The 56,020-nt window shown below is 47.0% G+C and overlaps 1 protein-coding gene across 1 annotated transcript; it reads right to left on the bottom strand.

Moving 5' to 3' along the window:
- Window positions 1-19,835: 19,835 nt before the first annotated feature.
- Window positions 19,836-53,347, bottom strand: LOC120999342 (heme-binding protein 2-like). Its single transcript, XM_040430210.1, has 4 exons — window positions 53,042-53,347; window positions 29,854-29,983; window positions 21,469-21,625; window positions 19,836-20,146 (listed from the first exon to the last, which is right to left on the bottom strand). The coding sequence occupies exons 1-4, from the start codon at window positions 53,345-53,347 to the stop codon at window positions 19,927-19,929; spliced, it is 813 nt and encodes a 270-aa protein (XP_040286144.1). The 3' UTR covers window positions 19,836-19,926.
- Between the last annotated feature and the right edge of the window lie 2,673 nt (window positions 53,348-56,020).

The following is a 56,020-nucleotide window of genomic DNA, read 5'->3' as shown; positions in this document are numbered from 1 at the left end:
ATGAATTGAAAACGTGAGCCTGAAACGTGACAGGCAACAGATAAAACATGGCAAAAAGATGAGATTGAAACGTGCGTTTGAAACGTGACAGGCAACAGATGATACACTGAACAAAAAACATGAGCTTGAACCGTGGCAGGCACCCGACATGGTGAGATGTGCACGTGAGCCTGAAGCGCAAAAAGTGGCAATGGTAATAAAGCGTGAGTCTGAAACGTGACAGGCCAATGATTGAGAAAGGAACGGACGCCTGAACAGAACAGGCCGTGGGAGGCAAGAGGCGTGAGCCTGGCCGTGACCGCCAATTGATACATAGGCCTGACACGTGACAGCAACAGCCTGTCGTGGACAGGTATGACAGAGAAACAAAACATGGTGACATGAACAAGAAGTGACCTGGGACGTGACTGGAGACAACCTGGTGACTACGACGTGACCCTGACGCGGGTGACAAAGGAATAGGAAGTTGCATAGCAGCGAAGCCTGGAAGACCGCGAATGTGTGGTAGAAAATGAAGCAGTCGCCGGAAATGTCCGTGGATGTGGAGAGTGGAAAGCGATGGTCGGCAAACGGGACAAATGAGCGCAACCTGGCTGACGAGCGCAGCCAGAGTGGCGCAGCATCCGGGGACTGCAAAATAATTGGTAACGTGAGGGGGAGACTACGCAGACCGGAACGCGCCAATGCGTCCCAACCGTGACATGGGGAACCATCATTTATTTTTTTTTTAAAGACTTCGATGCTGCTGCTTGACTGTGTGGAGAGAATAAAAACTTTGGGTGTGACTGGAGTGAGAAGGACTAAAAAACCAGCACCTACCTGTTTGAACCCTGAGTGGGGAATTTTATGACCTCTGTAAGGATGCATGGATCCCTGGTTGAAGATTAACGGCAGAGTACCCAGGGTCTGCAACAATAATTTTTATTTTTTTTTGGAAAAAGAACACAAAACTGGGGTCGTACTGTAGAAAATAATATTGATCGAATCTGGAATAAAAATGATAGCGACAAAGAATAGTGATTAACAACAGCATGAACCTGGCCTGTAACCGGAAATGGATGAAAAAACGTAAACCTGAAGCGTAACGGGGAATAAATACATAAGAGAAACGTAAGCCTGACATACGTGAAAGGCCACGGACGTGGTACGGTGGATATGTAAGCCTGAAACGTAACAGGCGACAAAAATAAAAGAAAAACGTAAGCCTGAAGCGTAACAGGCAACATAATACATTGGGAACGTAAGCCAGACACGTAACTGGCAACAGAAAAGAAAAACGTAAGCCTGAAACGTAACAGGCAGCAGACAAGATAGATTAGAAACGTAAGCCAGAAACGTAACTGGCAACAGAAAAGAAAAACGTGAGCCTGAACGTAACAGGCAGCAGACATGATAGATTAGAAACGTAAGCCAGAAACGTAACTGGCAACAGAAAAGAAAAACGTAAGCCTGAAACGTAACAGGCAGCAGACATGATAGATGAGAAACGTAAGCCAGAAAAGTAACAGGCCACAGACATGATATATTAGAAACGTGACCCTGAAACAGGCACTGACTGCAAATAATACGTAAGCCTGAAGCGTGACTGGCAACAGGTATAGTCTGGGAAAACCGTAAGCCCGTGGCGACATGGGCAACAAATGGTAAGAATGATGCGTAAGCCTGACACGGAACAGGCCACAGACATGTTGGAGCATGAGAAGACATGCGTGAAACATGAAGAAAACCCGGCAATGAACATGGTGGGATGACATGGAAGCAAACCCGCCGTGTGACTGGTGACAGAACGGTGACTGAAAATAAGTATTTACCGAACAACGTCCGCAGATGTAGCAGAGTGGAACAGGCGGTGGTCGACACGGGCGGAATTTGTGTGAAAACCTTCGCAGACGATGGATGGCAAGCACGGCAGAGTAACCAGAGTCTGCAACAATAACCAGTGGCGTGAGGAGGGGGGGGGGGCGACCCTTGACCCAGAGAACTGCGAGTCCCTGTGATCTAATGAGACTGTGTGTGTGAGAGCTGACGTGTGAGGTGGCGGAACCGCTGCCGTGGGGTGTGGAGGGTTAACTGGTCTGCTGCTTTAACAAGACAGGGGAGGGCACGTGGGAGCTAGCGGTGTGCCATGACCCTGGCAAGCAGCTATGCTATGTATGTGCTGGCGAGGGCCTGTGGTGGGGCTTATTATGACGAACCAGTGTGTAGACCAATGCTTTCAAGTGTATTTTTTATTTTTTTCAAACTTTATTGATGGTAAACAGCAGCCGGCCGCCGGCCAGTAGCTGCGTGGGAAGAAACGGCACCCCTGGGTCTGGACGGACCCGCCCGTGGGGAGAGCGCCAGGACCAGCCAGACAAGAGGGGTGTGAGCTGCTGCGGCGGCCGGCGCCAGGAAGAGAGCCCGACAGCAGAGGCCGGCCGGGACGCAAGCTCCGTCGTCAAGGCAACGGAAGCGCTGCCCGGCGTCCCGCAAGATCTGCTCAGGGCGGCGCCTGAGCGAGGACGTGCCGGCCGTACCACCCGGGATGCGAGGTGGGTAGCGAGCGGACCGGACCGGGGGGGGGGATGGGTGGACATGCCGGAGAGGGGTGCGGGAGGAGCTTGAACTTACCCAGGCAGCTGAGCGGGAAGCGTTGGAGGGGAACCCTCGGTAAACTTACCTGCACCGCAGCACAGCAGGACGGGGCGTGACGTCAGGCGGGAAAAGGCACCGCACCGAAAACGCCCGCACATGAGGAGAGGGCGTGCCTCCTTTTAAGAGCGCCTACGCCCCTCCCACAAATGCAGGCTGACATGTCAGCCTTAAGCTACATATATATATATATATATATATATATATATATATATATATATATATATATATATATACAGGGAGTGCAGAATTATTAGGCAAGTTGTATTTTTGAGGAATAATTTTATTATTGAACAACAACCATGTTCTCAATGAACCCAAAAAACTCATTAATATCAAAGCTGAATATTTTTGGAAGTAGTTTTTAGTTTGTTTTTAGTTTTAGCTATTTTAGGGGGATATCTGTGTGTGCAGGTGAATATTACTGTGCATAATTATTATGCAACTTAACAAAAAACAAATATATACCCATTTCAATTATTTATTTTTACCAGTGAAACCAATATAACATCTCAACATTCACAAATATACATTTCTGACATTCAAGAACAAAACAAAAACAAATCAGTGACCAATATAGCCACCTTTCTTTGCAAGGACACTCAAAAGTTTGCCATCCATGGATTCTGTCAGTGTTTTGATCTGTTCACCATCAACATTGCGTGCAGCAGCAACCACAGCCTCCCAGACACTGTTCAGAGAGGTGTACTGTTTTCCCTCCTTGTAAATCTCACATTTGATGATGGACCACAGGTTCTCAATGGGGTTCAGATCAGGTGAACAAGGAGGCCATGTCATTAGATTTTCTTCTTTTATACCCTTTCTTGCCAGCCACGCTGTGGAGTACTTGGACGCGTGTGATGGAGCATTGTCCTGCATGAAAATCATGTTTTTCTTGAAGGATGCAGACTTCTTCCTGTACCACTGCTTGAAGAAGGTGTCTTCCAGAAACTGGCAGTAGGACTGGGAGTTGAGCTTGACTCCATCCTCAACCCGAAAAGGCCCCACAAGCTCATCTTTGATGATACCAGACCAAACCAGTACTCCACCTCCACCTTGCTGGCGTCTGAGTCGGACTGGAGCTCTCTGCCCTTTACCAATCCAGCCACGGGCCCATCCATCTGGCCCATCAAGACTCACTCTCATTTCATCAGTCCATAAAACCTTAGAAAAATCAGTCTTGAGATATTTCTTGGCCCAGTCTTGACGTTTCAGCTTGTGTGTCTTGTTCAGTGGTGGTCGTCTTTCAGCCTTTCTTACCTTGGCCATGTCTCTGAGTATTGCACACCTTGTGCTTTTGGGCACTCCAGTGATGTTGCAGCTCTGAAATATGGCCAAACTGGTGGCAAGTGGCATCTTGGCAGCTGCACGCTTGACTTTTCTTAGTTCATGGGCAGTTATTTTGCGCCTTGGTTTTTCCACACGCTTCTTGCGACCCTGTTGACTATTTTGAATTAAACGCTTGATTGTTCGATGATCACGCTTCAGAAGCTTTGCAATTTTAAGAGTGCTGCATCCCTCTGCAAGATATCTCACTATTTTTGATTTTTCTGAGCCTGTCAAGTCCTTCTTTTGACCCATTTTGCCAAAGGAAAGGAAGTTGCCTAATAATTATGCACACCTGATATAGGGTGTTGATGTCATTAGACCACACCCCTTCTCATTACAGAGATGCACATCACCTAATATGCTTAATTGGTAGTAGGCTTTCGAGCCTATACAGCTTGGAGTAAGACAACATGCACAAAGAGGATGATGTAGTCAAAATACTCATTTGCCTAATAATTCTGCACGTAGTGTATATATATATGATACTTAGTTGTCAGGGGTTGCTCGTTCGTCCAGGGGGTCTCCTTCAGTCAGGGTGGGGGGTCCGGTCGGTCCTTGAGCCGGAGGGGGGGGGGGCCGCGTTGTCCTGAGCGCCGATGCGCTCTCCAGGTGGGGGCCCCGATCCTAACTGCGGAGTGCCGGGGCCGCCGGATATTTATCTCCGGCGGCCTGCACTCCCGCGCACCAGGGGGCGCGCGCGCGCCCCCATCATCCACGTGGGCCGGCGCAGTGATATGACGTCACTGCACCGGCCAGCACATCGGGGACGCGCTGCAGACAGGCGGGAGAAGCCTTTGATCTCCCGCCTACTGCACCTAGCATTCCGGACAGTGCGATAGTAATCGCACTGTCGGAATGCACATAATAGAAGGAGGAGAGGCTTCTCCCCTTCTTCTATCATGTGTAATTATCTCCAGCGGCGCTGGGGATAATTACAACAAAGGGCTCAGATCCTGTTGAATCTGAGCTCTTTGTATCCATCAGGATGACCAGACCCTTGTCCGGTCATTCTGATGCAATTAGCCAGATTGCATCGGTGCGAATGCTTGGGGCACATTCACACCGATGCACCTGGTTTCAGTTGTAGGAGGGGGGGGGGGGGTATATATAATATACATACGTATAGATGCTTGGGGCACATCCATACACATGTATACATTAATATTAGGGACATATCTAGAGGGGGCACATTATTATATAAGGGGGCACAAGCCCCTACATCATAAGGGGGCACAAGCCCCTACATCACATATTTCCCACAGGGGCCACCATGAGCCCCTGGGGATCACCATGGGCAGACGTGCGCAGATGCTGGGCACATTTGCGCACATCGTCCCATGATGCTATGGCTAATGTATGCACATATATACCATACATGCCCGCACGTGTTTGCAGGCATGCATGGATATATATGCATATGTCTCAACCGTTCCTCAACAGTCCACACGCTGCTGTATTTTATCTCTGAATGCCGGATGACTTGCGTGACTTATCCACCACCAACTAGGGTTCAAGCCACAATGTTTTAGGGCACTTTCTGCCTGGGAAACAAACATCAATTTTTCTGGCCACTGCTACAGCAGCGGCTGCAACAATACCTAATTTTTCAGGCATGTGTACATGCCTAATTTTTCTGGCCTCTGGTGCTGCACTGTGGCTTCAAAAACCAAACAAAAAAAAAAGGCACATACATGTGTCAATTCCCCTTCGTGATCGTTACCTTGTCGTGGTGAAGGGGCTTGCGAATCACAATGAAGCGACCACCTCTATGAGTGTGTTGGCAATGGCAATGTTGGCACACCCCAGATGATAAGGTCGTTGCTTCATTGTAAACAGACCAAAAGCGATCGGCTGGATAATTTTCATAGAAAAACATAAATTTTCTTTGTGATCATCTAAGGTGATCATTAAAGCCTACTAGGCCAACAATGGGCCCACACTGCAGAATCATTGTTTTCTGGGTCACTTAACTGTCACTGAACTACCTCAGCACGAACATAGGCTTTGTAAAACCCCCATCGCCTGCAATCTCCCAAACGTGCGCACGAGCACAGTCACAAGTACACCAAGATTGATGCATAGAGGTATAAAATTTATGTCATGAGTGTGTCAACTATTGACAACTCTTTGCGGTTGTCTAAAATCAATTTCATACACGTCCCCCTGATATGGGACGTAACAGGGATTAAACTGATAAGAATAGAACTACTTAACACACCACTCCTATCTGGTGGCACAGTAGATTACACGCGCAGTGCCCCAAATTTGAAGTAGGAGGACCGACCAAGCATCTTTTCCCATCTCCCCGTTCCTAAAATCAATGCCATATACACATCCCCTGATAGGGATTAAACTGATAAGAATAGAACAACATAACACACCTTATAATAACGCAGAGAAAGGAGTCTGAAGAAGAGGAGTCAGAGGAGGAAGGTGGCTTTGAGGAGGTGGAAGACCAACCACAGCAGGCGTCCCAGGGGGCTTGTTATCACCTTTCGAGGACCCTTGGTGTTGTACGTGGCTGGGTGGAGGAAGAGACCTTCAATGACATCAGTGAGGACAAGGAATGGGACATGGCTAGCTTGGTATCCAACTTGTGCAAATGGGGAGTTTGCGGTTGTGCAAATGGACTGTTTGCGGTGCATTAAACGGGGAGTTTGGTCTGTCACTGTGAAGCGGGCGTAACCCTTACACTACCTGATCGATACAACATCATACCTGATGTTTTAAAGCACGTTATTCCAAACAATTTAGGAATGTTAGGTGATTTATGCCCTTTAAGGATTAAAACCAGACTCTGCGTCAACTATGTAATTTTCCATGGGAGTTTTGCCATGGATCCCCCTCTGGCATGCCACAGTCCAGGTGTTAGTCCCCTTGAAACAACTTTTCCATCACTATTGTGGCCAGAAAGAGTCCCTGTGGGTTTTAAAATTCGCCTGGCTATTGAAGTCTATGGCGGTTCGCCCGTTTGCTAACATTTGCGAAAATTCGCGCTCGCTGTTCGCGAACGGAAAATTTTATGTTCGCGACATCTCTACTCAGCAGTCCATTCAGCATATTTTCTGCAGAAGATCAATCTGTCCCTGATGTTTTTTTTGGAGAGAAGTGGCTTCTTTGCTGCCCTTCTTGACACCAGGCCATCTTCCAAAAGTCTTTGCCTCACTGTGCGTGCAGATGCGCCTGCTGCCATTCCTGAGCAAGCTCTGCAGTGGTGGCACTCCGATCCCGCAGCTGAATCCTCTTTAGGAGACGATCCTGGCGCTTGCTGGACTTTCTTGGACGCCCTGAAGCCTTCTTAACAAGAATTGAACCTCTTTCCTTGAAGTTCTTGATGATCCTATAAATTGTTGATTGAGGTGCAATCTTAGTAGCCACAATATCCTTGCCTGTGAAGCCATTTTTATGCAACGCAATGATGGCTGCACGCATTTCTTTGCAGGTCACCATGGTTAACAATGGAAGAACAATGATTTCAAGCATCACCCTCCTTTTAACATGTCAAGTCTGCCATTTTAACCCAATCAGCCTGACATAATGATCTCCAGCCTTGTGCTAGTCAACATTCTCACCTTAGTTAACAAGACGATTACTGAAATGATCTCAGCAGGTCCTTTAATGACAGCAATGAAATGCAGTGGAAAGGCTTTTTTGGGATTAAGTTAATTTTCATGGCAAAGAAGGACTATGCAATTCATCTGATCACTCTTCATAACATTCTGGAGTATATGCAAATTGCTATTATAAAAACTTAAGCAGCAACTTTTCCAATTTCCAATATTTATGTAATTCTCAAAACTTTTGGCCACGACTGTAGAATCTGGGAAACCAGCAGCAAAGGGGAATGTCCGGCTGAAGTATGTGTACCTGTTGCCTGCAATGAGTGAATATCTCAAAATGGGGGAACTGTGAGGGATTGCACCTTCATTTTGTATCCTGGATTCCATTTTACTTTGCTGGTATTATTTTAGGTCAGAATGGAGAATTGCTGAGCCGTGTGTACTTGAGACAAACAAAGTTAATTACTTGTTAGTTCTCAGAACTATGTGTGTGTCTGATGTTCTGGGAGTATAACTGGTTCTATATACTTCTCAAGGATGAACAACTCAAGGATAAGATAAGGTTTTTTGTAATTAAATATGCTTGCCTTGCAAACATCAAAAATAAATTATTATTATTAATCACGCGATGCTTAGGTAAAATGACTATATCTATGTTGGCTTGAGGTCTAGAAAATGGGTATAAATATTTTGCATCTGCCCAACAAAGATGAGAGATCATTCTGATACAACCTTGAGTCTGTATTGTTTATCTTTTCCGAGTACTCGCATCTTTACCTGATTTAGACCCCAGCAGGTCATAGAAGTAGGGGTTTTGCCCCAACAATCCCTAACCTGCCTCCTCCCACCATGTCAGATCCTCCCGGTGGCCCCGACACCACCCACGTCAGCAACGGGGACATCCCCCCCATACCCCAGCCCGCCGACAAACCCACTAAACCCCCCAATAACTGCCCTAGACCCCTTCCTAGATCTAACAGGGAGTTAGCTGCAGGCCCCCCCCCCCCCCCCCCCGCAAACCCCCCAGCAGCTAACTGCACTAAAGATCCCCCCGAGATCTCACCTGGCTGCTTGGGTGCTGTGACCCTATCAGCCGAAGATCCTGAATCCAGATGACCGGTCCTGCGTCAGACGCTGTATCTCCATCCAGTCCCCTGGCTAGGCCCAAGCCAGGGACATTAGCTCTGCTATCTTTCCGTGCTTGCTCAGAGGGGGCGGAGCTTCTTTCTCTTTGCAGACTGGATGATGGCGATGGGGGCCTGCTGCACGCCACCTTTGGAATCGCAGCAGCCCCGTTCCTCCTGACGTCCTGCTCGTGCTGGGGGGCACCTTCCTCCCCCGGTCCTGGGAAGGTGCCCGCCGTACCTGGTCCTGATCCCACGCTGCTCCTCACAGAAGACTGAGTTGACCGAGCCTGGCCATCTTGCAGGCTCTGCCTACATGCCGGATTCCTCCCACGCCGGGGAGTACGGGAGGAAGCTGTCCCCGCCAGCCCCCGGGCATGAAGGGTCCCTGGAGGGGCTCCGTATACAGTGCTAAGCCAGGGGGGGTTGAGAAGTTTGTAAGCTGTAGCGCGCCAGCGACCTGGCCCGCCGCAGCTGGATCGCAATGGGCTGAGGCAAAGCTGGAGCCTCAGCAGCCCCCCAAAGCATCTGCTTCACCTGCACCTGGATCCACCCAGTACCGCAAACCTCTGCTGCCGTCCTCAATTGTCTAATGGTTTCTTCAAGCTGCTCCATCTCAAAGGTAAAGCCTGCTGTAATTCGCATGTGGGAGCTCTTTTCAAGGGTACCTAAAATGGCCTCTTCTTACCCTTGGCCTTTACTATTTAACCCCTTCCCCACTCCCCCTAAACTTAAAACGGCCAATCCCTACTCCCCAGAGTCGTCTTAAACCCACCCCTAACCCCCGAGCCTATCCCTATTCCCCTGGGGTCTCCCTGAACCAAACCCCCCGTCATGATGGCTTCCCCTAAAGGCTTTGCCCCCCAGTCTGGCCATAACTTGATGTTTTGTGACATTTTGTAGGCCCGAATACTGCTCAAAGAATGGTGAGGCTAGAACAAGTAGAGGCGGTAGTAGATTGGATGGCTGACAGTGCCCCCATTTCCTTCACATTGTCTTCCACCTGGTCCACTGCTGAAAGAACAGAGTTGACACTGTTGGCCCATGGGCATCAGTCTTCCACCTCAACCCCTTGCACATCAGCCAAGCAGTCTGAGCCCCAATTCATGCAGCAGTCACTTATGCTTTTTAAAGACTCTGCTGGCTGGGTGTTCGTGGGCTATCCACCTACCCCTGCCCCAGAAGTGACAGAGATTGAGTGCCAAACCACTTATGTTTGAGGATGTGGACGTGGGAGAACCACGCAGCACCTCTCAGATGACAAAACACAGGTGTCAATTTCTGGGGCTTTCTGCAGTGTGCAAATCGGCCAGGAGGGCAGGGGTGAGGAATGGGTGGAAGATGATGTGGAGGATGATGAGGTCCCAGACCTCACATGGCATCCAGGTCATGCCAGTGACACGTGCAGTTCAGAAGAAGAGAAGGGGGTCATGCAGCGCCAGCCGCACAGCAAAAGAGGGAGCAGGGTGCAAAAGCAGAGTGGTCAGCCCCCAGCCAGTATGCCTGCTACTTCTCAACACGCCAAGAGACATAGCACACCAAAGCCGGCGCAAAGGAGTTCCCTGGTGTGGCAGTTCTTCAGGCAGTGTGCTGATGACAGGACACAGGTGGTTTGCACGCTGTGCAGTCAGAGCCTGAAGCGAGGCATAAATGTTCTCAACCTGAGCACCACCTTCATGATTCGGCATCTAACCGCAAAGCACGAGCTGCAGTGGAGTAGACACCTCAAGAACGACGAAAGATCAGAGGCTCCTCCTGTTCCCTCTTCTGTTGGTATTGGCTTCTTCCTCCCCCTACAGAGCCACAGGGGCACCTGCCACCCTGCAAACAGACGATGTGGCAGCCACACCACCGCCACCCAGCATGTCCACACTGTCCCATGGAAGCTTTCAGTTGTCCATCCCACAAACGCTGGAGAGAAAGAGGAAGTACCCGCCTACCCATCCACGAGCCCTGGCCCTGAATGCCAGCATTTTAAATCTGATGGCCTTTGAAATGCTGCCATTCCGTCTGGTGGAGACGGACAGTTTTAAAAATGTAAGGACGGCAGCTGTCCCACGGTATGTCGTTCCCACCAGCCAGTGCTTTTCAAGGTGGGCTATTCCTGCCCCGCACGAACAAATGGCACTGCGTATTGCCATCAGTGGCAAGGTCCACATAACCACCGACATGTGGACCAGTAAGTAAGGTCAGGGACGTTATATCTCCCTAACTGCTAGGCCTGAGGCAAACAGCGGTTTGGCGTGCATCCTACCACCACCGAAGATTGCTGGACGTTTCTCGGTGCCTCCTGTTGCCTCCTCCTTAAACTCCACTTCCTACTCCAGTCCTTCCTCTACTGCCTCCTCATCACATCAGCACAACACATGCACCACCAACTTCAGCACACCCAGGGGGAAACGACAGCAGGCTGTTCTGAAACTCATATGTTTGGTGGAAAGACCCCACACTGCGCAGGAGCTGTGGGCGGGCATGGAACTATAGTCCAATGAGTGGTTGATGCTGCTGAGCCTCAAGCCAGGCCTGGTGGTGTGTGACAATGGGCGAAATCTCGTAGCAGCTGTAGGGCTAGCCAGTTTGATGCACATCCCTTGCCTGGCGCATATGATGAACTTGGTGCAGAGGTTCCTCAAGAATTACCCAGTATATGTCAGCGCTGCTGCAGAATGTGAGGGCCATCTGTGTGCATTTTCGGCGTGCTCACCCTGCTGCTGCTCGCCTGTCTGCACTGCGGCGTACCTTCAGCCTTCCCACTCACTGCCTCATATGCGAATTCCCCACAAGGTTGTACTCCACCTTGCACATGCTGGAGAGACTGTGCGAGCAGCAGAAGGTGGCAGTGGAGTTTCAGCTGCAGCACACACGGATGAGTCGCTCTGCGTAACAGCAACATTTCACCAATGAGTGGGCCTTCATGCGGGACTTGTGTGCCGTGTTGCGCTGCTTCGAGTACTCCACCAACATGGCCAGCGGTGATGACACCGTCATTACTCTTCTATACCACTTTTATGTCTCCTTGAAAAAAATGCTTCAGGCGCTGATGGATGAGGATGTGGCACAGGAAGAGGAGAAGGAGGAACATGGATCATTCCAACGGTTATCAGGCCAGTCGGCCACCGGTGGCTCCGAGGGTGGGTGGAAATTAATTTATGAAATTACCCGAAATCTCGCGAGCCTTCGCGAAGTAATAACTTCGGCTCATAGGAGCTAATACATTCTAATACTATATGGAGCGCTCGCTCAAACAAGTATTCAAACAAAGTATTATGTGAATTGACTTTGGATGTTTCATCCAAAGTCGATTCGCTCATCCCTAGTTGCCACATAAGATGTTCCATGCACTTTATCTAGTTATCGGCTGTATAGCACCAACGTCACATGGCAATGCTTCACTTTACATACAGTATGATAAAGCATTGCCCCGCTGCTGGGGACAGGAGGATGTTTATGATGGAGGCGATGAATAGGTGGCTGGTGTGGGGACCAAACATGGATGTGTCAATAGGATCTGGCCTTCTTGCTGTGGTGTTGCCTCATGGCTAAAAACATTGCTAAGTGGAATATGAAAGACATGTACTGTCCCTGCCAGTAACAGCTGCCTCAGGCATCCATACACATTGCCACAGAGAGAGAATTGCAAGGAATGTGCCAGGTGGGAGTAAAGCTTGGGCACGAGTGGAATGTTGGGCATGTAGAGTTGACAATGGAGCAGAGTAGTAGTAGTATGAATAGGAGAAGCAGCAACTGATGACACGGACAACATACTGCACGTGGATGCAGTTTGGCTTCAGCAAATGAGACTGGAAGAAGGACAACACTTTTGTTGCACTAGCTGGTGGCCACTTCTATTTTCCCATTGGATCGGGTGATGCTGTTAAATGTTCTGCAATACAGTCTTGTTGCCAATGTTTGTGTTTGAACAACCATGGCTTATTTTCACCCTACAGATCTTGCACACAACAATGCTCTTGCGTTCATGCACTTGAGGGAAAAACTTGCAGATAGGGGGGGATACTTACAGAGCTAGCGGCAGCTCAGCTGGATTTAGGTCTGGCATATTGTGAGCCTGTGCCTATAGTATCAGCGGTATCACCAGTTCCAGAGCCGACCATAATAGCAGCAGATCTGGGAGTCCTTTGGGAGGATCTGGCTGTACATTTCCTCTGCCACCACCCTCCTCGGCACTCCAATGCAGCTCCCAGGTCCTGTCCAACACACACTCATCCTCCTCCACTTTTCCCAAACTGATATAATGGGCTCCTTCCAATTTCCTGCTCTTTATTTGCTCTGATTGCCAGCATTGCTACAACTGCCCCCCATCTCCACCACTACAGCTGTGCATCAGGTCTTCCACCTGAACCTCCTCATGGCAGTCCAAACACTGACTGTTCTCATACAAGTCATGAATAGGGAGACTCTTGATTATCTTCCATAGCATATGAAGTTTTGTTGCCTCTGCTTGGAGAGGGCAGTGAAAACAGCAACTATGCAACTGACAGGCTTCTTTGGGGTTGCAAGGAGCAGGAGGAATGCTGTGACACCCTGGCTCCAAGGCATGGTGTCAGGCACAGACTTGACATCCACATCATCCATTCAATGGTCAATATCATCCTCTTTGCCCTTGCCAGACATTGGGAGATTATCAGGAGGGATGATGCACTTGCGGAGTATGTAGACAGACCATTAATCACTTTCAAAAAGAGTCACACCATCAGAGACAGGTTAGTGAGAAGTCGTTTTACCCAGGATAAAAACCGCAGCTGGTTATATGAGAGAAGACCCAAAGGCAATTACAAAATGTGGTAACTGCTCTTTTTGCAGATATAATTCCCAGAAGAGTGCCCTTAGTTTTGGAGGCATAAAACATAGGGTAACAGATTTTATCACTTGCAGGAGCACCTTTGTAGTGTATGTTATCTTATGCGGCTGTGGTAATTTCTACATAGGCAAAACCATCAGATGCCTTTTTGAGAGGATAAGAGAACATATGAATTCCATACAATCAGGTAAGGGTTGTCCCAGACTTATAGAACATGTGAGGGAGATGCACAATGGTGATTGTAAGACCCTCGAGTTTGCTGGCATCAAATCCTCCTGCAGGAGGAGATAGACACAGGTTATTACTACAGAGAGAAGCCAGGTGGATTCTGCGTGTGAATGCCCTAGGTGAACTAGGACTGAATGACCGCAATGGTCTCAGTGTATTTCTGTGATGTCCCCACTGTTGCACTGTATTGCTATTAATTATAGACGATTTGTCTTTTTAATGTGATTTTCACCGGAAGGGGGGTAGGGCGTCATGCGTTGTCATGACAACCTCCCCCTGGGTTGTTTAAAAGGTAGCGTGGTAATGCACGCTCACGTCAGCGGCACATTTGTGCGCAAAACGTCCGTCGCCGTTGTGCATGTATGAATTGCTGTCTGCCCCTGCACACTCCGACAGTAAAGTGTTACTTGTATCCCAGATATAATAAAGGATCTTTGGATTTACTACTGCTGGGCGAGTGCCGCCTTATTATCTTCTTCTATTCCTTGGACTGTCTCTATCCGATCTTGCATCTGGGTAACGTACTCAGACACTTTTATGTGGAGTGGGTTGTTGTTCCTACTCGTCTTTGGCCACGTCCAACAGACCGCGAGGGTATGTGCCATATAGCAGTTTGAAGGGCAAGAAACCAGTAGAGGCCTTGGGTACCTCTCGCACTGCGAACATGAGATAGGGCAGAAGGAGGTCCCAGTCCTTCCCATCTTTAGACACTACCTTTTTCAACATATTGTTTAACGTTTGGTTAAACCATTCTACCAGACCGTCTGTTTGCGGATGGTAAACGGATATCCGTAGTTGTTTTATGTGCAGCAACTTACAGAGTTGCCTTATCACCTTGGACATAAAAGGGGTCACTTGGTTGGTCAGAACCTCTTTAGGTAGTCCTACTCGGGAAAACATCTCCATTAACTCCTTAGCTATGAGTTTGGCCGAGGTATGTTGCAGTGGCACAGCCTCCAGGTACAGAGTGGCGTAGTCTAGAATGACTAAGATGTGTTGATGCCTTCTGGCAGACTTCGGTACTGGGCCTATGAGGTCCATAGCTATTCAGTCAAACGGTACTTCGATAATTGGGAGAGGTACTAGGGGACTACAGAAATGTGGCTGGGGGCTAGTTATCTGGCAGGTCAGGCAAGACTTACAAAACTCTTCCAATTCTTTGAATATGCTGGGCCAGTAAAACCGCTGTAGAATGCGATCCTGAGTTTTCTGCAGCCCCAGGTGACCCCAGAGAACGTGTTGGTGGGCTAGATCTAACACAAGCTTGCGATACTCCTTGGGGACCACCAACTGTTAAATAGGCTTACCCTGTAGTTGGTTTACCCAATACAACATATCCTGATGAACCACAAAACAGGGAAACACTGACTCTGCCCCAGGTTGTTGGGGTTCACCATCTACTATTAATACATTTTCCCAGGTGCGGGATAGGGTTGGGTCCTGACGTTGGGCGGTACCAAAATTATCCCCAGAGACATTGAAGTCTGCCAATTCAGGACCATTCGGCAAGTCCTTCACGTCTCCCACCGTCACATTTAGCGGGGTTGTCTCCCCCTCTTCCACCGAAGTAGCGGCTGTCACCCATCCTGCTGGCCCTTCGGTCTCAGGTTCTGGTCTCCCCACTGAGCCGGGTCACTATGCTAGGGTTACCCCTGTCTCATGGGTATCAGTCACTCTCATAGCAGGCCACAGTGCCGGGAAGCCTCTACCTATTATGAGTTCATAATGTAGATTTGTGGCAACAGCCACCTCGTGGGTCTGTCATCCACCGTGGTTAGAGACACCAGCACGGTGGGGTAGTCTTAAGTCTCCGTGGATGCACATCACCCCGACTTTCTGGCCAGTATACTCAGTGGACTGCACCAGACTCCCTGAGTCCAGCAGAGCCTCCGCCAGAGTGCCTCCTACTTCCACCTGGCACAAGTGATCCAGAGACTCTGGGGTACCTGTTGCACACAGCCTTCTAGCATATAGCGGCTGACGGTAGCCATAGTTAGTGTCCATGAGCTCAACCCGATGGGGACAGTCAGCCCTTACATTGTCAGGCTCCTGACATCGCCAGCAGACTATCAGATCCAAGTCCGCCGTGGGTACATCCAGGGCAGGTTTAATCTGCTCAAATTTCCAGGCCTGGGGGTGGATATTTCCAGGGTTTGCTGACCCCCGTCCTGACAGAACCCTCTTTTAGATTCCTGGTAGCTTCATAGCGTTCCACCATCTCAAGGGCATTGCCAGGAGACACCTGACCGATCTAGTGCTGGAGAGGGTATGGCAAAGCCCTCCAGAACATATTGTCTAACAGACGATCCAGCATAGCAGTAGGACTCAGCACGTCAGGCTGTAGCTTTTTTTGCAAGAGATGAAGTTAGAATACTGTGGTCTTGCAGGCTCTGCCGGGTTGAACCCCCCACTGATGCACCCGCTGGACCCAGACCAACACATTCACCCCCAGTCTTGCCAGAATTTCACCCTTGACTTTCTGGCAGTCAGCCGCTTAATCGTCCAGCAAGTCGAAATACACCCGCTGGGAATCGGATGCCAGGAACGGCAACCCATTGGTCACGGGGTAGCTTTTCTCTGATGGCCACTTTTTCGTACATCGCCAGGTAGGTTTCGATGTAGTCTGCGGGAGTTCTTATGAATCGTGGCACGGACTGCTTTCCGGGCATCGTGGACGCTCGGGGTTGCTCCTGCTGTCTGCAAAGCAATCACGTGTTGCAGATTAGCCTCGATGAGGGCCTTCACAACAGCCTCCATTTTGTTGTGGGGCACTGGTTGTAATACAGCTGGTTTAATGTACGATACAACCGTGCCTGAATGCAGAAATTAAAAATGATCAGCGTTCATGCCAGCCTTATTGCTCTTGCCTGCATCCTCCACCAATTGTGGGGTTTCGCTCTGGTAGACAGGATTAGCGGACGCAGTATAGAGGCAAAAAGGTCTTTGGATCAAACAGTTCAGAGTTTGTCACACTTTAGACAAGTGACAAAACAAGCAGTCAAAAAAAAAAAAAAAAGTCACCTTGCGGTGTTGGTGGTAATTCACACCATCTGACAATTCTGCCTCAAAGAGACCTTGAGCATAGCAGCACCAACCTGTTTTCACGCCAAACAGGTATCAAGGCTTCCAGATCTCCACACAGACCTCGCTTCTGAGCCCAGCTGCCAAAACCAGGACCCTATGAACGGAATATATTTATTTTTTTCAAAGCCACGTTTAAGAATCTCCCTTCCAGTATAAAGCGTTTTGTATTGCAGAACCAGCTACCTGCACGCAAGTGACAACCCACCACTCCCTCCTGTGCTTTTCCTGACCAAATTTGCTGAAAATCTACCCAATTATACTGGGTCTTATTCTCTGCCTATACTTTTCTTATATTGTCCCCACTACAGTACATTTCTGGCAGCAATTACACAAACATCCTTTCAGGTCAAAAGCTGAATTTTTGGGGGGGGGGGCTGGGGATTTATTAAAACTGGTGTAAAGTAAAGCTGGCTTAGTTGCTCATAGCAACCAGTCCAATTCCACTTTTTAGGAGCGCCTTTAAAAAAAAAAAAGTGAAATCCGATTGGTTGCTATGGGCAACTGAGCCAGTTTTCCTTTACACCAGTTTTGAAAATCTCCTTCACAATGTTGCTGTAAGCAAAAGACCTTCCTCAACTGTGCCCCTGATTGGCTGTCAGTCTGAGCCAATCAGGGCAAGCCCTTCCGCTTTCTCCTTGTGTCATGTGTTACTCTTCCTCATGGTTTTCCCCCAAAATAGTCACTGAAATGTGTCTGAAGGTTCTCATTTATCCAGGTCATGGTATATCTGTAAAGAATAAATCAAGGCAACTGGACATACTGTAGATTTCTTGAAAATGTTTCACTTCCTTCCAACGAGCTTTCTCAATTCTGAGTGACTGTACAAGAATTCTCTGGGAATAAATATGTAACTGAATCAATATCTGGTAATTATACCCAGCATGGGGTCAAAGGTGTTGATTCCATTATCCTAATTGGAGGTGTGGAGGAGGCCATCTATGTAAAAATGGAGAAGCCAAGCTTGAATAGAGGGGGGGGGGGGGTAGAAATCTATTGTCTGCCACATACACTGCTGTCTTGACACCTTTTTCTGGGAAGTCTTTATCACCTACTGACTCCCATTAGGATAATGGAATCAACACAGTGGCGTACCTCCAATAGAGGCAGACCACGCAGCTGCTATGGGGCCCCTGGGGGAAGGGGGCCCGCAGTGGAGGATAGGCCCCGCCCACTAATTACACTTGTATGGCTACCTGAGAAAGTAAGAGGTGGCGAAGGACCTTTGGTGAGGTCATCAACCATGTGACCAGTGCAGGAAGCCAATGAATAGCAGAGCAGCAGAAGTCTAAAGGACCTTTGGTGATATCATCATGTGACCAGTGCAGAGGACTGGTGAAAGACCTGTGGCATATCGCTGTGAGGGGGCGGAGCTTCTGTGTGGTGCCTGGAGGAGAGGTTAGTGGTGTTCTGGGATAACATAACATCCTAGAAAAGCTGGGAGTTGTAGTTTTGTCGTATTATATGTTTCTCAATGTAATTTAAATGTATGCCCTAGTACAGTCTGGTAATGCTGGGAGTTGTAGTTCTCTCCTCTTATACCCCCTCTTTGGAATGTATACTGATGACCCATAATAAGTCTGGCCATACTGGGGGTTATAGTTATTTCTTTTTAAAGCTCTTACCTGGTACAACTAGATGTCCTATAATCTGGACATGCTGAGAGTTGTAGTTCTCTTTTCTTAGGCTGGATTCTCATCACCGTTTAGTTTTCCGTTTTGCATGCAGGACTTTTTTCTGTCTAAAATAACGGATCTCCGACAGAAATGGCATAAACGGATGCGGAATGTGCAGAACTGACGCTTGAAATACAGGATCATATTTTTTCCTTTATTTTTCTGTTTATCTGACGGATTAGAAGAACTGAAAACTAAACGGTGATATGAACCCGGCCTTATACTCTGTGTAATATCTACTTGTATCTGATCATAACAGCCTGGACATGCTGGGAGTTGTAGTTCTCTCCACTTTCACCTCTCCCTGTGTTGCTCCCTAATTTCCAATAATAATCTGGTGATGATGAGACTTGTAGTTCCCTTGTCACTATTATAATGTTCTGCAGCAGCTGAGGTGTGTATTACTTGTTCACTTCTGTGCTGTGACGGTCGCTGTTCTGCCGTCATAGGAGCACAACAACGAAAATCACTGCAGTTCCGGATCTGGCACTTCATGGACGACAACACCTGACGGATCCCGCTGACTATGATGAGATCTGTCAGGTTTAAAATTGTGTCCAGCATTTATGACCTGATCCACGAATGAGGCCCCAACACAGATGTGAACGAAGCTTTATATGTTCTGCAGCAGCTGAGGTATGCATTAGGAGGTTCTGACAGTTCATAAGGCAAGGGGGGCTATGGTGGCACTGGTATACTATTATGCCAGCACCACCATAGCACCCCCTGTGTGCTGCTTATAGTGGACAGTGCCCTCAGACAATGAATGGGGACAATTAAAAGCTTTTTTTTTCCCGGTATTGAGACCCTATGACGGATCTCAATACCGGAAAATAGAAACGCAAGTGTGAAAGTAGCTCCTAATGTCTACACGGCTGCAACTGCTGGGGGTATGGCAGGGGAGAAGCCAGGGCAGGTGGTGGGATGGGCCAGTGGACGGAGTTAGTGGGGCCCCATTAAGATTCTTGCTATGGGGCCCAATGATTTCTATGTACGCCCCTGAATCAACACCTTTGACCCCATGCTGGGTATAATTAGATGTTGATTCAGTTACATATTTATTCCCAGAGAATTCTTGTACAGTCACTCAGAATTGAGAAAGCTCATTGGAAGAACGAGTGAAACGTTTCAAGAAATCTACAGTACGTCCAGTTGCCTTGATTTATTCTTTACAGACATACTGAAATGGCACTGGGCACCATAAAAATTAGCAAATACTGGATTTGTTAATTTCTCAGAAATGAATCTGCATTGCGTCAGTTTAACAGATTCACTCCCCTCCAATATAAACCAAGAAGAGCCACTTTATTGAAATATATTTTAATGCAACAAAAACAGCACTAGTCATGATGACATGCTACATACACAAGACAATGCTTTAAGATTTTTCAGAGGCAAACATTTTTTGCAAGTTAGTGTTTGTTAAAGGGTACTCAATATGTCTTGTAGGATATTATAAGATGGTATGGAGATCACATTCAGGGCTGAGGAGCAGAGGAACGATGAAATCCCCTCGGGTGAGAGGACTTTGCCATGTACCACACTTCATTATGACGGTTGAAAATTTGAGAAGGAGCATCGTAGCCACCATGTATGAAGTATGTATCATCAAACGGCAGAGCAAGGAGCTCCAGCTTCTCTGCTAGGGCTTTAGCTTGCTCAGCATACATAGTGTTTAGGGCATATCCTCCAAAAGTCCTGAAAAGAATGGAAAGCTTACATGAATATCCAGAAGATATAAATATATATGCCCTTAATATGCAGTCACTACAGAATTCTGGCTTTAAAAAAAAAAAAAAAGTTGGAAAATTGTGCTTTAAGTAGGAAAACTGGAGTAGCTTTTCTAGATGAGTGTTGCGGTGCCTTTAGATAGTGGATTTGTTGCCTAATTTTCTGCAACTAAAAATCAGTTTTCTTTTGAACAGGGAGGAGAGCACATTCTGCAAGCCCCATTCAGGCAGCCGATTTTCAGTTGTGGGAAATTCTGCAGTGTGTGAAGGCACCTTTAGGTTTAAGAATTTAATCAAGTGTGACTCTTGTCCTGAAGTATGCCAACACAGACTGACTTCAGGTATCTCTCCACCCCCCACAGTGATAGATTCCACCAGTGTACAGTCAGACCTGTTCCTTCTCATCCTTGCACACCTCTCTAACCATGAAAAAGCAGAGATCTGCTACACACATAGGGACATCTCATGTACAGAGCCATTTGGCCTTGATTGAGCAGACATTTGAAGTTGTGGAAGACATTAGGACACTTTAAAAACAGTTAGTGTTTTTCTGCACTTTGTCTTTAGTGGCGTTTGTGCATTTTATGCAGTAGATTTATGGGAAATAATAAAGTGTCCTGTTTCATAACTGTCTTTTTGTCTTTGGCTTCTCAAAAGTGGCATGCTGTAGCTCTTGTCCTTTACATCGACTTATTTGTAGGAGGAAAAACAATGCCACAAACATTGAAAATGCATCAACTTTGGAACAACTTTCTTTGCACACAGCTCTGTCCTCATGCCGATGTCTAGGCCTCTCAATGAAGGGGGGGGGGGCAGGGTGCTCAGATGATTCAGCCCCGCCTCCTGGTGCTCCAACTTCCTCCTTTGCATATGACCAACACAAATAACTGATGCCCTTTTGTCAATATGCTAAATGACTGTATGAGGAGCCTTACTAGGCAGTATCCTTGGTTTAGTAGGGTTGATCATTCTGACAGCCTCTAATGGCTTTGTGGGGACGACAGTTTAAAAGCAGAATATGGTCACATTTTTGGGAGTTTACACTTCTATATTATAAAAAAAAAAAAAAAAAGCCAGATCATTTATGTAGAGGCCCTTATGCAGCATGATACCTGTCAAGTTCAGCTTTTAGTGAGGTCTGAGAAATCAGCCCCATCACTCAGTTAGATATGCATGTATAAAACTTTTGGCATAATCAGGTTGTAATGTATGCCATAGTTTTAGATGATTTTTTTCCACATATCACTTACAAAATAAAGGGGACCATGATCTCAACTGGTAATCACTTACTTGACATATACAGAAGCTGCCGGACGTGGCTCCAGGTAAACCTCAGGGTCTGTAGGTTTTGCAGGATACTTCACAAAGAAGGACATTGTAGTGTTCTCAGTGGGTGGTTTTAATGGCACGTGTACCATCACAGGTACAGTCATACTCATCTTCAGCCCTATAAAAAAGGAAAGACTGGAAAATGAGAAATTTCACAGACACTGGATAATAGAACATATTGCCGCCATATTGTCTACAGTCTCCAAAACCCCTCACTGGACAGCGAAATCTACATTTATGGGGTCATTTATCAATGGTGTACAGAAAAACTGGCTTAGTTATCCAGAGCAACCAGATTCCACCTTTCATTTTATTTTCAAGCATCTTTTTATTTCACACAAGGAAAAATATATTAGTTGGTGCATAAAATTAAATCAATTTGAGGATACAGTAGTAATTACACTGGTCGTCTGGTTTATAAGTAGCACCGTTTAAAGTTATGCATGGAAAAAAAAGGTATTGAGGCAAGTCTGAGGGAGCACTAAAAATAAATATGGAGGAAACCAGTTTTCCTTTACACCAGTTTGATAAATCTACTTCAAGTGAAGCTTGATTGCAAGGATAGATTATATCTGGGGAAATTAGTATTACTCACTGGTAACCTGGTTTCATGGAGACTTCCAAGCCAGCACATCCTGGGACTGACTTCCTCTGATAAGACAGGAAAGAACCAGAGGTTTAAAACCCCACCCCTACCCCTCGTCACCAGTGCATTTTAACGGAAGCCAGGATAAAGGATATAATATATAATCAATAATATATTATATCTATTTTATTTTATTAGGGTGAGAAATGTGCTGTTGGAGACTTCCAGGAAACCTGATTGGGGAAATTAGTATTACACTCACTGGTAGTCATCTCCATGACAGCACACCCTGAGAACTAAGTGGAAAAAAAATAAATAAAAAAAATGGAGGGACCACAGCACCTTTCATCCAAAGGCCATGTCCTCATTGGCGAAAACAGCAAGCCTAATGTTTAGTGAAGGTATGAGCCCTCTTCCAAGTGGCCGCCCTGCATATTTGTTCTGAGGAGGGAGAGGTCCTTTCAGCCCATGAGGTAGACACTGCTCACTGAATGGGCTCTAAGAGAAATATGTGATTACATTTACCGGTAATCTTTTTCCCTTGAGCCCATGACAGTACCCTTGGATAGCGTCAGCCCCCCTCAGGACAGGAAACAACCACTGTAAGGAGGTACCAACCTCCCTCACGCCAGTACCATTTCAAGAACTAAGAAAACAAAACATCTCATACCAATAAAACCTATATAGATCACTTTTTTTAGTAAGGGAATTAAACAGGTGCTGTCATAAGCTCAAGGAAAAAACATCCCCCCCCCCCTCGCCTATGACAGCACCCTTGGATCTATAAGCAAGATCAGATTAGGGAGGGACAACTGCCTGAAGGACTTTACGTCCAAATACTAGACCCTCTTAAGGAGGACATGGCCAGAGGTCTACGTGTCCAGGAGACCTATAAAAATCCCAATGGAGAAGGGACTGGAGCGGGGGAAGAGTCAGAGGTCCAGGCTCTGCAGCAGCTTCTTGAGAAGCCTTATGCCGCTGGGTAGGCCCTCTTCATATGTACTCACATGGGGCACCTGCAGCTCTACTTGGCATGGTTGTGAATCCAAACTGTCCCTTAGGACAGGAAACAGAACTGGCGTGAGGGAGGAAGGTACCTCCTTTAAAGTGGTTGTGTTTCCCCGTTTGCTATCCTGAGGAGGGGGCTCTTTACCGGTCGCTTTATATGCCTCAGTAATAGCATTTATCCAGTGGAATATGGAGCTCTTTGCCGCTTTCCTACCTCTATTAGGACTGAAGAACTGAACAAAAAAGTCTATCCTCCATTCTTTGGTAACAACCAAATACTGAACAGCCCTTCACATCCAGATTATGGAATTTAGCCTCTTGTTCATTTCTGGGATTGCCACAAATTGAGGAAATGACAATATCTTGGGATCTGTAGAAGGTAGATACTACCTTTCGAAGGAAATTGGGGTCTAGTTTAAATATTAGTTTATCCACAGACTCTAAGGGCTCTTGGATGGACAGAGCCTGTAACTCGCATACCGATATTGCTACCCAATTTTTTTTTAAGTGTACTCCACGAGACAGTGAATCTACAGCAGGGGTCAGCAACCTCCAGCTGCTGTGAAACTACAGTTCCCAGGCTCAGTTGCTCCTTCAACTACTATAGAAGTGAATGGAGTATTCTGGAAGTTGTAGTTTCAGGACAGCTGGAGTGCTGATCTAAAAAAGGTTTAAGTGTTGAAATCTGACAAGCCTAAAAAAAGAACTGTATTCAGGTTCCACAGAGCCACCATGTTTTTAATTCTAGGCTTCAGCCTATCTGCAGCTTTTAAGAAGCTAGATATCCAGGGGACTTCAGAAAGACTGGTGTTAGAGGGCACCCAGAGCAGACACCTGAACCCTTAGTGCGTTTTGGGAGAGATCCATATCCAATCCAACCTGATGAAAACCCAAGAATGAGAGGGATATTGGGAGAGGACTGGTTAAATCTGTTGCCACTTCAGGAGGCGAATTTATTCAAAAATTTAAGCTATGCCTTAGAGGTATCAGACTTCCTACTAAGCATTAGGGTACCCACAACTCTCCCAGAGACCCAGTCCTAGAAGGATGGACTGCTCAGTAACCAAGCTGACAGCTTGAGTAGCCTTGGGTTCAGATTGAGTGGATCCTGCGTTAGAAGGTCCTCTTTTGGAGAGTACAGAATTGGATCCTCCTGGCTGAGGGATCTTAGAAGACCGAACCAGCCTCTTCTGGGCCAAAAAGGGGACCACCAGGATTAAGGTACATTTTCTTGATCTGAAACTTCTGCAGGACCCTCGGGATTGGGGGAAAAGCATAAACTAGATCCAACTTCCAACCTTGGGTGAAGTTTTCTGCCATGCAGGGATCCCTTGGGTTGAGGGAAAGTAATAAGGAACCTTGCGGTTTCTCATTGAGGCAAACAGATCCAGACTTGGATTGCCCCAATGTTCCCGTATCACCTAAAAGGCTGTTTGACAAAAAACGCTCCTCCTCTCCTTTTCCACTGCGCCGCAGGAGAGAGGAGGAGCGTAAATGGGCGGGCAGAGGCACACTGAGGGCGGGGTTATGAGCCGTTGGGGAGGTCCGGTCTTGGGCTCGGAAGATTGAGACGCCGCCCTGGGCACTTGAGAGGGCGCATTTACAGAACCTACAAAGTTCATTTTTGGCTGAAACAAGACTCCGGTATATGCAACAAAGGTACAGTTTTAAACTTCTGAGTGGCACATATAACGCTATTGGATCTGTCTAATAGGCTCAAATGTGGTGACAGACTCCCTTTAAAGGGTTTCAATCATCTGAAAAATGGGTATTAAGCTGGCTGACATTAGCACATCACTAATGTCAGCTGAACAGAACTATATTACTGCCATCTTGCTGCCTAAGGCCTTGAGAAAGATGAATTTATAATATGCCAATTAGCCTCTAGGAGCAGTGGGGCCTTGCACCTGCTCCTAGAGGCTCCGTTTGCCCACCTCTTCATGCCCTTCTCTTGATTGACAGGGCCAGGCAGCACTGCTCCTCCTGACGCCCATGTAAATCTTACAGTTCAGTATTCGGCGCAGGCGCAGTGAGGAAGCCAGCAGCCGCCGAGCGTCCTTCCCTCACTGCACAAGATTTACACTGCATAAATGGCCGGCGGGAGGAGAGCAGTGCTGCCTGGCCCTGTCAGGGGTGAAAAGAGGTGGGCAAAGGGAGCAGGTGCAAGGTTCCCCCCTGCTCCTAGAGGCTAATTAGCATATTATAAAAGTTTGTTTCTCAATAAAGGCTTTAGGCAGCAAGATGGCACTAATCGTTATTTTCAGCTGACATTAGTGATGTGCTAATGTCAGCCAGCTTAATACCCATTTTGCAGGCGACAGCCTTTGAGGTGCACTGCTGAAAGGGACTTTAAATTCTTCTCTGCCCAGAAATAAAATATAACTGGCTTTAGAGGTCTTAAAGGATCTGTCTTTATTTGCTAGTCTATTAGAGTTAGTCTGTCAATGATTGCTAAGAGATCTGTAATTACCTTATAACAGCTTTCATTAATGTCCCCTGTCTCTTTCCACTGTTCCCTTAAAAGACCTTCACAAGAGCTCATCTGTCTCCCAACTTAATGGGAGCAGAAGACAGGGGCGGTCCTTCACACTGCATGTCTGCATTAGGCTTCAGAGTGAGGAGGCATGTCTCAGTAATCCGATTGGCTGGCAGGAAACTGCTGGCTACAGCAAGTGTGTATGGGAAGGTAGTTTTGGCCTCAGAACTGGCAGAGGAGCCATCTTGAGAGTCTCATGTTGTAGGATTCAAGACAGCTGTAACTAAGGGGAAGACTCAAGGAAAATGGTGGTATGTGAAGAAACTAAAGATTGCTTTACGCATAATGCTGATGCAACAGTAACATATGCTAAATAGTTTTTTTATATGAAAACATGACAGCCTTCAAAGATGTCAATGCCTCGTTCCTCCCTGATGCTGGATGAAATCCACCGCTGTGGAATTGTCCGAGTGGGCTAGCACATGACTATTCCTTGCCTGAGCTTGTGTTGCTTCGAGACCTTCCCATATTGCCTGAAGTTCCCTGTAATTGGACGACATCCTCCTCTGGAGGTTCAGACCAAGTCCCTTGGAAGGAATCCATGGCTGTAAGGGCATCCCAGCCCAAGGAATTGGCATCTGTAGTCAATGGCCAAATGCTTTCCCGACTCCAGAATACCCCAGTCTGCAGATTGTTGTCTGAGACACCACTGTAAAGAGATCGTTGCTTCACTGATGAGACATCTTCTGGTCCAGGGTGGACCAAGACCTGTTCCATTTATGACAAGAGGAGTCCTAGCATCTTCATGCCCTCTGATCAAATGGGTTGCTTCAGGAATTGCTGGATTCTGAATCTTTAAAGGGAGGCAAAAGGGATTTCTGGAGGACAGAATCTAGAATGCCAAAAAAAAAAACCTCTGGTTGTCTGGAAGGAGGTTGTATTTTTCCCCTTCTGCTATGACCAAAAGATCGTCCAGATACGGAACGCTCAGTATCCCTTTAGACTTAGTGAGGCCACTACCTCAGCCATGATCCTGGAGAAGATGGGGGGCAGAAGAGATTCCAAAAGTCAAACAGTTGAAATGATAAATCCTTCTAACTGTATGGCAAATCTAGGTATTTTCTGGATGGGGGGGGGGGGTTGGAACGTGAAAATAAGCATCCTTAAGATCCATTGTGGCCATCATTTCTTAATCAGCTTTACTGCAGACCTTACTGTTTCCAGTTAAGTCTGCTATAGGTGATATTTGTTTAGGGGCTTCAGATTTATTATAGTTCTGAATCTGCTGTTTTGTTTCTGGACTAGAAATGGGGAATAGTGACCACTTCCTATTTCCCTGCTGGGAACACTGACAGATCCATCTGTATAAACCTATATTGCTGGTTCGTCTGTTTGCCTTCATTTCGCTGGATTTCCTGTCCGTAGGCCCCTGTTCGTGTGTTTCCCCAAATACCGATTGAAACTACCGAACGGACGGCCACCCAGGAGAGGAGTGTGCTGCTAGTTAACCTAAATGGCCTCATTGTTCACAAAGGACTCAAACTAACTTGAACTCCTGGTCTAATTCGTGCCATTGTGAGATGTTAAATGTCTGTGTATTTAAAAAGGGTTGTGACATTGTATGTTTAAATGGTGATTTCTGTTCTGTTGTCCCCACATGTGTATTGGTGATTTCCCTCTGTCTTGAGAGATAATTGGATTACTCCTCGGGTGTCTCCAGGGCAGAGAGGAGGAAACCATGATGCATTGTGGGGATGTATTGTCTCTGTAGTGCTGCATGTCTGTCCTGTGTCACAGTCTCCATTCTGGTCCCCTAGGGGCGTGTCCACCAGATGGGGACCTGCATAAATTCGGGCGGGTAGCCCTCAATAAAACATTCCTGTTTGACCTTCAAGACGGAGCTTGGTCTTGTTTGTGGAGGGATTTATTATTGGGACAGCGCTTTTGTTTATTGCTAGCTGTGGAAGGAGTTTGACGATCGGCTGGATTAAAAACTGCATTTCTGGAGAAAGGGGATTATTCACTAAACGGCGGCTTCATCTACCTGGCGGTGAGTGTCGTAACAAACACATTCTGTCCAACAGCATAAGAGAACTATAATGCAGGGGCGCAACTACCATAGCGGCAGACAATGCGACTGCTATGGGCCAGGGCAAGAGGGGGCCCAGTCTTAGTTGGGATTCTCTTCTACTGGAGGTAAAAACTTGGTCAGGACTCTACAGCAAATGAGGCAGTGGAAAAAATTGCCCAAGGGTTGTTGAAAGGGGTTTAGGCCTGGTTTGATACTTGCTATGGGGCTCTTACTTCCCCATGTATGCCACTGCTATTATGCCTAGGAGCGGTAGAAAGGACATTTGATATAAGGGAAGCTGGGGTAAGGTGAATTTCTGTGGGGGTAAAAGATTCCAACTGTATTGCATAACTCTTATACTTGTGATAAGGATCTGCAATTACTTGCTCCCAGGTATCTATGAAGGAGTGCAGTCTTCCCCCAACCTGTATGGAGTTCCCTTATTGGCGATAAAAAGGAAGTTCCTTCCGCCCCCTTTTTCATAGCTCCAGCTCCCAGATTCCCCCCCCCCCCCCCCCCCCCCCATCTGATTTTATGCTATTGTCCATTCTGAAAAAAAACTTCTAGAGCCATCTTCAGGAAACCCTTTTTTACAATTGGTGGCATTCTCCAAGATCTTATCAAGGTTGGGACCAAAGACATATTCGAAATGGAAGAGAAATTTGCTCTTAGAGGTCATATCCCCAGACCAGGCTTTCCACCATAGGACTCTGAATTAGATAGTACAGCCATACGAGCAGATACCCAGACAGACTCAGCAGAGGTGTCTGCCAGAAAGCTAGGACATTTTTAGCAGGGGAAAGCTGCAGTCTTAAGGTACAAGCCACATATGTCTCAGCTACTCTGGGTTTTAAAAGAGCTGCTGTGGCTCCATGTTTTCTTAAGGAGGCTTTCTGCCTTCCTGTCCATAGGGTCCTTTAATTGCGCAGCATCCTTAAAGGTAAGAACTGTGCGTTCTGCGACTTAGGCTACAGGAGCATCAACCCTAGGGATAGACTCCCAGTCTGTACACTACATTATCAAAGGGATACCATCTCTTAAAGCTGCAAAGTATGAAATTAACTCAGGTTTTTCCCACTCAGTTCTAATTTCTGTATTTTATCTGGTACCAGAAATGCAGACCTCTGCTTCTCCCCCAGAGCCCCAAAAATCTCTTCCTTAACAGATCTGGGCTTCCTGGGAATCTCCATTCTGATTGTGGCCCTTATAGCTTTTATTATTTCCACTGTCAGGGTTAGATAGAAATCTCCTGTATTCTTACACAAGATATCAGGATTTACTGAATGTGTGGTGGGGGGGGGGGGGGGGGGGCACGATGCTTCGAGAGGCCAGGGCAGATTGAACTCCCCAACAGGCTAGATGATTCAGACGCAATAACCGATGGGGGCCAATCTTTACACAAAAGGTTTAGTCACAGAACATGGCAGTGGTTTAAAACAGTTTTTTTCCTGTCCCATCAGAGGAAGTCAGGATGTGCTGTCATGGAGACTTGGGAATATATATTCCTAGTGTTATAAAGCACACTAGCATGGCTTGGAAGTTTCCACATTATAGGCCAGATGTAGAACTACTACACCAGAATATTTTATCTTCAATATACAGAATTAAAAATAACCAATTTTTACTAACCTAAACATTGGGACACTGGAAATTCCTCACCTGGGAATGCCCAACTGCATCTAGAAATGCCCAGCTATTAGCCCTCACCCATTTTCTGCTCAAGACAACCTGAATTTGCCAGGACAGTCTGAAAGTTGGGGACAATTCCTGCAAATTCAGGACAGTTGGCAGCTATGAGAGTTTCTCTAATGTACTATATGATAGTTTGACATTATGAAGTCTAGAACGCTCTATTGTTACCTTAAAGCATTGGATGCCTTTATTCTTTTAATGGTTTGACCATTAGGGTACCTTCAGATGTGGCAGAAAATTCCTCAACTGAACATCAGTTCCATTCCCCTCAATGAAGCTTGCAGTAAGCCATGTGCCCGCTGCCTCATTTAAAAGAATTTTCAGTCGCTGAATTTTCTGCCGCGTGTGAAGGCACCCTTTTTGTTCTGGTGCCATGTCAAGTCAGAATTGTTAGCATTTACTTATTATATCTGGCAGGATTTCAGTCATTTTAATGGCAAGCATAGCGCTGCAGAACACAAAGCCTTACAATATGGATGTGAGCAGAGTCTACTATAAAAGATGACAACCTACCGTAAGCATTGTTCCCATTGATATACATAAACAGGCGGTTGAAACTAATCACCATCCCGATGCCAAAAATGTCCTGTTTTAGGGAAGTTGTTACCCAAAGAGTTTCTTCATACTGACGAAGTTCAAAGTCCTGAAAATGTAGGGGTTCAGTTAGAAGACAATTAATCCGCTGTCAGCAACTAGGTTGACCAGTTAGATTCTGTAAATTTCCTTTAGCAACTTTGATGTGCTTAGGTTGACCAGTTAAAGAGTCTCCTATTGAGCTCCTCTCCTGCTCCCCGTCCTATTCACCGACTATAGATCTGAGCAGTGATTACAGACTGCCTGCTCACTGAAGTATCAGATAACAGCAGTCTATGGAGAGGGGGTGGAGGGGAATGGAAGAGGGGCTTCTGGAGACAGAGGGGCTGAGACTACTGCTGGTGTACAAGGGATACATACTGTCTTAAAGGGCATCTGTCAGCAGATTTGCACACATTTGCCAGGGCCAGGCAGTGTAACCACCACCACACCTGGACCTGTCACTCAAAGTCCAGAGGGTGCGGCAGTTAGAGAAAGCAGAGCCTCTAGCTGTAATGGCAACCCCCCCTTCCCCCCCCCCCATTACTCCTAGAGGCTCATTTGCATATATTAAGATGTCATGTCATATGTGCCTGCAATGCTGAGACAAATGAATATGGGACTCACTTAACAGGTTCCCTACTCAATGGCGGACACGCAGTGTCGACACGTTATACATTGTACACATACATAAACACACCCCAACTTAAGAGCTGAACTATCAACGGTGTGATGGAAGTGAACATCTCCACCTGCCGCCAGAGCACTGGATCAGGACTCAGCCGGTAACGCGGTTTTCTGATCCAGTTGTAATTTTAATAACCGGAGGGAACTGGCTGAATCCCATGCCTGCATGGGACCAGTGAAGATGCCTTTGCAGTATGCAGCCCTGCAGGGTGAGGTCACAGGGGTAGTTAACAAACCGAGGGTTGCTCTTGGTACACAGTTTTTATATACCCTGGGCAGGCATATAGCAGTGATGGAGAGGCTGGCACATGGATCCTCTGGGGCACTGTGTATAGGGACCAGGCCAGGTGGTAGATGAGGTGCCCTGGGTGTTGTAAGTTTAGTGTGCTTGTGGCAAGATCTTAAAGTTTGTGATGCCAGTGCCGGTAACACACCGATTTGTTGTAGGAATAACTGAGGTACAAAGTTGCAGTGAACCAGAACTTCCTTTTACTGAACAGTCCAACTACACAGTCTTCAGTTAGTTCCATATGTATAATGTTGAATACAGGCAGGCTTCATACAAATGGCAAGCAAAGTCTTTGCAAGATACTCAGAGGGAATAACACTTGCAGATCAGGCTGTACTTTCCTCAGATCCTGTCTGGCTTTCACCAAGGCCTGTATGCCCTATTGCTGGCTTTATCCTTGGGTAGGGAAACCTTCCTCTGGTATATATTCTCTTGCTGTAAATAATCCTTCTGCCCTTCAGCTTTCTATTTGGCTGGATAAAAGTGGCTCTGCTCTGTACTTTTAAAGGTGCTATATATCTTCAGGAGGTACCTTCTCCTGGTGGCAAGCTAGGAGCCTGGGCTATCTAGCTGCATGTCAGAAACTGCTCCTCAACGACACTCTGGCTAAAGTGCACACTTGGCTTCTGAACACTCAACTCCCCTCTCTGAACAGGACCTGACTATGTACACTAGGGGGTTCCCTAGCTCCCTCTAATGCCTAGGAGGAGGAACTACACCCCTAACAGGCCTGGTACACAGGAGACAATATAAATTAAAATGCAATATAAAATACAATGACCATGTACCACAGGAGGTGGAGAACAATGTGACCCAATTGACCCTTGAGTAGTGCCCACCATTACGAAGTGGGACACTAAACCTTCAGCTGGCAAGCACACATGCAACGGGTCAGTTTCATAGGTACAAATCTGCTGACAGATGCCCTTTAAAGGGGTTGTCTGCTTTTTAATATTGATAACCTATCCTGGATAGGTAATCAATATCAGATTGGTGGGTTCCAACTCCAGGCACCCCACCGATCAGCTGTTTGAAGAGAAGGCGAATGAGCGCTGCCTTCTCTGCTCACCACAGCAATTGTATTGATGAGCGGGTGTAATTCTAAGTATGGCGTCCCCATTCACTCCTATGGGACAGCTCTGTAGTGTTCACCTGAGCAGACAGCCGTCCCATAGAAGTGAATGGCTGCTTTCTCTTCAAACAGCTGATCGGAGGGGGTGCCAGGAGTCGGATCCCCACTGATTGGATATTGAGGATCTATCCTGAGGACAGGTCATCAATAGTAAAGAGCGGACAACCCCTTTCATTCCATCTAAACTGCTGGATACTGCTGTGTAATGCCTCCATCACTGCTGCAGCTTCTGAGGTTCGGTAGAGAGTTAGGGAGCAGGAATCCTGTTCATCCATGTCCTGTATGTGTTCTAAAGGGAACCCGTCACCAGGGTCACTCCATACAAGTATTGGCCTCACAAATAATTCAGAGCATTCACAGGGAAAATGGCTGGTTTCATAAGAGTGACAGTCTATGGTGTGTTCAATTATTTTATTTTGAATAGAGGGAGAAGGAATACTGATCAAAATACTGACTCAAATAAAATAGGACATGTTTTCACACTCCAGATACAATTAAAGGTGGCCAACGTCTCAGAAAAACATCCATAAAAAAAGTTTTAGTGGATTGCTTTGAATGTACCCGTAATCCTTCGCTAACATCAGTCGTACATGTACAGTAGATGTCGGGCCTTTAAAGATAACGCCTGCTCCGGAGCGAGTGCTATGGCTGCTGGGTGCCTGCTCCTACATACAGCAGACACCTGCTGTTCATGTCTGCAGTCATGCCGTCTGGACATTTAACCCCTCAGATACTGTGGTCAAATGCAACCAGTGTGCCTGAAAGGGCTGAGACCCAGAAGCCTGCGCTTCCATGTAAGGAATGTCTCCCCCTGGTGGAGATCAGGGAAGGCGGTCATAGTAATGAGCCCGAGCCTATACTAGGCTTCCAGGCTCATTACTTGTAGATTACAGTTCAGGCCAGCAGGTGGCAGCACTGAACTATAGCCATTTCTGTATTGAATGGAGCACATTACATTATTCTGTACAAGTTGCAATCTGATGACTGCAAGTTTGAGGGCCAATTGGGGACCTACAGTAACAAAAGTATTATGTTCATGTCACCCTCTTCCCCCAAAACCAAAAAAAAAAAAAAAAAAAGTAAAAAACTTCATTGGCATTGCCAAGTGTGAAACACCCATACTATGAATTAGAAAGTCAGTGAATAGCATAATAGGAGGGGGAAAAAATAAAAATAAAGGGTTTTGAAATTCTCTAGGCTAGATGCCCGAGGCCATTTTGTAGGCACTGCTACTTTGCATAGTGAGGAGACGCCCGCTAGGTCACCGCCAGTAAACAGACCCTGCGCTGTACAATGCAAGGAAATGCTCCAATACTCCACCCCTATATAGTAAGAGTACAGCTTATATCTGGGCTCAGCCCTGAACCCAGACAACCCCTTTAACCTTGCTGGTGCTGCACGAAATGGGAGATTCCCAACAAAATTCAGTACAAAAAAAAATAAATTGTAATTTGCATCATGTGCAGGTTCTCATATGGATAGAGAAACATTTGAGGCAGGAGCAATAAGGGTCTCAAATTACTACCATAGACCTAAGGCCTCTTGCACACAAACGTTTTTTCCCCCGTTTACGGAACCATTCATTCCAATGGATCCGGAAAAAAAAAAAAAACTCTGAAGGTACTCCGTATGCCTTCCATTTCCGTTAAAAGATAACACATGTCCTATTATTGTCCACATAACAGACAAGGATAGGACAGTTCTGTCAGGGTCCAGATGTTCCATTTTGCAAAAACAGAAGGCACACAGACATCATCCGTATTTTTTGCAGACCGCAAAATACTGAAAGCCATACAGTCGTGTGCAGGAGGCCTAATAGAGGCATCAGTCAGCTTTCTCTAACGCCTGTATTGCAGACCTGCTAGGGATGGGAGAACTTGTGGTCCACATTCAGGTTAGGCCTCATGCACACGACCGTATTTTTTTGCGGTCCGCAAAAACTGGTTCCGTTTTGCCGTGATCGTTTTTTCGTCCGTGGGTCTTCCTTGATTTTTGGAGGATCCACGGACATGAAAAAAAAAGTCGTTGGTGTCCGCCTGGCCGTGCGGAGCCAAACAGATCCGTCCTGATTTACAATGCAAGTCCATAGGGACGGATCCGTTTGACGTTGACACAATATGGTGCCATTTCAAACGGATCCGTCCCCATTGACTTTCAATGTAAAGTCAGGAGTTAATATACCATAGGAACGGAGTTTTCTCCAATCCGATGGTATATTTTAACTTGAAGCGTCCCCATCACCATGGGAACGCGTCTATGTTAGAATATACTGTCGGATTTGAGTTACATCGTGAAACTCAAATCCGACAGTATATTCTAACACAGAGGCGGTCCCATGGTGATGGGGACGCTTCAGGTTAGAATATACTAAAAGAACTGTGTACATGACTGTCCCCTGCTGCCTGGCAGGTGCTGCCAGGCAGCAGGGGGCAGCCCCCCCCCCTGTAGTTAACACATTGGTGGCCAGTGCGGCCGGCCCCCCTCCCTCTCCTGTAGTTAACGCGTTGGTGGCCAGTGGGCCTTCTCCCCTCCCTCCCCCTCCTAATTAAAATCTCCCCCCTATCATTGGTGGCAGCGGAGTGTACCGATCAGAGTCCCAGTTTAATCGCTGGGGCTCCGATCGGTAACCATGGCAACCAGGACGCTACTGCAGTCCCGGTTGCCATGGTTACTTAGCAATTTGTAGAACCATTATACTTACCTGTGAGCTGCGATGTCTGCGTCCGGCCGGGAGCTCCTCCTACTGGTAAGTGACGTCCTGCCGGGAGCTCCTCCTACTGGTAAGTGACGTGACCTGTCACTTACCAGTAGGAGGAGCTCCTGGCCGGACGCAGACATCGCAGCTCACAGGTAAGTATAATGGTTCTACAAATTGCCAAGTAACCATGGCAACCGGGACTGCAGTAGCGTCCTGGTTACCGATCGGAGCCCCAGCGATTAAACTGGGACTCCGATCGGTACACTCCGCTGCCACTAATGATAGGGGGGAGATTTTAATTAGGAGGGGGAGGGAGGGGAGAAGGCCCACTGGCCACCAATGAGTTAACTACAGGGGAGGGAGGGGGGGCTGCCCCTTGCTGCCTGGCAGCACCTGCCAGGCAGCAGGGGGCAGTCATGTACACAGTTCTTTTAGTATATTCTAACCTGAAGCGTCCCCATCACCATGGGAACGCCTCTGTTAGAATATACTGTCGGTTCTGAGTTTTCACGAAGTAAAAACTCAGCTATGAAAAAGCTTTTATGCAGACGGATCTTCGGATCCGTCTGTATAAAAACTAACCTACGGCCACGGATCACGGACGCCAATCTTGTGTGCATCCGTGTTCTTTCACGACCCATTGACTTGAATGGGTCCATGAACCATTGTCAGTCAAAAAAAAAAAAAAAAAAAAAAAAATATAGGACAGGTCATATTTTTTCGACAGACAGGATACACGGATCACGGTTTTGGCTGCAAAACGGTGCATTTTCCGATTTTTCCACAGACCCATTGAAAGTCAATGGGTCCGCGAAAAAAACAGAAAACGGCCACAGATGCACACAACGGTCGTGTGCATGAGGCCTTATCTAAGAACACCGTTATGGATTCCTCTACCACAGATCATAAGTGACGGTCGATGGTAGTGGAATCCATAATGGTTTTCTTAGATAATCAAAACACAAGTTCTCTCATCCCTAATACACAACCACATTGGAGGAGGTGAAGCTCCACTGCATTAACAAGGACATTTTCCACCCCAGTCATGCAGTAGTGACCACCATGCTTTCCCAGTTATATAGACTACGACAAACACAGGATTTTTTTTTTACCAATTGACAGAAGAGAAAGTCATTTTATAACATTAGGTAGAAATAGTAACTGATAAGTAAATCCACAACTAGAAGACATGATGGCTCCACCACCCCTCCCCCACACTTACATCATATTGTTCCACCAGCCGATACTTTGGACAGTCATAGTTGTGACAAAATGGAGGCAACTGGTTCTGACTGGAGACATCAGAAGCTTGTACTGCAATCCCCAGTACAGAGAGCAGCCCCAGCAGAAGTCTTCTCCTCAACTCCATGTCTGGATGTGTCTGAGGGGAGCTCAGCTGCTGATATAGGAGGTGGATATGGGTGGAGCAGAGAACGTTCCCAATCAGCAAGGTAAAGCCTGGAGTTATGTCCGATCACCTCACCTGGAGACAAGGATGTGTGTAGGGTTTTATAACTCATTGGGGGTCATTCATCATGCTTGTCTGGTTATTTTAGAGTGCGATCAGACAGGCAGAATGGATTAGTCTGTCGCTATTTTGCATAGTATTTATAAGGCCTCATGCACACGACCGTATGTATTTTGCGGTCCGCAAAAAACGGATTCGCAAGAAATATGGATGACGTCCGTGTGCATTCCGTATTTTGCGGACCGGAACATCTGGCCCCTTATAGAATAGTACTGTCCTTGTCCGTTATACAATAATAGGACATATTATATTTTTTAGCGGAACGGAAATACAGACATACGGAAACAGAATGCACACGGAGTAACTTCCATTTTTTTTGCAGACCCATTGAAATGAATGGTTGCGTATACGGTCCGCAAAAAAAAAACGGGACAGACACGGAAAGAAAAAAAGTTTGTGTGCATGAGGCCTAAAGAGTATCACAGCAGGTGATGAATTAGGAGTTGCGTCTTTGTATTCGTCAGGGTGAAGGTGGATTGGGGCACATTTATCAAGTTCTGTTTTTAGCCAAAATATCAGACTGGTGTATTCCATTCGGCCGTCTTTCTTTTGCTGAGTATTTATTACAAGTCGCACAGCAGTTGATGAATTAGACTCGGTGTATTTTTATTAGTCTGACCTCTAGTGGTTCTTTTTCAGTTCAACAGGTTCATATTCACTTAGGCTTCTTTCACACGAACGTAAAGGCTCCGTGCCTGTGCTGCGGGCCGCATACGGCGGTTCCGCAATACACGGGTTACCAGCCGTGTGCATTCCGCATCACGGATGTGGACCCATTCACTTTAATGGGTCCGCAAATCCGGAGATGCGGTGCGGAACGGAAGCACTACGGACTGCTTCTGTGGTGTTCTGTTCTGTGATTCTGTTCCGCGAAAAGATAGAACTTCTTTTTGCGGAACGAACAGATCACGGACCCCATTCAAGTGAATGGGTCTGCGATCCACATGCGGCTTCCCCACGGTCTGTGCCCGTGCATTGCGGACCGCAGCACGGGCACGGAGCTCTTACGTTTGCGTGAAAGAGGCCTTAGACTGGTCTAATTAGTATATGAGCATGGAAAAATTCATGTATAAAAAAAACATACACCTACATACACATAAATAGATCAGAAAAAAGTCACAAAAATTCAAAAAATTCTGTTTCAGTCTAAAAAACAATCTAAGGCCTCCTGCACACGAGAGTATTTTTTCACGGTCCGCAAAACGGGGTTCCGTTGGTACGTGATCCGTGACCGCTTTTTTGACCGTGGTTCTTCCGTGATTTTTGGAGGATCCACGGGCATGAAAAAAATGTCGTTTTGGTGTCCGCCTGGCCGTTCGGAGCCAAACGGATCCGTCCTGACTTACAATGCAAGTCAATGGGGACGGATCCGTTTGACATTGACACAATATGGTGCAATTGCAAACGGATCCGTCCCCCATTGACTTTCAATGTAAAGTCAGGAGTTAATATAACATAGGATCTGAGTTTTCTTCAATCCGATGATATATTTTAACTTGAAGCGTGAAACTCATATCCGACAGTATATTCTAACACAGAGGCATTCCCATGGTGATGGGGACGCTTCAAGTTAGAATATCCTACGAACTGTGTACATGACTGCCCCCTGCTGCCTGGCATTACCTGATCTCTTACAGGGGGCTGTGATCAGCACAATTAACCCCTCAGGTGCCGCACCTGAAGGGGTTAATTGTGCTTATCATAGCCCGCTGTAAGAGATCAGGGCCTGCCAGGCAGCAGGGGGCAGACCCCCCTCCCTCACCAGTTTGAATATCATTGGTGGCCAGTGTGCGCCCCCCCCCCCCACCCCTCTCCCTCGCTCTATTGTATTATCATTGGTGGCCAGTGTGCGCCCCCCCCCCCGCCCCCCTCTATTGTTTTAATATCATTGGTGGCCAGTGTGCGCCCTCCCCTCTCCCCCCTCCCCCGATCATTGGTGGCAGCGGAGAGTTCCGATCGGAGTCCCAGTTTAATCGCTGGGGCTCCGATCGGTAACCATGGCAATCAGGACACTACTGTAGTCCTGGTTGCCATGGTTACTTAGCAATATTAGAAGCATCATACTTACCTGCTGCGCTGTCTGTGACCGGCCGGGAGCTCCTCCTACTGGTAAGTGACAGGTCTGTGCGGCGCATTGCTTAATCATCTGTCACTTACCAGTAGGAGGAGCTCCCGGCCGGACACAGACAGAGCAGCAGGTAAGTATAATGCTTCTAATATTGCGATTAAACTGGGACTCCGATCGGAACTCTCCGCTGCCACCAATGATCGGGGGGGGGGGAGGGAGACGGGAGGCCACACACTGGCCACCAATGATATTAAAACAATAGAGGGGGGGCCGGGGGGGGGCGCACACTGGCCACCAATGATATTAAAACAATAGAGGGAGGGCGGGGGGGGCCGCACACTGGCCACCAATGAAATTAATACAATAGAGGGAGGGAGGGGGGCCGCACTGGCCACCAATGAAATTAAAACTGGGGAGGGAGGTGGGTCTGCCCCCTCCTGCCTGGCAGCCCCTGATCTCTTATAGGGGGCTATGATATGCACAATTAAACCCTCAGGTGCAGCACCTGAGGGGTTAATTGTGCGGATCACAGCCCCCTGTAAGAGATCGGGTGCTGCCAGGCAGCAGGGGGCAGTCATGTACACAGTTCGTAGTATATTCTAACTAGAAGCGTCCCCATCACTATGGGAACGCCTCTGTGTTAGAATATACTGTCGATTCTGAGTTTTCACGAAGTGAAAACTCAGCTCTGAAAAAGCTTTTATGAAGACGGATCTTCGGATCCGTCTGTATGAAAGTAACCTACAGCCAAGGATCAAGAACGCGGATGCCAATCTTGTGTGCATCTGTGTTCTTTCACGGACCCATTGACTTGAATGGGTCCGTGAACCGTTGTCCGTCAAAAAAATAGGACAGGTCTTATTTTTTGGACGGACAGGAAACACGGATCACGGCTGCGGCTGCAAAACGGTGCATTTTCCGATTTTTCCACGGACCCATTGAAAGTCAATGGGTCCGGGAAAAAAAACAGAAAACGGCACAACGGCCACGGGTGCACACAACGGTCGTGTGCAGGAGGCCTAAGTAGGAGAACGAGACAGAAAAGCCTCCAAAACAGGCACAATTTCAGTACTAAATGCAACTAAAAATAAGTCTAGACATATAAAATGTGCCTTCATCTGGCAATTGAACATTCCTTTGCACCTGGAATCCTCCATCACATGGTCTGATATGGGTGGGGCTCACAGTCTTGCTTTGTTCACATTGCACTGGCTGTCCTGCTAGGCATTTGTGTGCAGGCTGGGCTGTGAGCTGGATCACATCACCTTCAGACCGTGTTCACACCACAGTTAGCGTAGTGGTAGGACCCTTTGCCATGCTGAGTGACCGTGACGTGGTGCAATGATGGGCTCCGATATCTTCCTGACAGGAACATATTGGCGAAAGTCTCAGCTTTTAATATCTGCTTGTATGACCAGCTAGTTTAGTCAGTGACATATCCTTTTGGTGCATTTTCTTCAGTGATTTATATAATTGTATTTTCATCCGCACAATGCTCTGCCTGTGCAGGATGCTTTTGTGGTGCATGTGGACCTCGCTGGCGTCCTCCTTTGTATGCATTAATTGCTCGGGATGGTCGTTTGTTGCGGTCCACATGCGGTTGGACTGCTCCCCCAATGAGAAACACGCTACAGTGTTTGGGGTTTGAGCAGCTCCTCCATATCTGCCACGATATTTCTGTGGTTCACATGCGATGGGACTGCTCGCCCAATGAGAAACACGCTACAGTGTTTGGGGTCTGAGCAGTTCCGCCATATTGGCCATTACACACTGTACTTGCCAACATCAAAGGGAATATATAACAGTTATTTGGAAGGTTAATTGGGTCACTGTGACCTACCTAACTTTTTTTGTTTTAAACTACACTGTACTTGCCAACGTCGAAGGGAATATACAACAGTTATACAGTTGGTTAATTGGGTTGGTGTGTCCTAACAATTTTTTTTTTCCTAACACCTCTTTTGCATCTGTGACACGAATTCACAATTATTCGTCTGTCATTCGTCGCAATTTTGTGGGTGACTGTAACAAAATGAGGAGAGCATCAACTAGGGGACGTGGTCGTGGTGTAGCTGGATTTGGTAGTGGTGGAGCTCCTGCTGCAGGGAGTGGACAGGCGACATGATGTTTTGTGACATTTTGTGGGTCCAAATACTGCTCTAAGAATGGTGAGGCTAGAACAAGTAGAGGCGGTAGTAGATTGGATGGCTGACAGTGCCTCCATTTCCTTCACATTGTCTTCCACGTGGTCCACTGCTGAAAGCGCAGAGTTGACACCGTTGGCCCATAGACATCCGTCTACCACCTCAAGCCCTTGCACATCAGCCAAGCAGTCTGAGCCCCAAGTCATGCAGGAGTCATGTGGTGTACGGGGACTGTAATGCCCGTCACTACAAAAGGGTCACTTGGTGTGCTGTCGTCCCTCCTTAATTATGGGGAAGTTGGTATATGTCATTTTTATAAATTGTCATGTAATGCAATGCTATGTATTTCCCTGTTACTGTGACACTTGCATGTACAGGCCTGCTAGGGGTGTCATTCCAGCTTCTAGTCACTAGAGGGAGCTAGAGAGCCCTAGTTTATATAAGGCCCAGTCAGGGAAGAAAGGGGAGTCTAGTCTAAGTGTCTGTCTAAAGCTACAGCCTGTAGTCTGAAGCTGGAGCTTAGACTATGTCAGAGACAAGTCCAGGCCGGAAGCCTGCGGACCAGGAGAGGGTATTGCAGTCCCTGTAACCGGGTTCCGAATCCAAGGAGAAGGTTCCCCTCCTGAATATATATATATGCAGAAGCAGGAAGACCACTGTTCAGAAACTTCTAGAGCCTGAGGAAGCTGAGAGGGAGACAGAGGCAAAGCGCAGAGAAGCAAGAGGTACTCAAGATAACAGAGGAGGTACTTTATAAAGTTAAAACCAAGGATATACGCCAGAGTTAAGGTATTGGGCCTTGGAGAAGATTTGCTATGTTCCAGGATCAGTCAGAGATAGAGTGCAAGCTCCTGTACTGCAAGTCCTGTGTGTTTCACACTCTGAAGTCACCTTGCTTAATCTGTATTGCCTGCATCGACCGTATTGAAAAATCAACTGTATGCGAAAGGAACTGTGCTTCCGTTAATGTCTCTATATGGAAACTACTAAAGTTGGAGTTTTGTTTTAACATCACGTGGTTCCTCAGTTATTCCTGCTATCAGCAAACGGCGTGCCACCGTTTAATTGGCACTGGCGTCACGAACATTTTCCTACCATCACCTGCCTATGCAGAGAGTCAGCCGTCTCAGGTTAGTGTCTATTGCACTACTACACCCAGGAACACATTTCTACACACAACTTGAGTACGCTGCACCTCTCTTTTGGCGTCACGAACAGGATACGCACGCTTTATAGTGCAAGAAGCGTGAACTTTGTGCCTTATACAGTTGCCCTGTGACCAAAGTGACAAATTACCTGTTTATTTAAAGTGGACTTTGTGGACTGAAAATCCTACCCAAAGTGTGCCTAAAACCTCCAAAAAGCGCTGTACAGTGTTGCGCTATCAAGAGGAAGAAAAACGCCACCTTGGAGTGTGGTTTTGTGGACTTTTTACAATCCTGCTTGCTGTCAGTGAATGGACAGCGTTTTGCTAAAGATGGCCGCTGAGGCTACTGAAATAACTGCTGCGTCATCTTCATCCCGAAAAGGCGGGAAAAATTGGCGCCTTTCTGAGGAAATAGCGGGAAGGAGTTCAAGGTCAGGCGCCACTGCTTATCTGGACATTTGCATGTCTGCCAGCATGGACACCGCCTTCCATATACTGGAATACCTGGGGGGCGGCCTCCCAGTGCGAGGGTAGGAGCTGGCTGATTTAGTTGACGCGACCCTATCGCTCTCCAGACAAGGATCGAGCATGTTGGAAAGTGAACAGAGCGTTGCTGCAGCGTCCGCGCCTGACATACCAGAGATGTCTGATATTGGTGTAGAGCCAGAGGAGGCTCCACCGGCCTACTCTCCGGGACCGGAGAAACCCGCCTGCCGCCCAAGGGAGAAAGAACCAGAGCCCTGCTATGGCTCGTGGAGAGACTTCTTTCAGCCCTCTTTCAAATGGTCCTCACTCATGGCGGAGATCCGGGAGGCCGCAATAAAGCGAAATACCAAGACCAAGATCTACTATGAAGAGTTGACCAAGACAATTCATGAACGACACACCAACACCCAACCCCGCCTGGAAAGGAGAAAGGGAGTGGTGGTGTCCTTTGACAAAACCCGTGGCTACGGGTTCATACAGGATTACCTGACTGGCAGAGACTTATATGTTAATAGAAGGTCTGTCAAGAGAGACTACCTCCCTTCCTATCAGCACAGCCTCCGCGAGGGAGAGGAAGTGGAGTTCACCCCTGCCGAGAGCCTGAGAGGCCCTTATGCCACTGCCGTGACCCGTCCCAAGCGAGAACCTGAAGACTGGGAGGCAGAAAAAGAAGACTACTCTGGCTGCGAGCGGGAACCGGAACGCTCTCCAGAGCCGGCCCATCACGCCTTCCAGGAGCGGAGCTCCTTCATTAGGCCTAACGTCTTCTGGCAGCCAACCGTGTTGGAAAAATGGGTGAGCCCTTACCCTTCCCCCGAGCTGCCTCGTCGGGAGAAGACCATGCAAGAGATGGAAAATCTAAAGGGACTTCGAAATACCTTTGAGAACATCCGGAGGGGTCGGAGACCCGATGCATCACCAGAACCTGCAGAGGCCGAGTCCGCGCCATCGGTGACTGTACCTGCGCCGGCGGCGCCAGCAGATGCCCGCGACTCTGACACGGAGAGCATCGGTGAGCAGATTGTCCGGCTGGAAGAGAAGTTGCGGGAGCTGCGCAAGATCGCGACCGCCAGGATCCAGACGCCGCCAAAGGAGGACGAGGTAAGGGTGCCTGTCACCACCCGTAGAGTACCTTCTGCTGCCACCGCTCCGCCAGTACCCCAAAGAAGACCCCCTGTTGCTGTGAATTGCTGCACAGAGCCCACCCGACCGCTTGCGGCGGCGGTATCCACTCCAATCCATCCCACCATTATCATGCCGGGACCGGTACGGTCCACCCAAGGGTTTACCCCTAGGCCCATGGGGCCAATACCTATTAGGGGCCCCTTTACTCTGCAGCTGCCCCCTAACACCGTTATGTGGGCCCATCCTCCTGTAGAGGACTACTACAGGCCATATTTGCCAGCAGGGTCAAGTGATTATGATATGCCTCTGTAAACCAGCCTGCTAGGCCTTTTGATTTATTTCATCAATGAATGAGGGTATTAACCCTTCCAGGACAGGAGTCCTATGTTCCTGGTTGTTTGTTGCTGCTGCCAGTTTATCCACGGCTCAGTGGTAGGTGTTGACCACTGAAGTATTAAAGTCAACAAAGCCAAGTTTGTTTCCAGGACCTCCTGCCTGCTTTTGCTACCCCCACGCCAAGTTGTGCCTGTTCCTTAGTTGCATCTTTTACCCTTCACCCCCTTTTCAGGTTGATCAGGGGTATTACAGCACTTGTTTTATATTCTACAATTTTATTGTGCAACTTCATACTAAGGAACCGTGCCCGGAGACAGACTCAAAAGAACCTGAGCCTCTGAGATTTTTGCTCTTTTAAAAGGAAATGTGCCCAGAGATGGACTCCACCGCATGAGAGCCTCTGTGATTTATTAGGAAAATAACCTGGGTACGGACTCATGTTTGTTCTTTGAGCCTCCAAAAACTTTTATACTGTTTTATCTATTGTGCTGTTCTATTATGGACTTATTCATTGTCATGGACTATCCTGGTTATAATGTTACGCTGTGCCAGGTCAGCGCCCCAGTTCCATTTACTATCATGAAGAGAAGAGAACGACGCCCCTTGTCACCACCCTTCATCTTTGCCAATTGGACCTGATATGAATGTAAATGCAGATGAATTACATGTATGTATGCCTGCATGTCTCTTTTTTCTGTTTCAGGTAGAGATTCCAGTTGGGCGACCCATGATGGAGTACGAGGTCGTACTCAGCTTAACCTCTTAAGGACACATGACGTACCGGTACGTCATGATGTCCTGGTACTTAAGGACACATGACGTACCTGTACGTCATGTGTTGTTCCGATCACTGCCGCCCGGCCGGCAGTGATCGGAACCCGGTGCCTGCTCAAATCATCGAGCAGGCACCTAGGCTAAATGCGCGGGGGGGGTCCCGTGACCCCCCCATGTCGGCGATCGCGGCAAACCGCAGGTCAATTCAGACCTGCGGTTTGCTGCGATTTCTGCAGTTTCTGATCCCTGCGGTCCCTGACCGCGGGGATCAGAAACTTTAGTATTTCTAAAATAGATCTGTATCCCTCCCCCTGCACCCCCCGAGTGATTTTAGCCCGGTGGGAGGTGCAGGGGGAGGGTTGCGGGCGGCGGGCGGTGCGGCAGGCGGGATCGCGATCCCCCGCCCGCCTCCCCTTGTATAATCGTTGGTTTCTAGTGGGTATACCAGGGTGCCAGCACATTGCTGGCACCCTGGTATAAACGGCTGACATCTGCGATGCGATGTCAGCCGTTAACCCTTTCCATACAGCGGTCCGTACGGACCGCTGTATGGAAAAGGTTAACAGCGCAGGGAGCTCCCTCCCTCTCCCATCGGGGGGCTGCTGTGCCTTTGCAGCCCCCCGATGGGAGAGGGAGAGAGCCCCCAGAGAGCCCCCCTCAGCCCTGTGCTTACCCTTCCCCGTCTGCGCAGTTCTGAGCAGACGGGGAAGGTTCCCATGGCAACAGGACGCCTCTCAGGCGTCCTGCTGTCCATGGTGCTGAACAGATCTATGCTAAAAGCATAGATCTGTTCAGTGTAAGTAAAATACAGTACAGTACAATATATATTGTTCTGTACTGTATTATACAGACATCAGACCCACTGGATCTTCAAGAACCAAGTGGGTCTGGGTCAAAAAAAAAGTTAAAAAAAGTGAAAAAAAAAGTAAAAATCAAAAAACACATTTATCACTGATTAAAAATGAAAAAAATAAAATTCCCTACACATGTTTGGTATCGCCGCGTCCGTAACGACCTGATCTATAAAACGGTTATGTTGCTTTACCCGAACGGTGAACGCCATAAAAATAAAAAATAAAAAACTATGATGAAATTGAAATTTTGCCCACCTTACTTCCCAAAAAAGGTAATAAAAGTGATCAAAAAAGTCGCATGTACGCCAAAATAGTACCAATCAAACCGTCATCTCATCCCGCAAAAATCATACCCTACCCAAGATAATCGCCCAAAAACTGAAAAAACTATGGCTCTTAGACTATGGAAACACTAAAACATGATTTTTTTTGTTTCAAAAATGAAATCATTGTGTAAAACTTACATGAATAAAAAAAAAGTATACATATTAGGTATCGCCGCGTCCGTATCGACCGGCTCTATAAAAATATCACATGATCTAACCCCTCAGATGACCACCGTAAAAAAATTTAAATAAAAACGGTGTAAAAAAAGCCATTTTTTGTCATCTTACTTCACAAAAAGTGTAATAGCAAGCAATCAAAAAGTCATATGCACCCCAAAATAGATGCCAATCAAACCGTCATTTCATCCCGCAAAAAATGAGACCCTACTTAAGATAATCGCCCAAAAACTGAAAAAACTATGGCTCTTAGACTATGCAGACACTAAAACATTTTTTTTGTTTTAAAAATGAAATCATTGTGTAAAACTTACATAAATAAAAAAAATTGTATACATATTAGGTATCGCCGCGTCCGTGACAACCTGCTCTATAAAATTACCACATGATCTAACCTGTCAGATGAATGTTGTAAATAACAAAAAATAAAAACGTGCCAAAAAATCTATTTCTTGTTACCTTGCCGCACAAAAAGTGTAATATAGAGCAACCAAAAATCATATGTACCCTAAACTAGTACCAACAAAACTGCCACCCTATCCCGTAGTTTCTAAAATGGGGTCACTTTTTTGGAGTTTCTACTCTAGGGGTGCATCAGGGGGGCTTCAAATGGGACATGGTGTAAAAAAAAAACTGTCCAGCAAAATCTGCCTTCCAAAAACCGTATGGCGTTCCTTTCCTTCTGCGCCCTGCCGTGTGCCCGTACAGCAGTTTACGACCACATATGGGGTGTTTCTGTAAACTACAGAATCAGGGCCATAAATAATGAGTTTTGTTTGGCTGTTAACCCTTGCTTTGTAACTGGAAAAAAAATATTAAAATGGAAAATCTGCCAAAAAATTGACATTTTGAAATTGTATCTCTATTTTCCATTAAATCTTGTGCAACACCTAAAGGGTTAACAAAGTTTGTAAAATCAGTTTTGAATACCTTGAGGGGTGTAGTTTCTTAGATGGGGTCACTTTTATGGAGTTTCTCCTCTAGGGGTGCATCAGGGGGGCTTCAAATGGGACATGGTGCCAAAAAAACAGTCCAGCAAAATCAGCCCTCCAAAAACCAAACGGCGCACCTTTCACTCTACGCCCCGCTGTGTGCCCGTACAGTAGTTTACGGCCACATATGGGGTGTTTCTGTAAACAGCAGAGTCAGGGCAATAAAGATACAGTCTTGTTTGGCTGTTAACCCTTGCTTTGTTAGTGGAAAAAATGGGTTAAAATGGAAAATTAGGCAAAAAAATGAAATTCTCAAATTTCATCGCCATTTGCCAATAACTCCTGTGCAACACCTAAAGGGTAAACGATGTATGTAAAATCAGTTTTGAATACCTTGAGGGGTGTAGTTTCTTAGATGGGGTCACTTTTAGGGAGTTTCTCCTCTAAGGGTGCATCAGGGGGGCTTCAAATGGGACATGGTGTAAATAAACCAGTCCATAAAAATCAGCCTTCCAAAAACCATACGGCGCACCTTTCACTCTACGCCCCGCTGTGTGGCCGTACAGTAGTTTACGGCCACATATTGGGTGTTTCTGTAAACGGCAGAGTCAGGGCAATAAAGATCCAGTCTTGTTTGGCTGTTAACCCTTGATTTGTTAGTGGAAAAAATGGGTTAAAATGAAAAATTAGACAAAAAAATGAGGGGTGTAGTTTCTTAGATGGGGTCATTTTTGGGTGGTTTCTATTATGTAAGCCTCGCAAAGTGACTTCAGACCTGAACTGGTCCCTAAAAATTTAGTTTTTGTAAATTTCTGAAAAATTTCAAGATTTGCTTCTAAATTTCTAAGCCTTATAACATCCCCAAAAAATAAAATATCATTCCCAAAACAATTCAAACATGAAGTAGACATATGGGGAATGTAAAGTCATCACAATTTTTGGGGGTATTACTATGTATTACAGAAGTAGAGAAACTGAAACTTTGAAATTTGCAAATTTTTCCAAATTTTTGTTAAAATAGGTATTTTTTGGTGCAAAAAAAATAATTTTTTTTACTTCATTTTACCAGTGTCATGAAGTACAATATGTGACGAAAAAACAATCTCAGAACGGCCTGGATAAGTCAAAGCGTTTTAAAGTTATCAGCACTTAAAGGGACTCTGGTCAGATTTGCAAAAAATGGCCTGGTCCTAAGGTGTAAAAAGGCTGTGTCCTTAAGGGGTTAAAGCAGTGGGGTATGTAGTGTACGGGGACTGTAATGCCCGTCACTACAAAAGGGTCACTTGGTGTGCTGTCGTCCCTCCTTAATTATGGGGAAGTTGGTATATGTCATTTTTATAAATTGTCATGTAATGCAATGCTATGTATTTCCCTGTTACTGTGACACTTGCATGTACAGGCCTGCTAGGGGTGTCATTCCAGCTTCTAGTCACTAGAGGGAGCTAGAGAGCCCTAGTTTATATAAGGCCCAGTCAGGGAAGAAAGGGGAGTCTAGTCTAAGTGTCTGTCTAAAGCTACAGCCTGTAGTCTGAAGCTGGAGCTTAGACTATGTCAGAGACAAGTCCAGGCCGGAAGCCTGCGGACCAGGAGAGGGTATTGCAGTCCCTGTAACCGGGTTCCGAATCCAAGGAGAAGGTTCCCCTCCTGAATATATATATATATGCAGAAGCAGGAAGACCACTGTTCAGAAACTTCTAGAGCCTGAGGAAGCTGAGAGGGAGACAGAGGCAAAGCGCAGAGAAGCAAGAGGTACTCAAGATAACAGAGGAGGTACTTTATAAAGTTAAAACCAAGGATATACGCCAGAGTTAAGGTATTGGGCCTTGGAGAAGATTTGCTATGTTCCAGGATCAGTCAGAGATAGAGTGCAAGCTCCTGTACTGCAAGTCCTGTGTGTTTCACACTCTGAAGTCACCTTGCTTAATCTGTATTGCCTGCATCGACCGTATTGAAAAATCAACTGTATGCAAAGGAACTGTGCTTCCGTTAATGTCTCTATATGGAAACTACTAAAAATGGAGTTTTGTTTTAACATCACGTGGTTCCTCAGTTATTCCTGCTATCAGCAAACGGCGTGCCACCGTTTAATTGGCACTGGCGTCACGAACATTTTCCTACCATCACCTGCCTATGCAGAGAGTCAGCCGTCTCAGGTTAGTGTCTATTGCACTACTACACCCAGGAACACATTTCTACACACAACTTGAGTACGCTGCAGTCACCTATGCTTTTTAATGACTCTGCTGGCTGGGTTTTCGTGGGCTATCCACCTAGCCCTGCCCCAGAAGTGACAGAGATTGTGTGCCCAACCACTTATGTTTGAGGATGAGGACGTGGGAGAACCACGCAGCACCTCTCTGAGGATGAAACACATTTGTCAACTTCTGGGGCTTTCTGTAGTGTCCAAATCGGCCAGGAGGGCAGGGGTGAAGAATGGGTGGAAGATGATGTGGAGGATGATGAGGTCCTAGACCTCACATGGCATCCAGGTCATGCCAGTGACGCGTGGAGTTCAGAGGAAGAGGAGGGGGTCATGCAGCTCCAGCCGCACAGCAAAAGAGGGAGCAGGGTGCAAAAGCAGAGTGGTCAGCCCCCAGCCAGTACGCCTGCTACTTCTCAACACACCAAGAGACATAGCACACCAAAGCCAGCGCAAAGGAGTTCCCTGGCGTGGCAGTTCTTCAGGCAGTGTGCTGACGACAAGACACTGGTGGTTTGCACACTGTGCAGTCAGAGCCTGAAGCGAGGCCTAAATGTTCTCAACCTGATTACCACCTTCATGATCCGGCATCTAACCGCAAAGCACGAGCTGCAGTGGAGTAGACACCTCAAGAACCAGGAAAGATCAGACGCTCCTCCTGTTCCCTCTTTTGTTGGTATCGGCCTCTTCCTCCCCCTACAGAGCCACAGGGGCACCGCAGACAGGCGATGTGGCAGCCACGCCGCCACCACCACAGTCACCCAGCATGTCCACACTGTCCCATGGAAGCGTTCAGTTGTCCATCCTACAAACACTTGAGAGAAAGAGCAAGTACCCGTCTACCCACACACGAGCCCTGGCCCTGAATGCCAGCATTTTAAAAACTGCTGGCCTTTGAAATGCTGCCATTCCGTCTGGTGGAGATAGACAGTTTTAAAAATGTAATGACGGCAGCTGTCCCACGGTACGTCGTTCCACATAACCACAGACATGTGGACCAGTAAGTAAGGGCAGGGACGTTATATCTCCCTAACTGCCCACTGAGTAAATGTAGTGACGGCTGGGCCTGAGGCAAACAGCGGTTTGGCGTGCATCCTACCACCACCGAGGATTGCTGGACGTTTCTCAAACTCCACTTCCTACTCCGGTTCCTCCTCTACCGCCTCCTCATCACGTCAACGCAACACATGCACCACCAACTTCAGCACACCCAGGGGGGAACGACAGCAGGGTGTTCTAAAACTCATATGTTTGGGGGAAAGACCCCACACTGCGCAGGAGCTGTGGGCGGGCATGGAAGTATAGTCCAATGAGTGGTTGATGCTGCTGAGCCTCAAGCCAGGACTGGTGGTGTGCGACAACGGGCGAAATCTCGTAGCAGCTCTGAGGCTAGCCAGTTTGATGCACATCCCTTGCCTGGCGCATATGCTGAATTTGGTGCAGAGGTTCCTCAAGAATTACCCAGATATGTCAGCACTGCTGCAGAAAGTGAGGGCCATCTGTGTGCGTTTTCAGCGTTCTCACCCTGCTGCTGCTCGCCTGTCTGCGCTGCAGCGTACCTTTGGCCTTCCCGCTCACTGCCTCATATGCGACTTCCCCACAAGGTTGAACTCCACCTTGCACATGCTGGAGAGACTGTGTGAGCAACAGAAGGTGGCAGTGGAGTTTCAGCTGCAGCACGCACGGTTGAGTCGCTCTGCGTAACAGCAACATTTCACCTACGAGTGGGCCTTCATTCGGGACTTGTGTGCCGTTTTGCGCTGCTTCGAGTACTCCACCAACATGGCCAGCGGTGATCACACCTTCATCAGCCTTACTATACCACTTCTATGTCTCCTTTTAAAAAAAACGCTTCAGGTGCTGATGGATGAGGATGTGGCACAGGAAGAAGAGAAGTAGGAACATGGATCATTCCAACGGTTATCAGGCCAGTCAGCCACAGGTGGCTCCGAGGGTGGTTGATGCACCAACAGTGGCCAGGTACCTAACTGTCCAGCTAGGGCACAGTTTTGGAAGATGAGGAGGATGATGATGAGGAGGAGGATCCCCGGTCACTGCAGGGTGGCACCCAAATAAACGGGCATCAATGGAGCGTGGCTGGCAGGATACAGAGTACACAGACTTTAGGCAAGTGACTTTAGGCAAGTGACAAAACAAGCAATCATAAACAAGGAAAAAGTCACCTTGCGGTGTTGGTGGTAATTAACACCAAGCGGCAATTCTGCCTCAAAGATTCCTTGCTAATAGCAGCACCAACCTGTTTTCACGCTAAACAGGTAGCAATCCTTCATCCAGACACAAGGCTCCCAGATCCCAACACAGAGACCTCGCTTTTGAGCCCATCTGCCTATTTAAGGACAGCCAGGTACTGCCAGAATCCGGACCGGCACTTAAAATCCAGTCCGGTATTTGACCTCAACTGGCTGTAAATCAGCCCAGCAGCACATGCTGGGAGGAAAATACCTGTTTTTTCAGACCAAACCTCACTGCATCAGTGTATACACACAAAAAAAAAAAGCGTTTTGTATTGCAGAACTAGCTACCTGCACACAAGTGACAGCCCTTCACTCCCTCAGAATTTATCAAAACGGGTGTAAAGGAAAACTGGCTTAGTTGCTCATAGCAACCAGTCATTCCACCTTTATTTGAAAGGAGCTCAGAAAAATGAAAGGTGAAATCTGATTGCTGTGGGCAACTGAGCCAGTTTCTCTTTACACCAGTTTTGTTAAATCTCCTTCAGAATGTTGCTGTAAGCAAAGGACCTTCCTCAACTGTGCCCCTGATTGGCTGTCAGTCTGAGCCAATCAGGGCAAGCCCTTCCGCTTTCTCCCCGTGTCATGTGTTACTCTTCCTCATGGTTTTCCCCACCAATATTCATACTAAAATGGCACTGGGCACCATTTTTATGGGTTTCATCCAAAAATCCGGAATTAGACTTACCGGTAATTTAGTTTCCACGAAATCACCACAACTGCCCACAAGGAGATTGACCCCTGAAATCTGTAGGGGCAGGAACACAGAGAGGGTTTAAATCCCCCCCCCCCCCTCCCCGTGTGTCCAAAATTACAGAGACATAAAAAGTGGTGGATAGATAATAACTTAAGAGGATATTAATTCATAACCTCCAAAAAAAAAAAAAAAATTAGGGTAGGGAATATATGTGCCGGCGTGGAAACTGAATTACTGGTAAGTCTAATTCCGGCTTTCCACCTTATCACCGCGACGGCCCACAAGGAGATATACAAAATTATAGAACTAGGGGGGAGCAACTGACTGAAGGACTTTACGTCCAAAAGACAAGTCTGTGCTACTAGAAAAGTCTAGTCTATAGGGTCTCATAAAGGTATGTATGCTGGATCATGTAGCAGCTTTGCAGAGGTCCTCTAAAGAAGCCCCGGCCCTTTCAGCCTGAGGGGAAGACATGGCTCTAGTCGAATGGGCTTTTAGGTTGGAGGGGCAGGGAAGACTCTGGATCACATAACAAAGGGAGATGGTGTCCCTAATGCATTGAGCTAGAGAGGACTTGGAGGACTTCAAACCTTTACTCTTACCTGAGAAAAGGACTAGAAGGTTATCGGATCTCCGGAAATCTTTCGTAACCTCGAGATACCTTAAAACTGAGCGCCTAACATCTAGGGAATGAAAGGTGGATTCTTTACTGTTAGAGGGATTGTTACAGAAGGAAGGTAATATTATTTCCTGGTTACGATGGGAATCAGATACAATTTTAGGGAGAAAGCCTGGGTCTAATCTGAGTATGATTCTATCATCAGTAATACGGAGATATGGTTCCCGTATGGACAAGGCTTGTATCTCGCCCAGCCTCCTTGCGGATGTAATGGCTATGAGGAAAGCGGTCTTTAAAGATAGATGTTTAATAGAACAATCGAGTATAGGTTCAAAAGGGGCGAGTGTCAGGCCTGTAAGTACAACATTTAGGTCCCAAGTAGGGATACGAGTCTTTAGAGAAGGATGGAGGCGTGAGGCTGCTTTCATGAATCTTCTGATCCAGCAGTGGTTAGCTAGGTCTCGGTCGAAGAAGCAAACCAGGGCTGAGATCTGTACTTTAAGGGTGGAAGGTCTAAGACCTAGTTCAAGACCTTGCTGGAGAAACTAAGATTTTTTGATTGTTAGCAGGTTCAGAATTGGGGACTGGACTCCCGATCCAGGAACAAAACCTTTTCCAAATTTTTAAGTACATAGAATAGGTGACCTTTCTACTCACCTTCAGAGTGGATATTACTCGATCGGAGAGACCCTGAGATTTTAGCATCTGGACCTCAGGATCCAGGCTGCCAATTGTAGGAAGTTCGGGTTGTGGTGTAGGATTGGTTCCCGATGAAGGAGATCCTTCCTGGGTGGAAGAGGCCACGGGCTTTCTACAGAGAGGTTTTTCAGAGAAGGGAACCAACTTCTCTTCGGCCAGAAAGGGGCTGTTAGGATCAGAGTTGTATCTTCTTGGCTGAGCTTCTGGATTATTTTGGGAATTAGAGGCAGTGGAGTAAATGCGTAGCAAAGGTTCCAATTCCATTGCATCGTGAATGCATTCAGCGCCCAAGGATTGTCCCGTGGACTTAGGGAGCAAAATGTTGATACCTTCGCATTTTCTCTTGAGGCGAACAGATCTATTTGAGTGGTGCCCTATCTGTCTATCAGCATTTGAAAAACGACCTGATTCAGAGACCTTTCGGTGTGGTCTATTAGTTTCCAACAGAGGTAGTCTGCCTCTATGTTCAGAGCCCCCTTCAGGTGAATCGCAGAGATGGACTTTACATGGAACTCTGTCCAATTGAAAAAAATTTCTGATATGTACATCAGTTTTCCTGATTTTGTCCCACCTTGATGAGAAAGGTACACTACTGTAGTCATGTTGTCAGACAGGACTTTTACGTGTAGGCCTTGGAGATCTTCCGCCGCCTTTAATGACTCCCAAACCGCCTCCAGCTCTCTGAAGTTGGAGGATTGAGAATGAGTTGTTGGCGGCTAGGTACCCTGAAAGTAATGATCTCCCACCTTCGCTCCCCATCCTTTTTCGCTTGCGTCCGTCAGGATCTGAATGTAAGGAGCCTTCTCCCAGGGAACTCCCAAGTAGAGGTTGTTAGAGTTCATCCACCAGTCAAGGGAGGTCTTCACTAGTAGAGGGATGGACACCCTGTGATTCAGGGAGCTCTGCTGCCTGTTTCAGATTCTGAGAATCCAGGCTTGGAGGATCCGGAAGTGCGACTGACTCCAGGGTACCGAGGGTATGCAAGACGAGAGAAGACCTAGAAGGCTCATGGCTTCTCTTATGGTGCAGGACCTTCTGATCTGAAACAGTTAGATCTTTAAACAAAGGTTCACGATTTTGTCCAATGGTAGAAACTTGCGTTGAACTTGGGAATCTAGAATGACCCCCAGAAACTGAATCATACTGGATGGGTGGAGATTCGATTTCTGCAGGTTTATTAACCAACCTAGATCTCGTATGAACGATAGGAAGGTGTCTAGATCCGCTTTGAGCTGACTTTCGCTGTCCCCAATTATGAGGAAATCGTCCAAGTATGGTACGATCACCAAGCCTCTGTGCCTCAGGGAAGCCACCATCTCGACAACGAGCTTCGTGAAAACTCTGGGAGCAGATGATATTGAAAAGGGAAGAGGCGTAAATTGGAAATTAAGGATTGAGCCTTTGCAATCTTGAATTGCGAATCTCAGAAATTTCAGGGAATTTGGGTGGATCGGGACGTGATAGTAAGCGTCCCTTAGGTCTACTGTACACATCAGAGCGTTTCTTCCTATCAGCAGTATCAGAGACTCCATCCTGAATTTCCGATAGACTATGAATTTGTTTAGGGACTTTAAATTTATGATCGTGCGGAATGAGCCTTCCTTCTTTTGTACTAAGAGGTTTGAATAGAACCCCTGCCCTAGTTGTGACAATGGGACCTGGGTTACTACACCCATTTCTAGAAGGTTCTGCAGGATTTTCTTGTTTACCGAGGATGAGCCGGGACTGGTGACAATGAAACGGTTTGGGGGGAGATGAAGAAAATTCTATTCGGTAGCCGGATCTTATGATGTCCCAGGCCCAAGGATTCAGGGCGATGGAAACCCACGGGGCTAGAAAATTCTTCAATCTCCCCCCGACTCTGGCGTCATTGTCTGTCACTAGATTTATTTTTGGGAGGAGGGGAGGTGAGTGCCTCTTCCCTTACCACCCTTGGGGTAGCTCCAGTGACCTGACTTGCCTTTATCTCTGTAGGGCCTACCCTGACTAGCGGAGGCACAAAAGGGAAATTTTCTTTTAGATGATCGTTCTTCGGGGAAACCCTTTTCTGTCTGCCGCCTTTTCTAAAATGCGTTCTAACACAGGGCCAAAGACTTACTCCCCCCCAAGAAGGGGATGGAGCACAACTTCATCTTTGAGGTCTTACCCCAGGACCAGCACTTCATCCACAAAGCCCGGCGGACCGCATTGGATAGGCCGGCATACCTTAGATTCTGCCAAAGCATCCGCCATAAATGCAGTGGCAGACTTTAGCAGAGGAAGAGAATTTAAGATTTCCTCCCTAGGGGGGGGGGGTCTTGTCTCGGATATGAGTCTCTAGTTTGTTTAACCACAACCCCATGGCCCTCGCCACCGAGGTAGCAGCGATATTGGACTTTAGGTTATACATTGCGGCCTCCCAGGATTTTTTCAACAAGCTGTCTGCCTTCCTGTCCATGGGTCGCGTAACTGGGAGGCGTCCTCAAAGGGTAGAGCTGTCTTTTTATTTACTTTTGCGACCTGAACATCGATCTTAGGTGTTTCATTAAATATTTTGCACTCATTAGTATCAAATAGAAGCCAATTCCTAAAGGATTTCGGCACCCCCAGGCGTTTCTCAGGATTGGACCATTCATCGAGAACCATCTCACATATATTCTCGTTTATAGGAAGAACGCTTTTTTTTTTATTTGAAGACCTCCTGTAGTACGCAGCCCTGCAGGGTGAGCGAATGTGAGGTCACAGGGGTAGTTAACAAACCGAGGGTTGCGATTGGTACTCAGTTTATATTTATATATATATATATATACACACTGCTCAAAAAAAATAAAGGGAACACTTAAACAACACAATGTAACTCCAAGTCAATCACACTTCTGTGAAATCAAACTGTCCACTTAGGAAGCAACACTGAGTGACAATCAATTTCACATGCTGTTGTGCAAATGGGATAAACAA

Source organism: Bufo bufo, chromosome 4 (assembly GCF_905171765.1).
Source record: "Bufo bufo chromosome 4, aBufBuf1.1, whole genome shotgun sequence".
NCBI lineage: Eukaryota > Metazoa > Chordata > Amphibia > Anura > Bufonidae > Bufo > Bufo bufo.
The sequence above is the reverse complement of the archived record's forward strand: the minus strand, read 5'-3'. Positions and strand labels throughout refer to the sequence as shown.

Bases quoted from the DNA above. Each gene is read 5' to 3' on its own strand.
- LOC120999342 (XM_040430210.1), bottom strand. From the start codon at position 53,347: ATGGAATTGGAACCTTTGCTACGCATTTACTCCACTGCCTCTAATTCC. The intron at 29,984-53,041 runs GTGAGTAGAAAG...CTACATTTTCAG, and splicing joins GAGTAATATCCACTCTGAAG to GACTTTGAACTTCGTCAGTA. The intron at 21,626-29,853 runs GTAGGTTGTCAT...CCTTTTTTATAG, and splicing joins CAATGGGAACAATGCTTACG to GGCTGAAGATGAGTATGACT.